This window comes from Rutidosis leptorrhynchoides, chromosome 5 (assembly GCF_046630445.1).
Source record: "Rutidosis leptorrhynchoides isolate AG116_Rl617_1_P2 chromosome 5, CSIRO_AGI_Rlap_v1, whole genome shotgun sequence".
Taxonomy (NCBI): Eukaryota; Viridiplantae; Streptophyta; class Magnoliopsida; order Asterales; family Asteraceae; genus Rutidosis; species Rutidosis leptorrhynchoides.
The window spans coordinates 36,956,733-37,028,821 of NC_092337.1; the positions used below are offsets into that span (position 1 = coordinate 36,956,733).

A 72,089-nucleotide genomic window follows, 5' to 3' on the forward strand; every position below is an offset into this window, starting at 1 on the left:
TTTCAGTCTCATTCCCAGTGTAACTCGACAAGATTATATTCTATCCACAATTCTGAACCTTATTCATCTGCTCGTTCCGACCGACAATCATCCTGGAGTAATAAGTCAACGAACTTCGCGCTCGAATAATCAATTCGGAGAATATGGTGCAAAATGTACCAGCTTTAGCAACATCACCGGCACCGACAGTACAATCAATAACAGCACCAGTACCATCAACAATCCATGCTTCAATATCATCATCTGTACTTTGAGTATGATCTTCGTTCTACGTATCGTTCTACCTCATTTATCTTCGTTCGACATGGCAAATATGTAATCTCTAAAGTTTTAGAGATTATTTATTCTAGTTCCAACCGAAAAGCAAATGAGTTTAATATCATATTAACTCATTAAATCCATGAATAAATCTGAAGAAAATATATATGTATATATGTTTTCATAAAGATTGTAATTAAAAATTCTCTTGTACAAACTGTTAATGATGAAAATATTTTAATGGGTAGGTAATACCCGAGGAATATTTAAATTTCACATTAATAAGTTACATTGTACGTTCTTCGAATATGTTTTAATAGTCATATACTATCCTACTTACATCTACCGATATACAAATCCGTTCACCACAGAATAACCATATTCATCCAATTTCATATTTGGATTTTGATTTATCAGAATCTAACAAGTGGCATAATGAAGAAAACATTTGACAAAATAAAATTTGTTAGAAACAAACAAATTAACTATGAGTAATTTTGTTAAGAATCCACGCTAACTGTTCCTAGCTAATTATTCCTAGCTAACTGATTACATTTTATTTATCGCAATTTAATTATCGCAATTTACATTCTCTCAATTTTATTTATTGTCATTTAATTTCTATTATTTACTTTACGCACATTATTTATTGTTATTTGATTTCTGTTATTTATTTTTACGCACTTTAAATATCGGGACACGTATACAAGGTTTTAACATATCATATCGACACATCTATATATATTATTTGGAATCACCATAGACACTCTATATGCAGTAATGATCGAGTTCTCTATACAGGGTTGAGGTTGATTCTCAAATAATATATATACTTTGAGTTGTGATCGAGTCTGAGACATGTACATGGGTCTCGATACATATTAATTAATTCGAATATTATATATTAAACTGTATATGAATTATTGGACTGTCAATGTAGACTATCGACTGTGGACTAATAATATTGGATAATTAAAATGAATTAAAATATTGATTATAACATATATAAAACTAAACATTTCTTCAAGTTTGCCACTTGATTTCATCTTAAACCTCATTTGTATCTTGACGATTCCAATCTGCGTTCAAACCTTTCATGATTCTTAAAAACACTTCAATCGAGAAGATGAACCAACCGCACTTCATCTACGGAAGAAAAGATTGATGCATATAGTTATGCACCTGAAAACACTCGGAACCTGTGTAAACGTTTAACACGTGTCCGTTCTAGCCCCTTTGGCATTGTTATTATCGAAAATAACATTTCAACTCTTTTTTCAATTAGCCAATTTTGTCATAGCTTCAACAAATCAACCTCGACTTCCATTCAAATTAGCCTTATTATAACCTCAATATATAAGTTTGCCTGCCGTCATCGTTACCGGGGAACCGTTTATATTCCCCACATTAGCAGTAAACTTACCAGCAACTTCAATGAATTTGGACTTTCCGAAAAATCATTATATTCATTGAAACCCCATCATGCATACATCTATACCCTGTAACAATAATTGCCATACCAATTACCGAGAATCAGTAATCAGTATTTCAAAATTCGTAGTATTTTTACATCAACAGTTATATGTATACATATAACAATTATCTCCTAGAATTACGACCTTCAATTCTGAAATTTTGAAAAGTACCCAGCCTACGAATCAATACATTGAACTTTGAAAAAGCTGAATGAAGTAGCAGAAACTGCGGGCAACTGTAAACGACCTTAGTCGTCGGAAGTTTGATAATAAAGAATAATATGTTGGAAAAGCTCAGAAATGTTGGAACTGGAAAACGGATAGAGTTAACCATGAAGGAGACCAAGGACAAATACAAGGACCATACCCTATATTCAAAGAATTCAGATAATTCTGGATCCGTTGAAATCTTTAGAGAATATCTTGCTCCGAAGTCATGTTAAAATCTTACGGAAAATTTTTCTCCATCAACTATCGAACTTAGAAATTCCAAAATATCATCATCAATATTTTCGATATTTCAGAGGATATTTTCATAAATATTCTCGTCCGAAATTATATACCTCTTAGTGCTTCCTGTGTATCATTATATTGGAAACATTCAATAGAAAATTTAGTACCGAAAAGCGGATTATGCGAAACTATGAAGGAAGCCGTGGACAAATCACAAGGAATAAGTTTGACTTCAAGGAATCCAAATGATTCTATTTCTGATGAAATCTTTAGCGAATACCTTGCTTCCGAATCTAAACCCTTACGGATAAATCTTCTTCATCATCCATCGATATTAGAAATTTCAAGATATCATCGTATATCCATTTATAAATATCCTCCATATTTCTGAAGATATTTTCATAACTGTTCTTATCTGAAATCATTAATCTCTTCGTACTATCAGTGTTACATCATATAGAAACTGTTAGTTTCTAGATTCTGTAAACTTTCGAGCTTAAAATATGAATGTTATTGAAGTAATGTTGGGAACTGATGCATAAGTTAGTATAATATAATGACACTTGATCAACGTAATTATATTACAGTAAGTCATGTTGAGTTTCTATTGGGACATGATGATTCACAGATTATAACGTCATCATGTGCCATGTTACACGACTCGTTCAATCTGTTCAACCTCCGAATATATCAAGAAAGTATATTCTTGATAGTTCCATCCTTAGTGATTCTGGTAATTTGACAAATCAAATCGTGCTATTACGTTCTTTCTTGTTTAGAACATTAAGTTCATTCGAAATTCCATACTTATGAATTCTGTACCGTTACTCGCTTTACTAGAGGTCGGGAGGATAAAAAAAAAAGCAAAGAGCTCCAAAATATAAGAGAAAATATAAAGCCCAATAACAACACGGAAGTTACAAACCGTGGATATTAATACAAATAGCAATATAAAGACACGGTAGAATTAAGAATAGTATCACCCCAAGATAATAGTAAAAGTAAACAAATTTTTTTTTCTGATGGAAGATTGAAATGAAGGATGACAGAAATGATAATTAGGAAAATATTAAGGATTAGAACTGGAATAAGCATTTTCACAATCTTTTGGATCTATGAACTAAGAAAGAAAGTATATGAATGGTGAGAATAATGGAACGGAGGAGCTTAATTTATAGTGGAAATATCAGACAGAGTAATCGAGGCAGATCACCGTATTTAATTATAGAGATCTTAATTTCCTTACTCGCCGAAGAATCAAATCTTGTAGATTTCGAAGATTTTCTTTAAATCCCTTGAATTCCGGAATTTAACCCTGACTCCGTCAAAAGTTAAGATGAATCTTTACTTTCCTATTTCACTCTTTGGTGATAGCTTCATTTGTACTCTTCGATTAATCGAATTGTTTTATCCATATTACTCAATGATGATAAAACTCTATTTATCAACTCATATTCGTCATGAAAACATTTTTATAGTTAACCATGACGACCTCACTCAAATTTCGGGACGAAATTTCTTTAACGGGTAGGTACTGTAGTGACCCGGGAATTTCCGACCAAATTTAAACTATAATCTTTATATGGTTTCGACAAGATAAGCAAAGTCTGTAACGTTGAGTTTTCAATATATATATATATATATATATATATATATATATATATATATATATATATATATATATATATATATATATATATATATATATATATATATATATATATATATATATATATTAAATGATTTGCTTTGTTAAAAATTATTAAGTGATTTCTTTCCAAGTTATAAACTGATTGAGTTATGATTGATAAGATATTATTATTGCTAATTATTAATTATATTATAATATATTTCTGTTACCAAATGATTTTCATGAATCGAATAGAATTGAATGTGTAAGTGTTTATGATTCCAACTACCTTACCTCATCTTTTATATATGTATGCATATAGATGCTTTTAGACACAATAACACATACACCCACCTTAAACCAATATCTTTCACTTTTATGGAATCAAAAACCACTTGTATTAATTATACCATTTAGCTTTATATAATATCAATATGAATATGCATGCATCAAATCTTACGATATAATTATCTTTGTATTGTTGTTGGACTTTAACATCTATCACTATCTACATTCATATATCTTTATATATCTTTATCTACTTACAGTACAAATATATATATTGATAGATAACAAACAATCAAATGTATCTACTTTATGTTACATCTTCCATTCCTAATCCATCCACTATCTATATTATATGATAATGTTATCTATCTAAAATATTTATATATGCAAAACACGTACATTCTATATAAATCACCATCACCTTCCTTGAGTACTTCTTCTCTACTACTAAACTAATTCATTCTCTACTTTTAATTTCGATTCATGATACTAGCCAAAAACATGATTCAACACAAACCATACACCCAACATGATTTCTTACTCGACCCCTTCTTGCCCACCAACAATGTATCAACCATCATCACTGGCACACCCGGGAAACACCACCACCTTCATTCAAGTATTGAAGAACCATTGTCAACTAACAAGTCACCATTTAGAACCACCATTAACAACCACCCCATAACCATCGTGAGCCCCATGACTATTCCCATCAAACTGCTACTACTTGTATCAAATATTCCTGCTCGATGTACCTGTTGGAACAAATCAAATCACTATCACCTTAACACTTTGTGGTCATCTACCACACACAACCCTATACCACCACCACCATAAACCCTACCAAAACCACCTGTTTAATCAACCAACCTCACCATCACTTACGGCTAACTGCAACTACTACTATGCCTGCTATTATGTGCTTCAATCAAGAACAACAACCCACTAGAGATACTGCTGCTACAACTATTATAATTACAGCTGTTAGTCTTTGATGCATTAGGATTTTTCTATTTCTAATCGCATTACAACAATCAACTCATTACAAACTACTATAACTGCAGCTACTGTGGTACCTGTTTCTGTTAACTGCTGCTGCTACTACGTTGTTTCTGGCCAAAAACACCCATCAACACCACCAACAAAAATTGCTATTACATCCCTCTAATCGAGCAGTTATGTTATCTATTGTTTCTGGATAGAACCGGATCACCAAACCACCATCCACCCATCCCTCCTTCAAGGTAGTTCACGAATATTACAATTGCTTCCATTACCTACATAACCAATGAATACCATAAATGTGTATAAGATATTGCAACTAGTAAATTGAACCACAGAACCAATACATTAATTTATAATACAAATTTCTGATTCGTTCTATGATTGCAGCCTTGAAATACCAAACACAACCACTATAATTTTATATCACAAATCACTGCCATATTACAGATTATTCGAAACCGTTATTTGTTATTGCTGCAATTAAAAACCGAAACCAAAAGCAAGACAGTAACAAAAATCGATTATCCCTAAACCCTTCATTGAACACAATTTCTTGCTGCTCGTGTTCAATCCACTTGAAAATACAGAACATATATATACGGATGAAGAAAGTAAGAGAATATCAAAGAACCAATACCCTATTTAATCAAGTGATGAACCGAATACCTGCTGCTAAATCGATTGATTGTATTGCTACTCTAATCGATCTGCTCCTGCTTCTGTTCTTCGTTGATTAATGGACGATGACAGATGATGATGATGAATAGATGACGAGTATATCTCGAATTGCTGTGGATGGATTGATCGATTAATGAATCGAGGGTTTTACGAATTTTGATATTGTCTCTGGGTTGTGCCCTACCTTCTCGATCTGTTTATGGATGCCAACAATACCATCGATCCCCTTTAATTTGGTATAAATCAGTATTATTATTTTTATTCTTATTCTTATTCTTATTATTATTATTATTATTATTATTATTATTATTATTATTATTATTATTATTATTATTATTATTATTATTATTATTATTATTAATATTGTTATTATTATTATTATTATTATTATTATGAACCTAAGTATTATTATTATTACAAATTATTATCATTATTATTATTATCATTATTTTTTTTACTAGTATTATCATTATTATTATTTTTACAAAAAATAAATATTATGTATATAAAATTATACTTATAATAATATTAGATATTATAAACATATTTTTATATAAATATTCATATATAACAAATGATGTATTTTAATATAATATTAATCATATATAAATATTAATATAACTATATAAATATTAGTCACTTTTAAAGATACATACAAATTAAAATATATGTAATATATAGTTTAAGATATAATAAATTTGTTCGATTACAAATATATGTGTTAATATATATAAATGATATAGGTTCGTGAATCCGAGGTCAACCCTGCATTGTTCAGTTGTTCAATATAGTCATATGTATTTTTACTACAAAATACATTAGGTGAGTTTCATTTGCTCCCTTTTACTCTTTACGTTTTTGGGCTGAGAATACATGCAAATGCTTTATTAACTGTTTTACAATATTTATATGCGTGAGTTTCATTTGATCCCTTTTACTCTTTATGTTTTTGGGCTGAGAATACATGCAAATGCTTTATTAACTGTTTTACAATATTTATATGTGTGAGTTTCATTTGCTCCCTTTTTAAATGCTTTTGCAATATATATTTTTGGGACTGAGAATACATGCGCTGCTTTTATAAATGTTTTACGAAATAGACACAAGTAATCGAAACTACATTATATGGTTGAATGATCGAAATCGAATATGCCCCTTTTTATTAAGTCTGGTAATCTAAGAATTAGGGAACAGAAACCCTAATTGACACGAACTCTAAAGATAGATCTATCGGGCCCAACAAGCCCCATCCAAAGTACCGAATGCTTTAGTACTTCGAAATTTATATCATGTCCGAAGGAGGATCCCGGAATGATGGGGATATTCTTATATACATATTGTGAATGTCGGTTACCAGGTGTTCCATCCATATAAATGATATTTTTGTCTCTATGCATGGGACGTATGTTTATGAGAAATGGAAATATGAAATCTTGTGGTCTATTAAAATTATGAAATGATTATTTATGTTAAACTAATGAACTCACCAACCTTTTGGTTGACACTTTAAAGCATGTTTATTCTCAGGTACGAAAGAAATCTTCCGCTGTGCATTTGCTCATTTTATAGATATTACTTGGAGTCATTCATGGCATATTTCAAAAGACGTTACATTCGAGTCGTTAAGTTCATCAAGATTATTATCAAGTCATTTATAGTTTGAATATATTATGAAATGGTATGCTTGTCGTCAACTTTCGATGTAATGAAAGTTTGTTTTTTTTTTTTTAAACGAATGCAATGTTTGTAAAATGTATCATATAGAGGTCAAGTACCTCGCGATGTAATCAACTGTTGTGAATCGTTTATAATCGATATGGACTTCGTCCGGATGGATTAGGACGGGTTCTTTCAGCAATGGGACCAAATGTTGATGACTTCGTCCAGATGGATAAGGACGGGTCCTCACACCGTTTATACCCTTTTTGCAAGAATTTTTCGTCTTGAGGCTACCATTAACGGAACTAGAGAAGATATCCGACCTCTACCTCACACTGATAACCAACCAGGATTAGTAGAAGAAGTTAAAGAACTCCAAGCTCGAGTGTTAACTTTAGAGAACACGGTACACAATTTGCAAGCACCAGCAGTATCACCAACACCAGTAACACCACCAGCCTCAGCACCAACAACACTAGTACCACCAACAACAACATCCGCGTCACCAGTTTCGACATCTCATTCTGTACCTCGAGTATAATCATCGTTCTACATGACGCTCTACATCATTTATCTTCGTTCGACATAGCGATTATGTAATCTCTAATGTTTTAGAGATTATATATTCTTGTTCTAACGGTAAATCAAATGAGTTTAATATCATATTGACTCATTAAATCCATGATTACATCTGAAGAAAATATATAGGTATTTATATTTTTTCATAAAGATTGTAATTAAAAATTCTTTCGTACAAAGTGTTAATTGTGAAAATATTTTAACGGGTAGGTAATACCCGAGGAATATTTAGTTTTCACATTAATAAGTTACACTGTACATTCTTCGAATCTGATTCAACAGTCATTTACTATCCTATTTACAACCACCGAGATACGAATCCGTTCACCGAAGAATAACCATTTTCATTCAATTTCATATTTGGATTTTGACCTATCAGAATCTAACAAGTGGCATAAAGAAGAAATAATGGACACGATAAAAATTGATTAGAAACAGACTAATTAACAATATGAAATTTTGTTAAGAAACCACGCTAACAAGATCCTAGCTAACTGTTCCTAGCTAACTGTTAATTACGTATTACATTTTATTTTATCGCAATTTATTTATCGCAATTTAATTATCGCAATTTATTTATCGCATTTTAATTATCGCAAATTTAATTCTCGTAATTTTATTTATCGTCATTTAATTTCTGTTATTTATTTTACGCACTTTAAATATCGGGACACGTATACAAGGTTTTGACATATCATATCGATGCATCTATATATATTATTTGGAATAACCATAGACACTCTATATGCAGTAATGCTGGAGTTAGCTATACATGGTTGAGGTTGATTCTACAATAATATATATAGTTTGAGTTGTGATCGAGTCTGAGACATGTACACGGGTCACGATACATATTAATTAATTTGAATATTATATATTAAACTATATATGAATTATTGGACTGTTAACTGTGGACTATCGACTGTGAACTGCCAACATTGGATAATTAAAATGAATTAAAATATTGATTATAACATATGAAACTAAACATTTCTTCAAGTTTGCCACTTAATTTCATCTTAAGCCTCATTTGTATCTTGACGATTTCAATCTGCGTTCAAACCTTTCATGACTCTCGAAAACACCTCAATCGAGAGGATGAATCAACCGCACTTCATCTTCGGAAGAAAAGATTAATGCATATAGTTATGCACCTGAAAAACTCTCGGAACCTGAACAAACGTTTGACACGTATATGTGCTAACTCCTTTTGGCGTTGTTATTACCGAAAATAACTTTTCAATCCCTTTTCCAAATTAGCAAATTTTGTCACAGCTCCAACAAGTCAACTTCGACTTTTTGTTCGAAACAACCTTATTATCACCTTGATTTATATGCATGCTCTTTTATTATTACCGGGGAACCTTTAATATTCCACCATATTACCAACAGATGTACTAACAACCTCGTCACTCCTTGGTTTAAATCCCTCTGACAAATCATAATATTTATCTATTGAAGTCTCATCATGTACTCATCCGAATCTTGTAACAAGAATTGCCATACCAATTACCGGGAATTAGCAAATCTGTATTGTGAGTCTCGCAACGTTTCCACATCAACAATTATATGTATCCATATAACATTTATCTCTTAGAACTAAGATCTTCCATTCTGAAATTCTGAAAAGCACCCAGTCTGTGAATTAATACTCTGAATTTTGAAAAGTTGAATGAAGCAACAAAAACTGTAAGCGACCTCAACAGCCAAAAGTTGATGATAAAGAATTGTATGTTGGCAAAGCTCAGAAAAAGTTTGAAACTGAAAAATTGATTGAGCAACCTACTAAGGAGTCTCTGAACAAATCACAAGGACTAAACTTGTACATTAAGAATCCTGATAATTCTGTTTCTGATGAAATCTTTAGCGAATACCTTGCTTCTGACTCCAAACTCTTGCGGACAAATTTTCTTCACCATCCTTCGATAATAAAAATTCCAAGATATTATCGTATCTTTCATTATAAATATCCTCCATATTTCTGAAGATATTTTTATAACTATTCTTATCTGAAATCATTAATCTCTTCGTGCTATCAGTGTTACATCATATAGAAACTGTTAGTTTCTATATTCTGTAAACTTTCGAGCTTAAAATATGAATGTTATTGAAGTAATGTTGGGAACTGAAGCATGAGTTAGTATAATATAATGACACTTGATCAACATGATTATATTACAGTAATTCATGCTGAGTTTCTAATGGAACGTGATGATTCACAGATTATAACGTCATCATACGCCATGTTACACGGGTTTTACGTACCGTCTAATCTATAAACATATCAAGAACATATTTTTCTTGATAGTCCTATCTTTCCTTGAATTCTGGTAATCTGACAAGTAAAATTGTGCTATTACCGTTTCTTTCTTAGGACATTAACAATGTTCATTCTGAAACTTATATCTACGAATTCTGGACCATTACAAGAGATGCCTAATCGCAAGAAGAAGAAACGAAAGGACAAAGCTCCGAAATAGAAATTGGAGTATAAATCGCAGCAAATAGGGGGAGTATTAACTGGGGATGACAATGATTATAGAAAACAGGAGCAAGGACTTCGAAGTATAAGGGAAGATATAAAGCCCGATAACAACACATAAACTACAAACCGTGTATATCAATGTTTATCGCAACATAAAGACACGGGAGAATTAAAAACACTATAACCCCAAGGGCGAAGTAGAAGAAAGCAGATTCCTCCGGTGGAAGTTGGAAAAGGAGAATGATTGTTGTTATAGTAAGGATAAGGACCAGGACCAGGATCGGAATTGGATTAAGTATTCTCACAATCTTTTGAATTTGAGAATTGAGTATAGAAGTGCTGAAAATAATGGAACGGAAGAGGTTCATTTATAATGGGAGTATCAGACGTTGAAATCGAAACAGATTATCACATTTAATTAGAGAGATCTTAAATTCCTTAATCTCGATGAAATCAGATCTTATTCAGATTTCAAAGATTTTCTTCAAATCCCTTGAATTCCGGAATTCAACCAAGACGACGTCAAAAGTTAAGACGAATCTTTACTTTTCCTATTTCACTCTTTTGTGATAGCTTCACTCATACGCTTCGAATAATTGAAATTTTTTATCTGTATTACTCACTGATGATAAAAACTTTAAATTTTAGCTCGTATGCGTCATGAAAACATATTTGTTGTCAGCCATGACCATCCCAATCAAATTTCGGGACGAAATTTCTTTAACGGGTAGGTACTGTGACGACCCAAAAATTTCCGACCAAATTTAAACTTTAATCTTTATATGATCTCGACATGATGAGAAAAGTCTGTTAAACCGTGTCTCAAAGTTTTGGAATAGTTTACATATATTCATTTACCCCTTTGACTGTACCGACGATTCACGAACACTTGTTTGTAAATAAATATGTATATATGAATATAATCATAAGTATATATATTTATATAATATTTTGAATTAATAAAGTATACTTTAATCATTAGGAATTTATAATATAGAATAATAAATAGAATGAAAAAGTTTCTATTATATTATTATGAATCTATATATTAAAAATTATTAATATGTAATATTTAAAAGTAATTACAAGCTAAAAATATAAATGATATATCAGTATCATTATTATTACTTTCATTATTAATGATAGTAACAATTTTTATATTTGTATTACCAATATTATGGATACATAAAAAAATTTGATATACGTAAGTTGTATCATTATTATCATTTTAAATAAAATTTATTAAACTTTGTATTATCGTACTGTTATGTTAATTAGTCTATTTATCAATAATATTACTTTTAGTAATATTATTAATTGTTAATAATATTATTATTAGTATTAATATATATTTGTTAATTATGAAACTTAGGAATTATAAGCAGATATATATGATTATATATAAATCGAAAATACATAAATACATAAACAAATATTAATTTTAGTTAAATATATATTGATAAATACGTGTATAAAAAAATAAAAAAAATATAAATACAGTATATATATGTATAAAGTAAATACAGGTATATAGGATTACCTGTTTACTAACGAAGTCTGTATCATCGCTACCCTTCTGTTTATTCTGTCTATTTATTTGAGAAACATACAGATATATATATCCATCGAATCTGGTACACACTTTTACCTGTTTCACTATTTTTTTTTTCTCTTCTTTCTTTTTCTATGATATTAGGTAATACTTGTGATATCCTGTCTCCTAAAATCTCACTAACAAACATAAATTGATATCACCTTGTCTGCTGCAATCAACTAATCGATTATCATCCTCTATATCATTAGTTCATAATGCTAATTATTATTATTATTGCAAACTGGTTTTAAAAACCCAAAAGAAGTCGAGGAACTGCCCTGTACGCCAAGAAATTTTACCATAAACCAATTTTGAACTAATTTTCAAAATCCAACAATACAATCGCGTTAGGAATCAGCAATATGAACTATCTGTAAGTTTTAAAGCTTTAATTCTTTCGTTTGATTTTAAATTTTGGAGTCAAAGCTATTTTTTCAAAAAGTCAACATAATTGTTCATCACAAAATTAAAACTTGTTTTGGTGTTTTGGATTAAATTGACGAACCAGAAAGATTACATAAAAGATTTAGAACTTATTTCGTGTTTAAACTTTTGTCTAAAACTTCCTTGAAATCAAAATCAAATTTTTTTTTTTGTTGTGGTAACATCGCTATACAGCAGTTATATATATATATATATATATATATATATATATATATATATATATATATATATTTTCATTTATTCATTTACAATTAAGTCTAGGATTGATATATGATGTTATATATTGATTGAAAGTTCTAAACTGAGTTTGCAAATCGTGATTTTGATTTCGAATTGGGTTTTAACACGATTAAAAGGAAAGAGAGGATGAGCAACAGAAAACCGTTGAAATATATTTGAGTATGGAATTTAATCAGGAAATGGACAGTAGCTCAGTTGGTTAAGGGTGTTTACGGGTTTTCGTGTGGTCGCGGGTTCGATTCTCGGACGCAACATTTATTTTTATTCAAAGATTTAAGGGGTATAATTTGCTATTTTCTATTATTATTAATTATATTGTTATTATTACATATATCATAATTATAATTATTGTTATTAAGTATTGGTATTATTATTATTAATATTATTATTATTATTAATATTAAGTATTATGAATATCTTTATTACGATTATGATGATTATTATTATAAATATGAAAATAATAAAATTTATTATTATTTTCATTAATATTAAGAATTAGTAACATTTATTAATTATTAGCATTGTTAATATTAAGTTTATTATCATTAATAACATTAGTAATAAAAGTGTTATTTTAGAATTATTATTATCATTAACAACATTATTATTATTATTATGATTATGAATATAAAGATTATTGTTATTTTTAATGTATTATAATTATCATTGTTATTATTATTATTATTATTATTATTATTATTATTATTATTATCCTTATCAATATCATTTAAAAGTAGTATGATTAAAATTATAGAATTATCATTGTTATTATTAGAAATTGTTATTAGGACTAAAATGATAGTTATTATTATTACTACTAATAAAAGTATTAGTTACCATTTATTAATAGTATTACGATTATAGTCACCAATATGAATAATAATATTATTATTAGGATTACTAATTTATTATTTTTGTAATTGTTAGTATTATTGTTATTATTAACCTAAGTAGCATTTTAAACAACATCATTACTATTATAAGTATTATCATTATCAATAAAATTATTATTATTATGATGAGTAAATCATTGTTATCAAAACTATTATTTTTTAACAAATAAATATTTTGTACATAAAATATATTCTTTACATATACTAAAAGTACATTAATAATTCATATACAATATATCAAACATATTAATAGTATTTATATAAATACTTACATATAACCAACTAATGATTTTAAATATAATACTGATCATATAATATATATAGATATATTGATACAATTAAATATATAAATATTTATTATTTTAAATATATATACAAAATAAATAAATATAACATATAAAGTAAGATATAATATAAGTAAAAGTTTTAATGTATTTTAGAATAGATTCTATATAACTAAAAATATATAAATAACAAATACTAATAACTGAAATTATGTGATTCCATTATATGTTTTAATAAATATACAAATGATATAGGTTCGTGAATCCGAGGCCAACCCTGCATTGTGTGACGACCCGAGAATTTCTGACTAAATTTAAACTTAATCTTTATATGATTTCGATACGATAAGAAAAGTCTGTAATGTTGAGTCACAAAAATTTTGAACTATTTTATATATTCGTTTAACCTTCGACCATTCCCGAAGATTCACGAACAACTATTTATAAATAGACACATGTATTTAAATGTATATATATATATATATATATATATATATATATATATATATATATATATATATATATATATATATATATATATATATATATATATATATATATATATATATGATAATTTGAAATATTATTTGAAATATTATATGATTTAATTGTTGGAAATAAATATGTAAAATAATAAGCGATGTAATGGAAACTATATTTATAAATATATAGATATATATATATATATAATTATGTATATAAAAATTACTTGTAAATATATAACGTTTTATTAAATCTTGTTGTTTAAAAATATATAATATATTTGTTTTAGTAATTAAACTTGCTATTTTTAAAACTATTTATATCTAGAAAGAGAATATATTAAAAATAAATGATTTTGAGCTTAATTAGTAAATGTCTGTAACACTCGGTTGACGTTTTATTAGTTTTAACATAGATATAATACATGTTCATGAAGGATTGAATTAAAAGTTGAACTGTAAATCGATTGCGAAGATTTTAGATTTGTTAAAAGTATTTTTACCCTTTTAAGTTTAAATATTAGTACTCCATACATATAAATTAGAACAGAAAATAAATAATTAACGAACCTTTTTGATCAGGTTTCAAGCAGGTAATGACTGAAATAATTAAATATACTTAAACTATAAATTTGGGATTTTTAGGAACACTTTTATACGTTAACTGTTTAGCAATGGACACGATATAATCTACCAGTTAAAATCGTCGGTAGATAAATCCAATCATCTGCCTGCCAACTGTATCCATCTTTCAATTCAATCCACTGATCACTAAATTTTTATTATTATATTATAATTATATTATTATTATTAATATTATATTATGATTAATATATTACATTACATCTTATATATATATATATATATATATATATATATATATATATATATATATATATATATATATATATATATATATATATATATATATATATATATATATATATATATATATATATATATATATATATATCTGTGTGTGTGTGTGTGTGTGTGTATGTGTGTGTAGAGAATGAGAGGGAGTACACAACCACCCATCACCTCTACCTCCTTCCTTGCTTCGGCCACTCTATAACTGTGAGGTCATCACCATCCTCTACTAACGCCACCACCTATGAACATCATAAACCACCACTTCCTAATCTATCTCTCTCTCTCTCTTATTCCCTCTCTTAACCGTCACCTCCACCTTTAATTATCGAAAACATCACTACCGGAACCACCACAAAACAAACCCATGATCAACTATTACTTATATTCTGTTCTTACTCGATGCTATTGAGGCAAGTACACGATCATCTTTCTGTTTATATATAGTAGTGACAACCGTAGACCATCACCTTTTGAACCATCATTTTCATCACACCAAACACTAACGACTACTACTAATTGCTTCTGTTTTCCTATTTATTCGAATACAACACAAATCGCCATGAACATCATTACGTTGCTACTGTTTTCCTGTCTTCCATATATATATATATATATATATATATATATATATATATATATATATATATATATATATATATATATATATATATATTTATATTTTTTTTTTCTTCGAACAGTCACACAATAAGGTTGCAGTTGCTACTGCAGCTACTTCTGTTTATGTTTCAAACTAACGCAAAACATCACCATAATCTCACCTATGACTGCTACTGCACGACTGCAAACTTTTCAATGAAGAAGACGATGAACAGTATATACACGATAATGGTGATACAATTATATATGAAGATGATGATATGATTGTGATTCTGTAAGACTGCTACGCTATTTTTCTGTTTTGTTTCGAAGCTACACTAAGCCATGAAAACCTGCAACAATCGAAGTATGTATCTACTGTGACTAATTGATTTCGTTTTTGTTGAACCCAATTGTTACTGCTATGATGTTATGATTTTGACGAACCAAAGAAAACCCGGAACCATCTTAAAAGTTATTTTTTTTACCAGCTATCGCCGTTCGTGTTTTAGATCCTCCAACAAAAACGTGTTATTGATGTTATAGACGAACCAGCGAAATAGATGGTTAAAGAGTTTCTCGTTGGGCTGTTATAATCCTTTTGGATCAATAACAATTTAGTGGAGTGGGCTTGCTTTGTTAGTTGGGCTGCAAGTATCTCAGTGGGCTTCTGTTTGGATATTTTTTTATGGACTTGCAACTTATTTGGGCTTCATTAAAATGGGTATGATAAGATGACGATAATACGAGTTAAAAGAATTAAAACGTATTAATTAATCAGAGAAGTAAATAGTAGCGTGATGGTTAGTATGCGTGTTGGGTAATCGAGAGATCACGGGTTCGAGTCTCGTTCGTGATAATTCTTTTTAGAAAAAGGATTTTTAAGGGTATATACTTTTGAATTTTTATTTCAATTATTATTATTATTATTATTATTATTATTATTATTATTATTATTATTATTATTGTTATTATTATTATTATTATTATTGTTATTATTATTATTATTATTATTATTATTATTATTATTATTATTATTATTATTATTATTATTATTATTATTATCATTATCATTATAAGTATTAATATATAACATTTTATTATTAGTATTATCCTGAAAATTATCATTTTTGAAATTATTATTACTAACAAAGGTATTTTCTTTTATTAAAATTATCATATTCATTATCATTATAAGTGTTATTTTTTTTATCATTAGTAACATTATTATTATTATTATTATTATTATTATTATTATTACTATTATTATCACTTTTATTATTATTAATATTATTATCAAAAACTACCCTTTTAAAACAGATAAATATTTTGTACATAAAATATACTTATTACATATACTATAATTATTAATATTTCACATAGCTATATAAATCAAACTTACTAATAATATTTATTTAAATACGTACATATAACAAACTATTAAATTTTAATATAACACTAAACAATAATATATATAAATATATTAATATAACTATATAGGTATTCTGAATATATACACAAATTAAATATATAATATATAAATTATAATATAATAAATAAATTTGTTCAATTACGATTATGTGTATTAATAAATATACAAATAATATAGGTTCGTGAATCCGAGGCCAACTCTGCATTGTTCAGTTTCGTCGTATGAATATTTTTACTACAAAATATTGTAGGGTGAGTTTCATTTGATTCCCTTTTACTCTTTACGTTTTTGGGCAGAGAATACATGCAAATGCTTTATTAACTGTTTTACAATATTTTGATGCGTGAGTTTCATTAATCCTTTTTTAAATGCTTTTGCAATATATATTTTTGGGACTGAGAATACATACGATGTTTTTATAACTGTTTTACGAAATAGACACAAGTAATCGAAACTACACTCTATGGTTGAATTATTGAAATCGAATATGCCCCTTTTATTAAGTCTGGTAATCTAAGAATTAGGGAACAGACACCCTAATTGACGCGAACTCTAAAGATAGATCTATCGGGCCCAACAAGCCCCATCCAAAGTACCGGATGCTTTAGTACTTCGAAATTTATATCATGTCCGAAGGAGGATCCCGGAATGATGGGGATATTCTTATATGCATATTGTGAATGTCGGTTACCAGGTGTTCAATCCATATGAATGATATTTTTGTCTCTATGCATGGGACGTATATTTGTGAGAACTGAAAATGAAATCTTGTGGTCTATTAAAATGATGGAAATGATTATTTATGCTAAACTAATAAACTCACCAATCTTTTGGTTGACACTTGAAAGCATGTTTATTCTCAGGTACGAAAGAAATCTTCTGTGCATTTGCTCATCTTAGAGATATTACTTGGAGTCATTCATGACATATTTCAAAAAATGTTGCATTCGAGTCGTTGAGTTCATCAAGATTATTATTAAGTCAATTATAGTTAGATATATTATAAAATGGTATGCATGCCGTCAACTTTCGATGTAATGAAAGATTGTCTTTTCAAAAATGAATGCAATGTTTGTAAAATGTATTAGATAGAGGTCAAGTACCTCGCGATGTAATCAACTGTTGTGAATCGTTTACAATCGATATGGACTTCGTTCTGATGGATTAGGACGGGTCACTTCAGTTGGTATCAGAGCGGTGGTCTTAGCGAACCAGGTCTGCATTAGTGTGTATAACTGATAAGTCGTTAGGATGCATTAGTGAGTCTGGACTTCGACCGTGTCTGCATGTCAAAAGTTTTGCTTATCATTTCGTGTCGAAAATTACTTGCTTATCATCCTTAAAGTCTAGACACGTCTTACTGCCGCTATTGCATAGACAGTGTATAGATAAATTCATATCTTAGCATATCTGTTGTTGTTACTTTTGCCTGACAGCTTCCGTAGATTCCTCCGTAACTTATGGGATTTTAGTATTATATATGCATATGTAAATTATGTATTGTAGGGTACTAATCTACATCCTATAATCTATTTCTTATCGGAAATCCTTCATCTGATCGTACGGGATGAATCCTTCAACCAGTTCGAGTCCCTCGAATTCCGATAACTATTCTGATAGTTATTCCGACAGCTATTCCGACGTGGACGTTCACCTAAGCTCCGAAAGCAACATCACCAGAATGAATCAACTAACCAACCATCCCCAATTCATATGATGAGTTCATAGTCTACTTAATCATTGGAGACAAGAAGAATCGATCCCTTTCACCCACCATATTGTTCGCTGGGCGAAGAACTTGAAACATTCACTGGCGAACCAATCCGAAACACCATCTTCACCCTCATTTCCAGAGTAGCTCGACATGATTATATTATATCCACAATTTGAAACCTTACTCATCTGCTCGTTCCGATCTACAATTATTCCGGAGTAATATAAGAAGTCAACGAACTTCGCAATCGAGTAATCAATTTGCAGAATATGGTGCAAAACGTACCAGCTTCAGCAATATCACCGGCATCAACAGTACCACCAACAACACAAGTTTCAACATCACATGCCCCAATATCTCATTCTGTTCCTCTAGCATAATCATCATTCTACGAATCATTCTACATTATTTATCTTCGTTCGACATGGCGATTATATAATCTTTAATGTTTTAAGAGATTATATATTCATATTCTAAACGGTAAATCAAATGAGTCTAATATCATATTGACCCATTAAATTCATGATTACATCTAAAGAAAATATATATGTAAGTATATTTTCATAAAGATTGTAATTAAAATTCTTTTGTACAAACTGATAATGGTGAAAATATTTTAACGGGTAGGTAATACCCGAGGAATATTTAAATTTCACATTAATAAGTTACACTGTACATTCTTTAAATCTAATTCAACAGTCATTTACTATTCTACTTACATCCACCGATATACGTATCCGGTCACCACAGAATAACCATTTTCATTCAATTTCATACTTGAATTTTGATCTATCAGAATCCAACAAGTGGCATAATGAAGAAAACATTGGACAAAAATAAAATTTATTAGAAACAAACAAATTAACTATGAGAAATTTTGTTAAGAATCCACGCTGACAAAATCCTAGCTAACTGTTCCTAGCTAACTGTTAATTCCTTATTACATTTTAATTATCGCAATTTATTTATAGCAATTTATTTTATCGCAATTTAATTATCGTAATTTTAATTATCGTCATTTAATTTCTGTTATTTACTTTACGCATTTTATTTATCATCATTTAATTTATGTATTTATTTTACGCACTTTAAATATCGGGACACGTATACAAGGTTTTGAATATCATATCGACACATCTATATATATTATTTGGAATCACCATAGACACTTTATATGCAGTAATGATCGAGTTCTCTATACAGGGTTGAGGTTGATTCTCAAATAATATATATACTTTGAGTTGTGATCGAGTCTGAGACGTATACGGGTCACGATACGTATTAATTAATTCGAATATTGTATATTAAACTATATATGAATTATTGGATTGTTAATGTGGACTATCGACTGTGGAAAAATAACATTGGACAATTAAAAATGAATTAAAATATTGATTAAAACATATGAAACTTAACATTCTTCAAGTTTGCCACTTGAATTCATCTTAAACTTCATTTGTATCTCGACGATTACAATCTGCGTTCAAATCTTTCATGATTCTTGAAACCTCTCAATTAAGAAACAACTGAGAAGATGAACCAACCGCACTTCATCTATGGAAGAAAAGATTGACGCATATAGTTATGCACCTGAAAACACTCAGAACCTGAGTAAACGTTAAACACGTATCTGTGTTAACTCTTTTTGACATTGTTATTACCGAAAATAACTTTGCAATTCCTTTTCAAAATTAGTCAATTTGGTCACAGCTTCAGCAAGTCAACTTCGACTTTTCATTCGAAACAACCTTATTATAACCTTGATATATATGCGTGCTCTTTTATTGTTACCGGGGAACCTTTTATATTCCACCATATTACCATCAGCGTTTAATCATCTAAAAACACAATTCTCCTGAAATCACCTCAGATTGTTAACCGATGATTCGGATATCATAGCATTAAATGCAGAGGAAACAGAAAAATTGTAGATGGTCTAAACGGCCAAAAGTTTGATGATAAAGAAGGGTGTGTTAGGAACGCTCGATAAAAAATTTGGTACTGAAAAATAGATTGAGCAAATCATGAAGGAGACCAATGCCAAATACAAGTAACATACCATATGTTCAAAGAATCCAAGTAATTCTGGATCCGATGAAACCTTCAACGAATATCTTGCTCCGTACTCATGTTAAAATCTTGCAGAAAAATTTTCTCCATCAACCATCGAACGTAGAAATTGTAAAATATCATCATAAATATCTTCGATATTTCTGAGGATATTTTCATAAATATTATTGTCTGAAATTATTTATCTCTTCCTGCTATCTATATTACATCATAAAGGAAACTACTTTAGTTTCTACATTTCTTTAGAATTTGAGTTTGAATGATGGATGATTTTGAAGTAGTATTGGAAATTGATGCATGATTTAGTATAATATAATGACACTTGATCAACGTGATTATATTACATTAAGTCATGCTGAGTTTCTAAATGGGACATGATGATTCACAAATTATAACGTCATCATGTGCCATGTTACACGACTCTTACATTTTATCTGATATATAAACATATCAAAAACATATTTTATTGATAGTTCTATCTTTCCTGGATATTCTGGTAATTTGCCGAATCAAGATCGTGCTATTACCATTTCTATCTTAGAACATTAACTATGTTCATTTCAAAATTCATATCTATGAATTCTGGACCGTTGCTCGCTTTACTAGAGGTCGAGAGGATAATAAAAAGGCAAAGAGATCCAAAATATAACAGAAAATATAAAGCCCAATGACAACACCGAAATTACAAACCGTGTATATTAGTACGTATGGAAATATAAAGACACGGGAGAATTATAAATACAATAATCCCTAGAGCATAATAGAAATAAACAGATTCTTCAGGAGGGAGTTGGAAAAGAAGAACGATCATTACGATGGTTAGAATAAGAACAAGGATCAGAACAGGGTTAAGCATTTTCATATATCTTTTGAATTTGGGAATTGAGTATAGAAGTGGTGAAAACTAATGGAAAGGAAAAGGTAAATTTATAATGGAAAAATCAAACGTAATAATCGAGGCAGATCATCATATTTAATTATAGAGATCTTAATTCCCTTATTCGCCGAAGAATCAAATCTTTTAGATTTCGAAGATTTTCTTTAAATCCCTTGAATTCCGGAATTCAACCCTAACCCTGCCAAAAGTTAAGACGAATCTTTACATTTTCTATTTCAACCCTTTGTGATAGCTTCATTCGTACTTTTCGAATAATCGAATTATTTTATCCACATTACTCAATGATGATAAAACTCTATTTATCAACTCATATTCGTCATGAAAATATTTTTATTGTTAGCAATGACGACCTCATTCAAATTTCGGGACGAAATTTCTTTAACGGGAAGGTACTGTGACGACCCGGGAATTTCCGACTAAATTTAAACTTATTCTTTATATGATTTCGATACGATAAGCAAAGTCTGTAATATTGAGTCACAAAAATTTTGAACTATTTTATATATTCGTTTGACCTTCGACCATTCCCGAAGATTCACGAACAACTATTTATAAATAGACACATGTATTTAAATGTGTATATATATATATATATATATATATATATATATATATATATATATATATATATATATATATATATATGATAATTTGAAATATTATTTGAAATATTATATGATTTAATTGTTGGAAATAAATATGTAAAATAATAAGCGATGTAATGGAAACTATATTTATAAATATATAGATATATATATAATTATGTATATAAAAATTACTTGTAAATATATAACGTTTTATTAAATCTTGTTGTTTAAAAATATATAATATATTTGTTTTAGTAATTAAACTTGCTATTTTTAAAACTATTTATATCTAGAAAGAGAATATATTAAAAATAAATGATTTCGAGCTTAATTAGTAAATGTCTGTAACACTCGGTTGACGTTTTATTAGTTTTAACATAGATATAATGCATGTTCATGAAGGATTGAATTAAAAGTTGAACTGTAAATCGATTGCGAAGATTTTAGATTTGTTAAAAGTATTTTTACCCTTTTAAGTTTAAATATTAGTACTCCGTACATATAAATTGGAACAGAAAATAAATAATTAACGAACCTTTTTGATCAGGTTTCAAGCAGGTAATGACTGAAATAATTAAATATACTTAAACTATAAATTTGGGATTTTTAGGAACACTTTTATACGTTAACTGTTTAGCAATGGACACGATATAATCTACCTGTTAAAATCGTCGGTAGATAAATCCAATCATCTGGCTGCCAACTGTATCCATCTTTCAATTCAATCCACTGATCACTAAATTTTTATTATTATATTATAATTATATTATTATTATTATTATTATTAATATTATATTATGATTAATATATTACATTACATCTTATATATATATATATATATATATATATATATATATATATATATATATATATATATATATATATATATATATATATATATATATATATATATATATATATGTATATATATGTAGAGAATGAGAGGGAGTACACAACCACCCATCACCTCTACCTCCTTCCTTGCTCCGACCACTCTACAACCGTGAGGTCATCACCATCCTCTACTAACGCCACCACCCATGAACATCATAAACCACCACTTCCTAATCTATCTATCTCTCTCTCTCTTATTCCCTCTCTTAACCGTCACCTCCACCTTCAATTATCGAAAACATCACTACCAGAACCACCACAAAACAAACCCGTGATCAACTATTGCTTATATTCTGTTCTTACTCGATGCTATTGAGGCAAGTACACGATCATATTTCTGTTTATATATAGTAGTGACAACCGTAGACCATCACCTTTGAACCATCATTTTCATCACACCAAACACTAACGACTACTACTAATTGCTTCTGTTTTTCTATTTATTCGAATACAGCACAAATCGCCATGAACATCATTACGTTGCTACTGTTTTCCTGTCTTTCATATATATATATATATATATATATATATATATATATATATATATATATATATATATATATATATATATATATATATATATATTTTCTTCGAACAGTCACACAATAAGGTTGCAGTTGCTACTGCAGCAACTTCTGTTTATGTTTCAAACTAACGCAAAACATCACCATAATCTCACCTATGACTGCTACTGCACGACTGCAAACTTTTCAATGAAGAAGATGATGAACAGTATATACACGATAATGGTGATACAATTATATATGAAGATGATGATTATGATTGTGATTCTGTAAGACTGCTACGCTATTTTTCTGTTTTGTTTCGAAGCTACACTTAGCCATGAAAACCTACAACAATCGAAGTATGTATCTACTGTGACTAATTGATATCGTTTTTGTTGAACCCAATTATTACTGCTATGATGTTATGATTTTGACGAACCAAAGAAAACCCGGAACCATCGTAAAAGTTATTTTTTTTACCTGCTATTGCCGTTCGTGTTTTAGATCCTCCAACAAAAACGTGTTATTGATGTTATAGACGAACCAGCGAAATAGATGGTTAAAGAGTTTCTCGTTGGGCTTTTATAATCCTTTTGGATCGATAACAATTAAGTGGAGTGGGCTTGCTTTGTTAGTTGGGCTGCAAGTATCTCAGTGGGCTTCTGTTTGGATATTTTTTTATGGACTTGCAACTTATTTGGGCTTCATTAAAATGGGTATGATAAGATGACGATAATACGAGTTAAAAGAATTAAAACGTATTAATTAATCAGAGAAGTAAATAGTAGCGTGATGGTTAGTATGCGTGTTGGGTAATCGAGAGATCACGGGTTCGAGTCTCGTTCGTGACAATTCTTTTTAGAAAAAGGATTTTTAAGGGTATATACTTTTGAATTTTTATTTCAATTATTATTATTATTATTATTATTATTATTATTGTTATTATTATTATTATTATTATTGTTATTATTATTATTATTATTATTATTATTATAATTATAATTATAATTATTATTATTATTATTATTATTATTATCATTATCATTATAAGTATTAATATATAACATTTTATTATTAGTATTATCCTGAAAATTATCATTTTTGAAATTATTATTACTAACAAAGGTATTTTCTTTTATTAAAATTATCATATTCATTATCATTATAAGTGTTATTTTTTTTTATCATTAGTAACATTATTATTATTATTATTATTACTATTATTATCACTTTTATTATTATTAATATTATTATCAAAAACTACCCTTTTAAAACAGATAAATATTTTGTACATAAAATATACTTATTACATATACTATAATTATTAATATTTCACATAGCTATATAAATCAAACTTACTAATAATATTTATTTAAATACGTACATATAACAAACTATTAAATTTTAATATAACACTAAACAATAATATATATAAATATATTAATATAACTATATAGGTATTCTGAATATATACACAAATTAAATATATAATATATAAATTATAATATGATAAACAAATTTGTTCAATTACGATTATGTGTATTAATAAATATACAAATAATATAGGTTCGTGAATCCGAGGCCAACTCTGCATTGTTCAGTTTCGTCGTATGAATATTTTTACTACAAAATATTATAGGGCAAGTTTCATTTGATTCCCTTTTACTCTTTACGTTTTTGGGCAGAGAATACATGCAAATACTTTATTAACTGTTTTACAATATTTTGATGCGTGAGTTTCATTAATCCTTTTTTAAATGCTTTTGCAATATATATTTTTGGGACTGAGAATACATACGATGTTTTTATAACTGTTTTACGAAATAGACACAAGTAATTGAAACTACACTCTATGGTTGAATTATCGAAATCGAATATGCCCCTTTTATTAAGTCTGGTAATCTAAGAATTAGGGAACAGACACCCTAATTGACGCGAACTCTAAAGATAGATCTATCTGGCCCAACAAGCCCCATCCAAAGTACCGGATGCTTTAGTACTTCGAAATTTATATCATGTCCGAAGGAGGATCCCAGAATGATGGGGATATTCTTATATGCATATTGTGAATGTCGGTTACCAGGTGTTCAATCCATATGAATGATATTTTTGTCTCTATGCATGGGACGTATATTTGTGTGAACCGAAAATGAAATCTTGTGGTCTATTAAAATGATGGAAATGATTATTTATGCTAAACTAATAAACTCACCAACCTTTTGGCTGACACTTGAAAGCATGTTTATTCTCAGGTACGAAAGAAATCTTCCGCTGTGCATTTGCTCATCTTAGAGATATTACTTGGAGTCATTCATGACATATTTCAAAAGACGTTGCATTCGAGTCGTTGAGTTCATCAAGATTATTATTAAGTCAATTATAGTTAGATATATTATAAAATGGTATGCATGCCGGCAACTTTCGATGTAATGAAAGATTGTTTTTTCAAAAACGAATGCAATGTTTGTAAAATGTATTAGATAGAGGTCAAGTACCTCACGATGTAATCAACTGTTGTGAATCGTTTGCAATCGATATGGACTTCGTCCGGATGAATTAGGACGGGTCCCTTCACATTGTTCAATATAGTTATATGTATTTTTACTACAAAATACAGTATGGTGAGTTTCATTTGCTCCCTTTTTAAATGCTTTTGCAATAGATATTTTTGGGACTGAGAATACTTGCGCTTTTATAAATGTTTTACGGAATAGACACAAGTAATCAAAATTACATTATATGGTTGAATGATCGAAGCTGAATATGCCCCTTTTTGCTTGGTAACCTAAGAATTAGTAAACCGATCTACTAATTGACACGAATCCTAAAGATAGATCTATGGGCCCGACGAACCCCATCCAAAGTACCAGATGCTTTAGTACTTCGATGTTGTTTTTATCATGTCCGAAGGATTTCCCGGAATGATAGGGGATATTCTTATATGCATCTTGATAATGTCGGTTACCAGGTGTTCAATCCATATGAATGATTATTTTTGTCTCTATGCATGTGACGTATATTTTTGAGAACTGAAAATGAAAATCTTGTGGTCTATTAAAATGATGGAATGATTATTTATGTTAAACTAATGAACTCACCAACCTTTTGGTTGACACTTGAAAGCATGTTTATTCTCAGGTACGAAAGAAATCTTTCGCTGTGCATTTGCTCATTTTAGAGGCATTACTTGGAGTCATTTATGACATATTTCAAAAGACGTTGCATTCGAGTCATTGAGTTCATCAATATTATTATTAAGTCAATTATAGTTGGATATATTATGAAATGGTATGCATGTCGTCAACTTTTGATGTGATGAAAGTTTGTCTTTTAAAAACAAATGCAATGTTTGTAAAATGTATCATTTAGAGGTCAAGTACCTCGCGATGTAATCAACTATTGTGAATCGTTTGTAATCGATATGGACTTCGTCCAGATGGATTAGGACAGGTCGTTAGAGAGATAGTCTTTTCGACCGACCGATCTATCGATTCTGCTGCTAGCATTCAGGTAAGTCTTGAAATTATATACAAACCTTCACTTGTATGTTAAATAAAATCAAGTTTGTAAACACCAGAAAGTTAGAAAGTCTTTTTAGAACTAACCACCGTCAATCACTACCTCCGATGGAACTTCCTCCGACGGAAACACCTCCGACGGCATGACCTCCGGTCACACTAAAATGACAAATTTCCTTTGCGTAAGGGAGGAAATGAATTCGTGCCTTCGTAGAAATTAAAGATCGTGCCTTCGTAGAAATTAAAGAATTTGTGATTTTGATTTATTTGAAGTAAAATACATGGCAGGAAATATATTTTGCATTTGAAACGGTCGCGAATGACTACTTGATCTAGAATAAATCGATGAAACATATATAGATTAGATATACAAACAAGTGGATGATATGTGTTGTACGTGTTACACTAATAATAAGGCACCGAAAGTAGTGTGGACTGCCCTACATCCTAATTTTTGTTGATATCCAATTAACCCCACTAGGAATCTTAAAGGAGAATTTGAATGGGACTTGTTTATTTACAAGGAAACAGATTTGGGGCCACCATTCCCTTATAAGCCGTGATTCATGGAGTCACATTTGGGTCATGATTCCACTTCCTCATTTTTTTATTATTCAACTAGCTTCTATCAATCACCAACCCTATCATAATCTATTAATATATTTTCATGAGTGCTACTGCTTTTGATTCTTTTTAAAATCATCTCCTTTAAGTTTATATGGACGTTCACTTTTAACCTTATAACTTTAAAATATTAATTAAAATACTCCGAAAAATAAGGATTAACTTTATAAAATACTCCATACTCCCTATAAAGTAAGGAGTAAACAATTAAGAGATTAAGAGATAATAACTACATTATGAACAAATTTTTACAATATGCATCTAAATAACTAAATTCGTACGCTATTTTATTTTAGCCACTTAATAATTAAACTGAGTTGGAAGACTAAATATGTAGAGTTAAAATGTACTCCGTATATAATTAAAAGTTATGTTTAGTAGACTACTTATTTTTCAAGTAATGATTCATCAAAAGATATCATACATATTTTTTTTTTCAAACTATAATTTACGTTCAAAAATATTTGGCCCTCCCATTAAAAAAAAATAAAAAAATTTGGCGCTACCGTTAACTCATATGAAAACAGATTTTTAAGCTATTCACAATTGGTAGATGAAGTTATGAAGAATTTAATATATAAATTTGTTTTAGAAAGTTGGATTTACTACTGTGAAAATAAGATGGAATATGAACAACTCAAAAGTCGTCTAATAACTCCAAATACATACATATATGTCAGTCATCATCATTGTCAACTACAGTAGTATAGTTAATTTTATTTTAACCTTATCTTTGATCCACCACTATTTAATATATTGGGTGGACATGATTATAATCACAATTCACATCATATCACAAACATATACTGTAATAAAATGAATAATGTAAGAAATTACTTAATGTTATGAAGGCTATATGAAATATTATGAAGGCTATACGAAAAGCTATGAAAACTATATAAAAAACCATGAAGACTATATGAAATACCATAAAGGATATGTAATGCCATGAAAGCTACGTGTACTGACACAAAGGCTATATTATTGCCATGAAGGCTATAATCGCTAAATTGGGATAATGAGCGAGATTTATAAATTCTTTGATCAAAGAAATAATGATGCGCAAAACATAATGTCAACCACCAAATTAGTGCACAAAATAAGTGGTTTGAATGAAACTCTTATAAGAATCATGAAGATTCTTGAATCATGAAGATTCTTGTGGTAGCATAGACCACTGATATAAAAATTGTCGATCTTAACATCTTTTTAAGTTGTATAAGGAACTATACATATCTGGTCTTAATAAAATGAACGGGAAAGGCAAAATTCATGTTACAAAATGGTACGAATTTTCTGATAAATAATGTCTTGTTTTCAAAAAGAAATTTGTTAAGTTTATCTGATATATATCATAATGGATATGATTATCAGTATATGATTAAAAGCGCATATGATTAAAATCGCATATGGTGAAAAACGCATATGATGAAAAACGCAGCGCATATGATTAAAAGCGCATATGATAAAAGCGCAGCGCATATGATGAAAAGCGCATATGATGCATATGATGAAAAACGCAGCGCATATGATTAAAAGCGCATATGATAAAAGCGCAGCGCATATGATGAAAAGCGCATATGATAAAAGGCGCATATGATGAAAAACGCAGCGCATATGATTAAAAGCGCATATGGTGAAAATGATATATGATGAAAAAGCTCATATGGTGATTAATGAAAAAGCACATATGGTGATTAATGAAAAAGCACATATGGTGATTAATGAAAAAGCACATATGGTGATTAATGAAAAAGCACATATGGTGATTAATGAAAAACACATATGGTGATTAATGAAAAGTATATTGTGAAAAGGAATCACAAATGTTTCTTGAAATAATTCAAGCTGAGATATGTGAATAAATTCATCCACCATGTGGACCATTTAGATATTTCATGGTCCTAATAGACGCATCTAGTAGATGGTCTCATGTTTGTCTGTTATCAAGCCGTAATATGGCATTTGCAAAGTTTCTTGCATAAATTATTAAATTGAGAACACATTATTCTGATTACACCATTAAAAGGATGAGACTTGATAAATGCTGGTGAGTTAACATCTCAAGCATTTAATGATTATTATATGTCTACAGGGATTGTTGTTGAACATCCAGTTACTCATGTGCATACACAAAATTGGTTTAGCTGAATCAATAGATAAACGCTTGCAGCTAATAACTAGACAATTGGTAATGAGTACAAAACTCTCAATATTTATATAGGGACATGTAAATTTACATGATGCAACATTAATTCACATTAAACCAAGTGCAAGTCATAAATATTCTCCATTACCAACTTAATTTTGGTCGAGAGACAAATATTTTCCATCTTAGAACATTTGATTGCGCAGTGTATTTTTAATTGCACCACCACAACAAATGGTTCCTCAAATAAGGATTGAAATATATGTTGTATATGAAACATCTTCAATCATAAGATATATCGAATCCATGACGAGTGATGTTTTTACAGCACGTTTTTGCTGATTGTCATTTTAATAAAAAATTGTTCCCTAGGTTAGGGGGAGAAATGAAAAAATAAAATAAAATGATGTTTCATGATGTGAACATCAATTAAGGTATCTTGATCCTCACACAAAAGAATATGAAACGAAAGTTCAAAAATAATGCATATGCAAGAACTTGCAAATCGATTACGTGATGCATTTAAAGATACAAAAAGAGTGACTAAATCATATATAATAGCAGTAAATGCTCCATCTCGAATTGAAATTCTAAAAGCTGGCAATAATTTCACTCTTGAGTCTTTGCCACGCATGAAACGTGGAAGATCAATTGGTTTCGAAGATAAAAATCCTCGAAAATAAAATCAGCTGATAATGAGGTAAAAGAAAGTATTTAAGAAGAACCATAAATCAATATTCCTTCTGCAGAGGATATTGATAAATGTAAATACTAAAATTGCGATAAATTATGCAATATTATGGAACCGAAATGAAATTAAAAATCTCTATGAGATATTTTCATATAATGTTACAATGACATCATGAATAAAATGATGATCTGAAACCAAAATTTGTCATTGAATATCAAAATAGACATGATTGAGCTCAATGGAAAAGAGCAATACGAGCTGAATTAGAATCGCTCAAATAAAATAAAAGTTTTCGGATCAATCGTTATCACTTTTAAAGATGTGAAACGTATGGGATACAAATAAATTTTTATCCAAAAAAGAAATGTGCAAATGAAGTTACAAGGCAAAACTAGACTTGTAACTCAGAATTTTCCACAAAGACCAGAAATGAATTATGAGAAAAACTTATCCTCCTATAATGGATACAATTACTTATTAGATACTTAATCAACCTGGTAGTTACTTAAATGCATCTCATAGATGTTGTAACTACTTATGTGTATGGATCACTTGATAGTGATATATATGAATATACCTGAAGGGTTTAAGGTATCATAAGCATCTAATGCAAAACTCAAAGAAATGTATTCCATTGAATCACAAAGATTTTTATATAGGTTGATACAATAGTATAACTGATTAAATGACTACTTGATAAGAAATGGGTATACATATAAACTTATTTGCACGTGTGTTTTATAAAAACAATGTTCGGATATGTGATCATAGCTGTTTATATCAATTATCTTAAATAAAGAAATCTATGAAGCCATTCAACTTCTAAAGAAATATTTTGAAATTGAAAAATCAAGTATTACGTTGATTTACATATTGAGCATATGACTAATGACTTACTTATACATCAAACAATTTATACAGAAAAGATTTTAAAATATATTAATATGGATAAGACAAAAACCATTAAGTACTCCTATGGTTATCAGATTCCAATATTGATACCGATCCATCATCTAGAAGATCATGAAGATCTTCTTAGTTCATAAGTTCCATATTTTAGTGCAATTGGGGCTCTTATGTATCTTACAAATTATACAAGACCTGACATTTCTTTTACAGCTAATCTGTTGACAAGATTCAACTCAGCCCCTACCAAAATACATTGGAATGGGATCAAACATATATTTTGATACCTTCGGGAAACTACTGATTTATAATTATTTTATTCTAACAACTCGAAACAAGATTTGTTTGGTTATATAGATGCAGATTATTTATCTAATCCACATAAAGCTAAATCTCAAACTGGATATGAATTCCTAAATGGAGGCACTCAATACCATGGCGTTCTCAAAAACAAATACTTGTTGCAACATCATCAAATGATGCCAAAGTGATTGTATTACATGAAGCCACTCCGGAATATTTTTGGTTGAGATAAATGACACAACTCATTACTGATTCTTGTGGACTAGAACGCGATAAAAGTCCAACAACTATCTATGAAGATAATACAGCTTGCATAGCACAGATGAAAGAAGTGTATATCAAAAGTGACCGAACAAAACACATACCTCCTAGATTCTTCTCATACACTCAAGATCTCATCAAAGGACAACCAGATTGAAATGAGATATGTTCAATCCAACAAAAACTCTGCCGATCTTTTCACCAAAGCACTTCCAACTGCTATTTTCAGAATGCATGTTCACAATATTGGCATGAGGCATGTTCAAAACATGTGACGACTCAGTGATGTCTACTTGAGGGGGAGTCAACTCTATGCTGCACTCTTTTTTCCTTGGCTAAAGTTTGTATCCCACTGGGTTTTTCTTTAGCAAGGTTTTTAACGAGGCAGTAACATGTAGTTGATTTTTCATGAAACAAAATTGTCGTCAAGGGGGAGTGTTATAAATCATAATGTGGTGGCCGACAATTTTACTTTTGATAAAGTAAAATTTGGTGAATCAACAAATTTGGTGGATCACGGATATTACTGTTCCACCTAATTGCACAGTGAATTATTATACTATAAATGTGCTATCGATTGTAATCAGTATGTACACCATTCTTCAATAAAGATTTACTCTCTTCTTTCTTCTTTCACATAATTGAAAATATGCCACTAAAGCTAGTAATTTACTTTCATGTATTTTTTTTTTTTTTTCAAGACAACGTGATATTACTTTGGGTCTTCGCATATACATGTGGGACCATTCATTTGCATAACTGTAAATATATTCCACTCTCTCTCTCACACACATACACTCAACTCTTAGCAATTTCAATACAATTTCCAGCTCCTTCAACTACTCTGGCGACTACTATCCATGGGCAATTGCTTCTCTAACTCCGGTCACGGTCAATTCGCCGTCGGCGGCAGTTCGCATCTTCCCAATTCTCATGGTCCAAACGAAGCCGTTGACGGTTTTTTCAAATCTCGCGGCTACAACGGCCTTTCTTATCAGATCGAGGTACTCTTTCTCTTACTCAATTCTCTCACTAAAACATTCTTTTACTTTATTATTAATATTATTAATAATTATTATTTTAATTGCTAGTTGGATTTAAATTTTTGGATGAATATATGCATTATTGCCCCCTAGTAATTACTCTGTTTCTATATGATCTATACAATTTACATTTACGTAAACTTATACATATATCAATTTATATTTGAGAAATGATATATTCACTCAAATTTAACAAAAAAATTATCATGTTGACCATTAAATGGAGGAAAGAAAATCACTAGAGAGAAATTGAAAATGATTTCGATTGGTTATCAGATGTGTCATGTAAAGTTATTTTGCAAAATATGTGTGGTTGTAGCAGCATCCTCTTTATGTAATGTTGCTATGTTACACTTACACTTTATAATAAATAGTAGATACTCGTTTTATCTTAACATACCGTTAAGGAACTAAGTGTTAAGCATCAGCTCGCAATCACTAGGCATTCTAGAGAAGTGATATATTCACTCAACCATCAGTCCATCACTAGATAGCTGGGTGGGGCCATGAGTTCCTTGCAGTCGGTCTCATGTTCAAAGCTTGTCCAGGACGAATATTTAGTGGTGGCTAGGGATGGATGGGTTGGAAACAGCCAGGGAGTAATCTGCTGGGTTGCGTACATCAGAGTATGGGGTCGGATTACTCGCCCTCCCGGGTAGCCCGAACAGGGAAAAGCTTCTACCTTTTAGTGATGTATGTTATCGTGTAAATAGGTTTATCACATTTTTAGAAAGCGATTAGAAATTATCGGTTACTTAACTAAAGAGAGTTTATGCTTACTCTAAGCAAAGGATTAGATTTATCAGGAGTTGTATACTCTCTCCAGTCAAAACATAGATACATTGTACTTGCTTCTAAAGAGTATTTAATGTCGAAATATAATATACACCTCTTTTCCTTCCTTGAATTGAAGGACGTATAAAGTTAATTTTTATTTTGTGGCCTTGTGTATTCTGGCAACACGAGTGTAGCATTTGTCATACTAATACTATTGAAAACTTGTTTACAGCTATCTTTATCCGCTTCAAAGTTACGTGACAGAGATGTGCTTTCAAAGGTAAGTTAATCACATTCTTACGAATAATTGGTAGCTGGTGTACCACCTTGGTGAATGATAATCTTATTTGCTATACTGTAACATGTATAATTTTTTTTTTTTTTTTTTTTTTTTTTTTTTTTTTTTTTTTTTTTTCACAACGATAAGTACCTTTGATACAATTTATTAAATAATCTGATGCATGACAAAAATATTTTATGCACTAATGGGTCATAACACCCTTGGTAAGATAAGCGACACTTTGACCTTCACAAAACACTAAAGTATACAATATGAGTGGCCTTCATGGTAGACAATGAAACAAGAACTTCTTCTAGCAAATGGCAATACCAGAAAGAGTAAAAATATTAAGGCAGAGATCTTTCATGTTCCTTGTGACCCATTTGGACCCGTTTAAAAATCTGACCCGTTTGACCCATGACCCATTTCAACCCAAAACCATTTTGATCCGTTACCCAAACTGACCCAACCTGACCCGTTTACCAGGTATACATAGTAATATGTAATGTCAGGATTAGTACAAATAACGATAAAAATAGGACCACCAACTGCAGTTTGATGTGTTACGTGTGTGTATTCTGTTTGTAGAGCGATCCTATGGCAATTGTGTATATAAAAGGAAAGGATGGTTCACTGCTGGAGCTTGGCCGTACTGAAGTTGTTCTAAATTCATTAGATCCCCATTGGATCAAAAAAATAAAAGTTACTTATTGTTTTGAGACGGTTCAGACACTCTTGTAAGTGCTAGTATGTCTTCCTTTTTTTTTTAATAATTATTTTCTTTTTTCATACAGATTTTTATTTACATGACCGATTTTTTACATCACAGGTTTCGCGTGTACGATGTTGATTCCCACATTGATGACCCAGAAACAAAGGTATCGATTCATCAAGAAACTAAAACCTTTATAATTGGAAGCCATTGATCATGTAGCGCCTGCCAAACATAGTAAATGATGATTTTAAGTTGATCATTTCTGTCAGCTAAGATTAGCAACATAACAGTATGCCAGATTTATTTTGTTATTTTGTTATTTTGTTATTTTGTGCATGAGTGTTCAAGTTAAATCGTAAAGTATATGTAACTGGCTATTTCCAGATTAAATGAAGGGGATACACATTAATGTGTGAAGATAGTAAACTATGGTTCTTGTTGCTTGCCTTGAGCAGTCAATAAAAACTGTAGATGCTTTCATAGATATACGATGTAGTTAGAAAGCAGATTCTTACTCAAATACTGTTTTTATGTTTCCTTTTATACAATGTAACATTCACAATTGTATTTATGATGCAGACGCTTAAACTGGATGATCAGCAATATCTGGGAGAGGCTACTTGTACTCTGTCTCAGGTATTGAGTCTATAAAAATTATAGTAAGTTTGTTTTATTTTTAAAAAATAATATTAATAGTAATTTCTCTCCTATGAGGGGTAGTTCTTGTTTATCTTAAGGTATCACATCGAGTTAGTTAGGTACTGATTTCTTGATATTCTTATCTATCCTTGATTACCTGTATATGTAATTAAATTTGCAGTTAAATTTGTTGATGGATTTATCTGTATTGTAGATAGTTACTGATCCAAAGCGATCGTGGACCACAAATCTTGTGGCTATTGCTAACTCAGCAGAGCCAACTAATTCAAATAAACTCGGACAGCTCACTGTTCATGCAGAAGTAGAAATTGTCTCCAAGACTACAGCAGAGTTAACATTTAAGTGCTCAGATTTAGATAATAAAGATTTTTTTTCTAAAAGTGTAAGAAACTTCTAATTAATTATTGTTCAAATGATATAATTATAATAAATACATTAATTCATTTACTTTGATCTCTACAGGACCCTTTTCTAGTAATTTCAAAACATGCGGTGAGTGGGGCTACTATTCCAATTTGTAGAACAGAGGTTTTGAAAAACAACTTAAAGCCTGAATGGAAACCAATTAATTTGAATATATCACAAATCGGCAGCAAGGTATAATCTGAATATCTTGTAGTCCCACAGAAATATAATAAAAATAATGAATAATGAAATGTTGATTTTTAGTTGAAACTATGCAGGATAGTCCATTGATTATCGAGTGCTTTAACTTTAATAGTAGTGGAAAACATGATTTGCTTGGGTAAGACAACATCGTTATCTTTGAAGCCTTTTTCTATTTCTATCAAGTGCTTCTTTTGCTTCACATTTTAATCCTTTTTTTTTTCTTTTGATTTTCCATTCATCTGAACCATGCAGTAAAGTTGAAAAATCACTTGCTGAACTAGAACAACTATATTCTAGTGAGCAGGGGGAGAACTTATTCTTACCTGTTATTGTTGGGAAAGATCATCAGACAAAGGTCCTAACAACACATCCGTATCTCTGTACATGCATTTGTATGAATTTATAGATTATATAACTCAGCTTTAGTCTAACGAATTTTTATATTTCATAATACAGGTATTAAAGAGTCAATTATTTGTGGAAAAGTATTCTGAAAGTATTCATCATACGTTCCTGGATTACTTCTTTGGTGGATGTGAAATGAATTTCATGGTGGCTATAGATTTTACAGGTATTAATGCTATAGTCTAACCATTGTTATATATTTGGTACTTTACCTAATTGACTTCCCATATAATGTGACATGTTGAGAAGATATAGTCTAAAGATTTATATATATACTTAATTTGAGTGACATCTATATATTGTAAATTTGTTAACTTTGGACGACTTTCAATCAGTTTGACCCATTTGAACTGGTTTCCTTTTACCTGTGTTTTTTTGCTTGTTTGACTGATTAAGGATGAATCACAATCCATATCTGATACATTTATATGCAATCGGGTTGAACTGGCCACCTCTAGTTGCATCACATGTTACACAGAATATGGGTCATATATTTTTTTTTTAGTAACTTTGTGGTCTATCTAGTAAATAAAGTTCATTGACTTTAGTAAATATTTAACTCAATGCCACTTTTTTCCCTTTTGCATGGAGGGGTAGGCTATTGTCGCTTGTCTTCACTTTCTCACAGTGTTGTAAAAGTCGGTCGACTTGGCCGACGCGTCGGCCGATGCGTCGTTTTTTTGGGTTCTCCGTCCCGTTTTTCTGAAAACGACTCAAAAGACGGTCAAAGCTAAAAGTTCGGTCAAAGTCTGTCAAAGACGGTCAAAATCGGTCAAATTTTCGTCAAGATGTGATATGTTTTAAAATTAGGGTTTGTTTTCATTTATTGGACCGCTCTTTTCTCTGTGTCCTTACTGATTATGTACTCGGTAACATTAATTGAATTTGAAGTTTGATTGTATTTACATTTAAGTTCTTATTTAAGAAATTTATGGTACAGAATCAACTATTTTATACATATATAAATATATATTTAAGATATTATTAATAAAGTCAACGTTGGTCAACGACCGATGCGTCCCCGACTCGGCCGACGCGTCCTTTTTAGGTCTCGACCGATGCGTCCCCGACTCGCGACTTTTACAACCTTGCTAGTTTCTCATGACAAATTTGTTTTCTTTATTTCTTCTTTATTACTATTATATTATAATTTAAATTTAATTTATAATTCATTATCTATTATTTGTATTTATTCTGAACTTGGGCAATTACTTATGCTGCTTGACTTGTAAAATCCATATACAGCATCAAATGGAAATCCTCGCCTGCCAGATTCGTTGCATTATATTGACTATTCTGGACGTCCAAATGCATACCAGAAAGTAAGAACCATTTTTTTATAAGAATTTTATTTAAGAAAATTCTATAAAAGATGCTAATGGCGTTCGCCTATATTAGGCAATACAAGATGTTGGTGGTGTACTGCAATTTTATGATCATGATAAACAGTTCCCGGCATGGGGTTTTGGAGCACGCCCAATTGACGGACCTGTCAGCCATTGTTTCAACCTAAACGGAAGCAGTGGCACCGTTTCTACGGTAAACAATTCAAGAATCTATATGAAGCGTTTAAATATTTTTCATTTTTTTTGTAATTATTCTTTCTTTAGACTGGTTTCAGGTTTTAGTTGCAAGCATAATTATTCGATTGTGTCACTCTTTTACTGATAGGTTGCAGGTATCCAAGGTATAATGACTGCATACGAACAAGCCCTCTCGAATGTATCACTTGCAGGGCCCACCCTATTTGGACCTGTAATTACCTGTGCAGCATCAATAGCTAGCCAATCGGTTGCAGCTAATGAACACAAGTATTTCGTTTTATTAATCATCACGGTATGCATTATTTGTTAACCACCTTTCAAAGAAGTCTTGTCTTTTCTTTAAGGTGTCATTTATAAAGTCTAATGGGTCAAATTGGTAATTTTTGACCCATTCTGAGAAAGAGCCTTGTAAATTTACTCATATATCCTCGATCTCAATGGCTACATCACAGGACGGAGTGATAACCGATCTTCAGGAAACAATGGATGCACTTGTGAAGGCATCTGATTTGCCATTGTCAATCCTCATTGTCGGTGTTGGTGGGGCCGACTTTAAGGAGATGGAGGTACTAAAATTACTTTATCGCCCTTTTTGCATAATGTCATAGGCTGTTATAAGTATTACTCTAACATAGAGTTGGGACTAAGTTTATCGATACGTGTTCATTTTTCTGCATATGCAGATCTTGGATGCAGATAAAGGCGAGAAACTTAAAAGTACAACGGGGCGTGTCGCATCGCGAGATATTGTACAGTTCGTTCCATTCAGAGATGTACAAGGTAAATTAATGTGTGTCATTTTTAAAAATTTAAAATTTTTTACAATTATTAAATGTTAAAAATTTTCTTTGTTTGCAGGTGAAGAAATGTCGGTTGTTCAATCGTTACTAGCAGAACTACCTTCACAATTTTTAACCTACATGAGAAACAATGGCATTCAACCAAAAACGCAATCATCAACAACATAGTAAAACCAACGCTTCCTGTCATATTCTTTGTACAATCTTTGATTTCAGCATCATGTCTCGTAATGTTTCACATTTAATTTCTTATTTTTGTATCATCGTGATCTGAACAAATTTGACGGGCCCTTCTCCACCAAATTAGAGCAGATCTTGGAGATACAAAACATGACATGGACGAGATGTGCACGAAAAATTCATTTGCACATCAAAATTGTGTACATGAATCGGCTAAAAAGGCTTTTTTGATCATGATTCCAAGCCATAGCTTGTTAACATGTAGTGTGCTTCTGTGAACTTGTGTTAATAGAAGAAATTTCGTGTTAAATTGTTAATACTTTTGATCTATTTTATTTCATTTTGTAATATTACATAACAAGGCTTTTTTGGGTTGGTGTATTTTAAAGTAATTCCTTTGTTAGTAAAATTCATATTCAAAATGTATTTTTACTTTAAGTACTTCAAATATGAGTGTGATGTTCTTAATTTTTTCTGGAATAGTGCTAACTGACTAACCTTGTTGCATCCAGGCTTGAATCAACTCAAGCCTGCAGTATACTAGGGAACCGGATTGCATCTTGGCTTCAAATTATCTTTAAAACCTATCTTTAAAACCACAAGTGCGTAAATTTGATCTTCATCGTTTCTTACTTTATCCTATATCCCCTTATTTGTTCACTTTAGTCACGGAGGTATTGACTTTAGGTAAAGGTAGAAGGTTTTCCCTGTTCGGGCTACCTGGGAGGGTAGGTAATCCGACCCCATACTCTGATGTACGCAGCCCAGCAGGATTACTCTCTGGCTGTTTCCAACCCTTTTCTGGCCACCACAAAATATTCGTCCTAGACAGAGGATTCGAACCTGAGACCTCTTGCAAGGAATTCAGAGCCCCAACCACTGGGCTATTTTGTGTTCGAACCTGAGACCTCTTGCAAGGAGGTATTGACTTTAATCATTACTAAAAATATTAAAGAAGCAGCTACTTTCAGATATCATTTATGGGTGTAAGAAGATGCAATTATCATACATGTGCTTTGCTGATGATCTTCTAGTGTTGTGCCATGGAGATACAGACTATTGAATTGGTGAACAAGAGTTTGAATGAATTCACTAATGTTTCTGGACTTGCTCCTAATCTGATGAAAAGCATCATTTTCTTTGGAAGTGTTTCCTATCAACATCAACATTAGGAATGATATATATTCTGATAATTTTACCATTTACTGTTGGTTCTTTGCCAATGAAGTATCTTGGTGCTCCCCTATTGGCTAAAAGATTGGGTATAGAAAAGGGCTGATTGATGAGATTAAGAGCAGAATTAATTGCTTGAAGAATAAGACATTATCTTAAGCTGGGAGGTTGCAACTCATTAGTTCTGTTCTTGCCTCTATGCATGTTTATTGGGCTTTAGTTTACATGTTACCAAAAGAAGTGATAAATGATATAGAAAAGATTTAGAAGGTTTCCTACAGAATCAAGGGGAAAATTCAAAAGGGAAAGCCAAAATTGCTTGGAAGATGGTTTTGTAGACCAAAAGAGCAAGGTGGATTGGGGTTAAAATCTCTGCAGAAATGGAATGAAGTTTTATTGGTGAAGCAAATCTGGAAAATATTTGCTCAAAAGAATTCTCTGTGGCTCAAATGGGTAAATTTGGTCAAATTAAAAGACAAAAGCTTCTGGAAAGGCTGCAGACAGTTGGGGATGGAAGCAATTGCTTGTTATTAGAGATAAAATCAAGGATCTTTTGCTCGTTTTCTCGAAGATTGGGGATGCAAGTACTCTCTCTTTTCGGCATGATAGTGCTGAAAGTTGTATTTTGGCATATGTTATTAACAGGAGAGATATATATGATGCTAGATTCTCTGATAATTTAAAACTGAAAAACATGATTGAGAATGGGCATTAGAAATGGCATGCGGAGTGGGGTGGAAAGTACCACGAGGTTGCAAATTTGGTTGTGCCAAATATTGTCAGGGACATTGTTGATGAGGCTTTATGGGTCACAAATGATAATAAGAAAGTTCCATTTTCTACCAAGCAGATATGGAGTGATTTGAGAGAATATGGTCCTTTGGTTAGCTGGTACAATGTGGTTTTGTTCAATCAATTTAATGGTAAACATGCCTTGTTGCGCAGGGTAATTTAAATGTAATCAGGTTCAAACATTTATACAAGTATTGTTTTTTCACATAATTTGACTTGGAAGACCGTCATCATCTGAAACCAATAAGTCGTCGATATTTTTACCATTCAATGTAATAGATCTACTAATATTATGCATTATGTACAGTAAAACTACTTAATACCCAATTATAATATAAATTTATCATGTTGAAAATATGTTGCTCTTTGAAAGACAGTAAAACAAATAGTTGATGATTCCGATGATGAAAAGGTGGTTAATTTTGTCAAGAGTTTAACGGAAGAAGAAGTGGAGGGAGAAGCGAGTAGTTCACGAGTCCCTCGAACACGGGTTTATATTCCAAGGGATCGTGAAGATGCTACTGTGAGGTTATACAATGATTATTCACCGTTGTTTAACACTATAAAAGAGGGCACTGCTCCACCTTCACCGTTTAATGTAAACGACCATCACTACGAGAGAGGGTATTACCTATGTGATGGTATATACCCAAATTGGGCTATGTTGGTCAAAGCGCCCCACAATCCAATTGACGAACCACGTAAAAAGTTTAAACGGTTTCAAGAAAGTGCAAGGAAAGATATTGAACGTGTGCGTTCGGAGTACTACAAGGTAGATTTGCAATGTTAAAGACTCCGGCAAGATCTATAGATTTCAACAAAATTAGAAGGCATATGTACGCTTGTGTTGTATTACATAACATGATTCAAGAAAATAACGGATTTGTGATTTCAAAAAGAGATGAAAGAATGATTGCTGCACCAAGTAACCGACCTATTCGGTTAGAAAGGGATTTGAGGGATCGAGATGCCATGGTTAAGGAAATCAGAGATAGGCAAGTTCACAATCGGCTGGAGTCAGATTTAACCGAGTACGTTTGGAATTTATCACCTTATTTTCGTGCTGCTAATATTAATATTGATGATTAATATATTGTTATGTATTTTATTATTTCGTTCAAATTGATGTATTTTTTTAGTCATTTAAATTATTGTACTTTATTTTTAGTAATAAAAACTAGCCGTTTATTTCATTCATTCGCAAACAAACGATTACATTATTTTCCTAAAAATAGAAAAAACAGCTTAGTTCCTAAAACGATTACATTATTTTTCTAACGGCTATCTTCAACAAGCACCTTCATCAATCTAAGTAATCGCGAATATCATATTGCTGAAATCCGCCATTGCTACTCGAAGATTAAGCAACTTCTTTTAGCGATTCAGAAAGGGCGTAGCTTTCATCCCTAAATTCGGTATAAAGCGTAATTGATTGCTTACGTACCAAAGCTTTTCCAATTAAAGCATAATAATCGTGGTCATCTTCAAGTAGCGTGGCGGGAACGTCGGGTTTTTTGAAATACCAAACTTGTCTGAAAGGATATGGTATGTCTCGCTGGAGAACTTCAAGCAAACTAAAAAAATAACGATACTCACGTACATTAATGTAATAATCACGTGTTTCGTGAGGTGTATAATTCATCAATTCTCGATCAAATTCACCTCCGTGATGAACTTTTACGCAAACATTCAACGGACTCATTTTGAAAATTCACTACTACAAAAATCGTTAATTAGACGTGTTAAAAAGGCTAATTAGACGTGTTTTTCAACACGTCTAGATGGAGAATTGCTGATGACATATAGTGCGGTCCCTTGAACACGTCTAATTAGTACCATTTAGACGTGTTCCTCCTTTTTTGTCAATTAGAGGTGTTCTCGAAACACGTCTAATTGATTAGATTAACACGTATAATTATCAATTAGACATGTTCCCGATATCAGTTAGACGTGTTTCCGGTATCAATTAGACGTGTGATCAATTACACGTTTTCCCAATATCAATTAGACGTGTTATCAATTAGACGTGTTCTGGTAAATGTTAACCCTGGTTAAAATCTCAAATATTTTAAATAATACCAGCCAAATACCAGATATTTTTCCTCTCAAATATTTCAAATAATCAAATACCAAACGCACCAAATATAACAAATTAATTTGCTACAAAATCAAACTATATATAAATATCTTTAAAGTATTTATTACAATCGAGGAAACTCTAAACTAAAAAACACTAATCTAAGGTCGCTATAGCTGGTTCTTTGAACACCCATTCAACATGTCATCCCTCTGCCATCAATCCCCTCCTCCTGCCGCCTTCCTGCTACCAACAACATTTTAAAATTATTAATACAAAATTGATATGCTAAACTGATGAGTACCTGAGAGTGTAACTGTTGTAAGTGAGATTGTGATTATCTACCATAAATGAGATCAAATAGACTAAAAGGTGTTTTTACTATAATAAAAGGTGAATAGCTGAACAGAGATAACAACTCTAGATATATCATTGCAAACCTAGATACAGAGACTATGATAGAACACAACCTCTAACAAAATTTCAAAATGCAGAAGACCTACTTACCAACTGCAAAATCAAAACACTACAATTTGGTAATGTTACGCTATAGAGAGAGGTAGTGTACAATGGATGAGACAGTCATAAAAGATAAATATTTGAAGTATAAAACATATGGAAGTCATAGGTTGATGAACAAAAAAACTAACTAATAGACAGACAAATACCTTCGGGCACACTCACAACAAAAGAGGCAGACAGTGGACAACACTTGTAGAGGGTTGGAAGTCCAGTAAAAGAAGCACAACAAACTGCAAACATGTCACATAACAAAAGGTAAGAAACATATCAAATGGGTCGCCAAAAAATACTTATAGCAATGTGATATTTAAACATACTAAATTACTTTCTCGATAACATGACGGTGGTTCAGCTGAATAAAATTGTTGCCTCCTGATGTGAACTAACAAAGAACATGGTTTGGACCATTAACTAGATAAGTGCTCACCCGCGTTTCGACAGATCTGTTAATGGTGAGGAACAGAATTAATATTACGGATTAGTACCTTCAATGGTTTCAACAACCTGGTGAACTACACCTGGTGGTTCTCTTAGTATGCTGTTGTGAAGCCATGATTTCACGTTTTTGTATACAAAGAGGATTATTTTTCTTATAATAATGTACAAATATACAATATACAAAGAGTTGCAGCTAGTCAGCTACTTATCAATTACCATAAACTACAATTATGGTGGCTGGACATAATGCGAGATTATGCCATAGTATCACTTGGCTGCTTAAGCTTAAGCACATGCCAAAACATCCAATCAGGAATCGAACCTGTGACCACACTTCTCCTTGTCCCACATTCAACAAAACATCATCCATGTCGACCATCATTCTTTGCTTGTAGAACTATAAGTGCAAATTAAGATGTATGGTTACTTGAAATGCATAAATCAGAATCTATAATACTAAACTGGAAAAACGTCAAACTCAAAAAGTCTGATTATAAGAATACAATTTATAAATGATTTACAGCCAAATTACAGTCTTATAAGAATACTACCAACATCACAATATATTAAAAGTGAATATACCTGTTTTAGTAATTAAAAGTCAGAAAACCAATTACAAACACACATTCAAATACATTGATTTTCTAACACATGTAATGCAATTCACACATTTGCCTATCCGAGATTCATCATGTATACCATCTCAATATTGATATTTCCAGGAAACAAAATTAGAACCATGTGCCTATGATTGAATAATAATAGTTGCCAATAATGGTGTCTATGTGAGACTTTATTAGATTGAGGTATTTATATTTTTACATCATGTCATATGTCATATCGGTTTAATTTGAGAAACACATGTAAGCTATGCACTTCATCTTATTTTTGCAGAAGTTGGTAATGAACTAATGATACGAAATCAATATCTACAGTAAAAACTTAACAAATAATTACATGTATAGACACTTAAAAAAGTAAATGTATACCTTAGGGCTGTAGAAAAGCTTCAATCTCAGGTGATTATCATGTAAGCTACTATCACCACCTACATTTAACAATGTAAAACTACATGATAAAAATTGATCAAGATAAAGCACTAATGTTTTAGATACAAAAAACAATCAAGTGTTATTTACTGATGAAAGCATGAATAACAAATTAGCAATTAATTAGACACCATTGCAAACACTAAGATTATTACCAAGTCTATTGCCTAGTCATGTACTGAGTATCTATTTATTTATTTAGTTACGTTTTTAAATAAGTTCAATCAAGAAACTTTTGAACAGAAACACATAATCATATACTATAATTAGACAGAAGTTCGCTACAGACCATACTCAATCTAGTATCAGTAACAATTAAGACTAAAGTAATAACAAATCATTACCACCACTATCAAGAAGTGGAAAAAATGCTTTTTGATTCGATTTCGGGTATCAGACTGAGGCGGTTAATATTCCACAATATTGAGGAACACATAAATTACCAGTTGTACATTCGTATGTATCTTTCAAATTATCAGATAAACAAAAAACAAACACAAAATATAAACCATAGCTTGATATTTTCTTCCTTTTAGTCAAATTTGACCAAAAGAATATGACCCAGATAAGAAAACTTAATCAAATATGTTTTCCAGACAAAACCAATAATGAAAATGTAAGCTTGATGACATATCTCAAGTTTTTTCAATCAAAATTGACCAAAAGAAACTGACCCATATCAGGAAATCAATTAACTCAATAAGTATCTTGAAAGCTTCTTATAAAGATATTACTACGACAACAATTTCATAATTTTATGATAGGAAAAGAGGTGCAACTAACATTATAAGGTACCGATTACGAAACGGCACAAAACAGAAACAATTTAAGCAACTATTAGTAAAAAAGATATGTTGTGACAGATTCGAAGACATAAATCATGTACTGAATGTAAGAGAAAATTACATGTGAACGGAAGTAACAACACGAAGCACTCGATCTGAATCGCAGAGACTGTGTCATCACCAAATTAGGGTTTCCAAATAGAATGGTCCCGTAAGTTACCCAACATATAAGCGAATAGAAGGAACAACACAAAACTATCGCAGTGAATCATGGTGATTGAGGCGCATAGAATTTAGGGTTTGGGAATGAACAAAATTAGGAGACGGCGGAGCATCTCCTCCGGCGGGCGTAGCGATGATGGAGCAATTTTGGGATGGTGATGATGAAGGTTACTCTGGACAGAGGGGAAAGCAATGGGGATGGAGGTTCAAATATAGCCGTTGTAAATTAAATAATATTTTAAAAATATAAATATAATCATATTAATAATAAAAAATAAAATAAAATAAAATAAATAAAACAGAAAATACAAAATTAAATGACATATCAGCATTCCACTACCACAACACAAACTCACAACACCAACTCACAAAACCACCACTACTCCACTCAATAACTCAACACGTCTTAGTCATCAAAAAAGTGCAAAAAATGCACAACATTCACTCACAACACGAGTTACCATTACAAATGATCTTATACAAGTAGAATTTCACTAAGACCACTTGTTACACGCTCATCAAAGCATACTCACCTCTTACGTGGTACTTCAAAAATGTCAAAACGCCACTTAGACTACAGATAACGCAATGTTTCTCTCCCTTATGCCGCATACATGTCATCACAAACGCCTGTAGTGGGTCGTTTGTGGTCGTTTCTCTCGGGGCGTTTTTCATCCTGAAACGCAGGAGGGGAGGAAGGTGATGGTGAGGTGGTGGCCTGTGATTGGTTCAGGTTATTTTTTCTCTCTCAATTTTTATTATTTACCAAATACCAATCAAATTTTAACACATCATCCACAAACTTTCTACAATCTCTCAACAAAAGCACCCCATTACAACCAGTGGCGACTTTAAGTTAAGACTCGCGGGGTCCCGCGACACCACTAATTTTTCGAAATTTATCACAAAAATTTTATTTTTTACGTATAGGACACCACTAAATATAATAATGGGACCCCATAAATTTTTAGAGAGATAATAGTTTAATAGTTTGAACTACTAAATTGTTTGAAATTAACCCACTTATGATATGATTTCTATATTATGAGTCACTGAATATATTAGATATAAAAATAAACAAGCTCTTGTCAAATTCCAATTTTAATTATTTTTACTTCCTTCTACATCACAAATTTTTACGGTTCTATCTTTAATCCTTCATCCTAGGAATGTCAATGGATCGGATATGGATCAGGTGAGGCGTGAAGTCATATCCATATCCATTTAGTTTTTGTTCATCCATATCCATTTAAATTTAGTTCATCAATCTATATCCATATCTATATCCAGTGAATTAAGCGGGTTAATTGATATCCATTAGATATTTAAGAAATCTTGTAAGATTTTCAAAGATATAGTGAAAATAAAAGCGCAATATAACATGACATAATTTACAATTCTTCTACCTGAATGTGTAATGTTTGTATAAGAATGAACAAATTTTGTTAAATTTACTATCAAACATATATTATAACAAATTACGTGTATTTTTTTTGTTGAGATATACATGTTTTATTGTGAATACTCATGGTGAATGCATTATATGGTTGCAAGTAAGATGTTTGTGTAATGGTAAAAAAATTTATTGTATATGAATCCCTAATCTCATCACTCATAACTACCTAATTTATTCTTTTTTTAAAAGTAAGGTGAAACTGCAATTTTACAGCTAATGTTAATGTTATGCGATTCATATTGATAATAGGTTATAAAATTGCAATTTAAAATTGCTACTGTAAAATTGCTAGTGTATAGGTCATTAGCTAAAATAATATTTTAAAATTGCTACTGTATGAGTCATTGTTACTTTAAAATTGCTACTGTATGTGCAATTAATTGCTAGTGCGTATGAACAACCTTATATTTTGCGAGTATTATTCAATTTTATGTTTGTGTTTTGAGCGCTACCCGACCCGACCCGATTTGACCCGACTTGACCCGACGCATTCAATATTTTGTGGAAAAAAGTTATCAAATGAATTTTGGGACCCCATTAAGTTTTGATCCTAGAATCGTCACTGATTACAACTACCTCATTCCCCCATAATTACCATGTCAGCATCATAACCTAAAAAGTACTCCTCATCTACTCTACGTAGACGTCACCATTATCTATTGTCTTATGGGTCGTTATAAGCGAGATATTTAAGGGGCGTTGATCAACTTTGAATGGGCAAAGAAGTAGGCGTATCGATTTACTGACCACTTTAATATATTGTGAGTGATGTTTCAAATGAAATCATTGATTCTCTAAGTGAGTTACATTTACATACGTGTGTGTATCTATTTAGGAACACGCGTATCAATCTATTTAGTACTCTTCTTGAATTGTTCCATGCATGCATCTTTTAACTTCCATATATATACATATATATCTAATTTAAAATATTGTATTTGACAAGTGTGCATACCGACATATGCTATGTGTAAATATCATCAAAATAACAAGACATACAATGTTAACCGAAATTGATCTAGTTTGGTTTGTTTCCAGTTTGATTTCATCGCTGTTTATATTATATGTGGGTATTATGGCCTCAACAATTAGTACTGGGACAAGTTGACAAGAAAGTAGTCAAACGCATTTAGTCTAGGTTTAGGTCGGCCAAACCTCACATAAGTGGTTTAAAATTGAATTCACGGTAATAACTTCATTTAAAGCTATACTTTCAATTACTAGATGATAACGGAAAAAAAATCACAAATAAAAATAAAAATTGAAGACTATAATGATACCGCAACCCGCAGGCGCACCACATATGTATGCGGGCAATCACTATTGTGCGTATGCGTGTTCTTGTGTGCGTTATGCGGCGTGCGAATGCCTTTGTTCCCGGTACGGCGGTTGCTTAGCTGTCAAGTAAATATCTTTTCCATAATTATATCCGTGATTCGGGGGAGTCAGTTATGGATGAGGTTATCATGATCTGGGACGGTTCTAGAATTAGGGTTTGCCTATAAATACAAACTCTAATCATCATTCACCGGACACAGCATATTACGTAACCATCACCTACGATACACATTACGTAAAAAAGCATCATTCAGCATCTTTTCAAGGTTAACAGGTTAGTCTTTCGTAAGCTAGTACCTACGACCTTATTTGGGGCCTCTTGATCGACGACCGTTATCGGAGGTGGACTTAATCACTTGGTCACTCCGCCGACATCATCATGTCGGCCAGGGTTATTCACGGTAGCCGGACCGGAGAGCCACGTTCTAAGATCCTTAAACCCCTCTACGTATTGAGCAGGCATATTAAACCCTATGGTAAAAATATGCATGATCAAGTGGTGCTTTCATTGAGAGTCGAATTAATTCAAGACTGTTTAATTGCTTTTTCTTTTAAGGTTTTGAATTGTATGACTCGTTATTTACAAAATTTTTGAATTTTTTCTTTAACAGTGTCATGACTTCCGAGGAATCATCGGAACATACCCAAACAGATATTCAAAACGCACCGTTTGGTAGTCAACAGACACCGGTTATGACTACGGAGGCGGCTATTCAGGCGGGGTACACTGAAATGTCCCGTTCTTATTGATTAAAAACGTTCCATATTAATTGATTTCTTTGCGAGGTTTTGACCTCTATATGAGACGTTTTTCAAAGACTGCATTCATTTTTAAAACAAACCATAACCTTTCTTTCATAAATAAAGGTTTAAAAAGCTTTACGTAGATTATCAAATAATGATAATCTAAAATATCCTGTTTACACACGACCATTACATAATGGTTTACAATACAAATATGTTACATCGAAATCAGTTTCTTGAATGCAGTTTTTACACAATATCATACAAACATGGACTCCAAATCTTGTCCTTATTTTAGTATGCAACAGTGGAAGCTCTTAGTATTCACCTGAGAATAAACATGCTTTAAACGTCAACAAAAATGTTGGTGAGTTATAGGTTTAACCTATATATATCAAATCGTAACAATAGACCACAAGATTTCATATTTCAATACACATCCCATACATAGAGATAGAAATCATTCATATGGTGAACACCTGGTAATCGACATTAACAAGATGCATATATAAGAATATCCCCATCATTCCGGGACACCCTTCGGATATGATATAAATTTCGAAGTACTAAAGCATCCGGTACTTTGGATGGGGTTTGTTAGGCCCAATAGATCTATCTTTAGGATTCGCGTCAATCAGGGTGTCTGTTCCCTAATTCTTAGATTACCAGACTTAATAAAAAGGGGCATATTCGATTTCGATAATTCAACCATAGAATGTAGTTTCACGTACTTGTGTCTATTTTGTAAATCATTTATAAAACCTGCATGTATTCTCATCCCAAAATATTAGATTTTAAAAGTGGGACTATAACTCACTTTCACAGATTTTTACTTCGTCGGGAAGTAAGACTTGGCCACTGGTTGATTCACGAACCTATAACAATATATACATATATATCAAAGTATGTTCAAAATATATTTACAACACTTTTAATATATTTTGATATTTTAAGTTTATTAAATCAGCTGTCCTCGTTAGTAACCTACAACTAGTTGTCCACAGTTAGATGTACAGAAATAAATCGATAAATATTATCTTGAATCAATCCACGACCCAGTGTATACGTATCTCAGTATTGATCACAACTCAAACTATATATATTTTGGAATCAACCTCAACCCTGTATAGCTAACTCCAACATTCACATATAGAGTGTCTATGGTTGTTCCAAAATATATATAGATGTATCGACATGATAGGTCGAAACATTGTATACGTGTCTATGGTATATCAAGATTACATAATATACAATACAAGTTGATTAAGTTATGGTTGGAATAGATTTGTTACCAATTTTCACGTAGCTAAAATGAGAAAAATTATCCAATCTTGTTTTACCCATAACTTCTTCATTTTAAATCCGTTTTGAGTTAATCAAATTGCTATGGTTTCATATTGAACTCTATTTTATGAATCTAAACAGAAAAAGTATAGGTTTATAGTCGAAAAAATAAGTTACAAGTCGTTTTTGTAAAGGTAGTCATTTCAGTCGAAAGAACGACGTCTAGATGACCATTTTAGAAAACATACTTCCACTTTGAGTTTAACCATAATTTTTGGATATAGTTTCATGTTCACAATAAAAATCATTTTCTCAGAATAACAACTTTTAAATCAAAGTTTATCATAGTTTTTAATTAACTAACCCAAAACAGCCCGCGGTGTTACTACGACGGCGTAAATCCGGTTTTACGGTGTTTTTCGTGTTTCTAGGTTTTAAATCATTAAGTTAGCATATCATATAGATATAGAACATGTGTTTAGTTGATTTTAAAAGTCAAGTTAGAAGGATTAACTTTTATTTGTGAACAAGTTTAGAATTAACTAAACTATGTTCTAGTGATTACACGTTTAAACCTTCGAATAAGATAGCTTTATATGTATGAATCGAATGATGTTATGAACATCATTACTACCTCAAGTTCCTTGGATAAACCTACTAGAAATGAGAAAAATAGATCTAGCTTCAAAGGATCCTTGGATGGCTTGAAAGTTCTTGAAGCAGAATCATGACACGAAAACAATTTCAAGTAAGATTTTCACTCGAAATAAGATTGTTATAGTTATAGAAATTGAATTAAAGTTTGAATATGATTATTACCTTGTATTAGAAAGATAACCTACTGTAAGTAATAAAGGTTTCTTGATCTTGGATGATTACTTGGAATGGATTTAGAAAACTTGGAAGTAAACTTACAATCTTGGAAGTATTCTTGATTTTATGAAACTAGAACTTTTGGAATTTATGAAGAACACTTAGAACTTGAAGATAGAACTTAAGAGAGATAAATTAGATGAAGAAAATTGAAGAATGAAAGTGTTTGTAGGTGTTTTTGGTCATTGGTGTATGGATTAGATATAAAGGATATGTAATTTTGTTTTCATGTAAATAAGTCATGAATGATTACTCATATTTTTTGTAATTTTATGAGATATTTCATGCTAGTTTCTAAATGATGGTTTCCACATGTGTTAGGTGACTCACATGGGATGCTAAGAGCTGATCATTGGAGTGTATATACTAATAGTACATACATCTAAAAGCTGTGTATTGTACGAGTACGAATACGGGTGCATACGAGTAGAATTGTTGATGAAACTGAACGAGGATGTAATTGTAAGCATTTTTGTTAAGTAGAAGTATTTTGATAAGTGTCTTGAAGTCTTTCAAAAGTGTATGAATACATATTAAAACAATACATGTATATAAATTTTAACTGAGTCGTTAAGTCATCGTTAGTCATTACATGTAAGTGTTGTTTTGAAACCTTTAGGTTAACGATCTTGTTGAATGTTGTTAACCCATTGTTTATTATAGCAAATGAGATGTTAAATTGTTATATTATCATGATATTATGATATATAATATATCTTATTATGATGTATATACAGTTAAATGTCGTTACAACGATAATCGTTACATATATGTCTCGTTTCGAAATCATTAAGTTAGTAGTCTTATTTTTACATATGTATTTCATTGTTAATACACTTAATAATATATTTACTTATCATTTAACATAATTAACCAAGTGTATCAATATCTTAATATGATTCATATGTACCTAGTAAGACGTTGTTATAACGATAATCGTTATATATATCGTTTTCGAGTTTTTTAAATTAATAGTCTCATTTTTATGTATATAACTCATTGTTAAAATACCTAATGAGATACATACTTATAATAAAATCATGTTAACTATATATATAACCATATATATGTCATCGTATAGTTTTTACAAGTTTTAACGTTCGTGAATCACCGGTCAACTTGGGTGGTCAATTGTCTATATGAAACCTATTTCAATTAATCAAGTCTTAACAAGTTTGATTTCTTAACATGTTGGAAACACTTAATCATGTAAATAACAATTTCATTTAATATATATATAAACATGGAAATGTTCGGGTCACTACAGTACTAACCCGTTAAATAAATTTCGTCCCGAAATTTTAAGCAGTTGGAGGTGTTGACGTATCTTCTGGAAATAAATGCGGGTATTTCTTCTTCATCTGATCTTCTCGTTCCCAGGTGAACTCGGGTCCTCTACGAGCATTCTATTGAACCTTAACAATTGGTATCTTGTTTTGCTTAAGTCTTTAAACCTCACGATCCATTATTTCGACGGGTTCTTCGATAAATTGAAGTTTTTCGTTGATTTGGATTTCATCTAACGGAATAGTGAGATCTTCTTTAGCAAAACATTTCTTCAAATTCGAGACGTGGAAAGTGTTATGTACAGCCGCGAGTTGTTGAGGTAACTCAAGTCGGTAAGCTACTGGTTCGACACGATCAATAATCTTGAATGGTCCAATATACCTTGGATTTAATTTCCCTCGTTTACCAAATCGAACAACGCCTTTCCAAGGTGCAACTTTAAGCATGACCATCTCTCCAATTTCAAATTCTATATCTTTTCTTTTAATGTCAGCGTAGCTCTTTTGTCGACTTTGGGCAGTTTTCAACCGTTGTTAAATTTGGATGATCTTCTCGGTAGTTTCTTGTATTATCTCCGGACCCGTAATCTGTCTATCCCCCACTTCACTCCAACAAATCAGAGACCTGCACTTTCTACCATAAAGTGCTTCAAACGGCACCATCTCAATGCTTGAATGGTAGCTGTTGTTGTAGGAAAATTCTGCTAACGGTAGATGTCGATCCCAACTGTTTCCGAAATCAATAACACATGCTCGTAGCATGTCTTCAAGCGTTTGTATCGTCCTTTCGCTCTGCCCATCAGTTTGTGGATGATAGGCAGTACTCATGTCTAGACGAGTTCCTAATGCTTGCTGTAATGTCTGCCAGAATCTTGAAATAAATCTGCCATCCATATCAGAGATAATAGAGATTGGTATTCCATGTCTGGAGACGACTTCCTTCAAATACAGTCGTGCTAACTTCTCCATCTTGTCATCTTCTCTTATTGGCAGGAAGTGTGCTGATTTGGTGAGACGATCAACTATTACCCAAATAGTATCAAAACCACTTGCAGTCCTTGGCAATTTAGTGATGAAATCCATGGTAATGTTTTCCCATTTCCATTCCAGGATTTCGGGTTGTTGAAGTAGACCTGATGGTTTCTGATGCTCAGCTTTGACCTTAAAACAGGTCAAACATTCTCCTACGTATTTAGCAAACATCGGCTTTCATACCCGGCCACCAAAAATGTTTCTTGAGATCCTTGTACATCTTCCCCGTTCCAGGATGTATTGAGTATCTGGTTTTATGAGCTTCTCTAAGTACCATTTCTCTCATATCTCTAAATTTTGGTACCCAAATTCTTTCAGCCCTATACCGGGTTCCGTCTTCCCGAATATTAAGATGCTTCTCCGATCCTTTGGGTATTTCATCCTTTAAATTTCCCTCTTTTAAAACTCCTTGTTGCGCCTCCTTTATTTGAGTAGTAAGGTTAGTGTGAATCATTATATTCATAGATTTTACTCGAATGGGTTCTCTGTCCTTTCTGCTCAAGGCGTCGGCTACCACATTTGCCTTCCCCGGGTGGTAACGAATCTCAAAGTCGTAATCATCCAACAATTCAATCCACCTACGCTGCCTCATATTCAGTTGTTTCTGATTAAATATGTGTTGAAGACTTTTGTGGTCGGTATATATAATACTTTTGACCCCATATAAGTAGTGCCTCCAAGTCTTTAATGCAAAAACAACCGTGCCTAATTCCAAATCATGCGTCGTATAATTTTGCTCGTGAATCTTCAATTGTCTAGACGCATAAGCAATCACCTTCATTCGTTGCATTAATACACAACCGAGACCTTGCTTTGATGCGTCACAATAAATCACAAAATCATCATTCCCTTCAGGCAATGACAATATAGGTGCCGTAGTTAGATTTTTCTTCAATAACTGAAACACTTTCTCTTGTTCATCCTTCCATTCAAATTTCTTCCCTTTATGCGTTAATGCAGTCAAGGGTTTTGCTATTTTGGAGAAATCTTGGATGAATCTTCTGTAGTAACCAGCCAATCCTAAAAATTGACGTATATGCTTTGGAGTTTTTGGGGTTTTCCACTTTTCAACAGTTTCTATCTTTGCCGGATCCACCTTAATACCTTTTTTGTTCACTATGTGATCGAGGAATTGAACTTCTTCCAACCAAAATGCACGCTTCAAAAATTTAGCGTACAATTCTTCCTTCCTCAATACTTCTAACTCCTTTCTCAAATGTTCACCGTGTTCTTGGTCATTCTTTGAGTAAATAAGTATGTCATCAATGAAAACAATGACAAACTTGTCAAGGTATGGTCCACACACTCGGTTCATAAGGTCCATGAACACAGCTGGTGCATTAGTTAAACCAAACGGCATGACCATAAACTCGTAATGACCGTAACATGTTCTAAAAGCAGTCTTTGGAATATCATCTTCTTTCACCCGCATTTGATGATACCCGGAACGTAAGTCAATCTTTGAATAAACAGACGAGCCTTGTAGTTGATCAAATAAGTCGTCCATTCTCGGTAGTGGGTAGCGGTTCTTGATGGTAAGTTTGTTCAACTCTCGGTAGTCGATACACAACCTGAATGTACCATCTTTGTTCTTGACAAACAAAACAGGAGCTCCCCACGGTGATGTGCTTGGTCGAATGAAACCACGCTCTAAAAGTTCTTGTAATTGGCTTTGCAGTTCTTTCATCTCGCTGGGTGCGAGTCTGTAAGGAGCACGAGCTATTGGTGCAGCTCCTGGTACAAGATCTATTTGAAATTCAATGGATCGATATGGGGGTAATCCCGGTAATTCTTTCAGAAATACATCGGGAAATTCTTTTGCGACGGGAACATCATTGATGCTCTTTTCTTCAGTTTGTACTTTCTCGACGTGTGCTAGAACAGCATAGCAACCTTTTCTTATTAGTTTTTGTGCCTTCAAATTACTAATAAGATGTAGCTTCGTGTTGCCCTTTTCTCCGTACACCATTAAGGGTTTTCCTTTTTCTCGTATAATGCGAATTGCATTTTTGTAACAAACGATCTCTGCTTTCACTTCTTTCAACTAGTCCATACCGATTATCACATCAAAACTCCCTAACTCTACTGGTATCAAGTCAATCTTAAATGTTTCGCTAACCAGTTTAATTTCTCGATTCCGACATATATTATCTGCTGAAATTAATTTACCATTTGCTAATTCGAGTAAAAATTTACTATCCAACAGCGTCAATGGACAACTTAATTTAGCACAAAAATCTCTACTCATATAGCTTCTATCCGCACCCGAATCAAATAAAACGTAAGCAGATTTATTGTCAATAAGAAACGTACCCGTAACAAGCTCCGGGTCTTCCTGTGCCTCTGCCGCATTAATATTGAAAACTCTTCCGTGGCCTTGTCCATTCGTGTTCTCCTGGTTCGGGCAATTTCTAATAATGTGGCCCGGTTTTCCACATTTATAACAAACTACATTGGCATAACTTGCTCCGACACTACTTGCTCCGCCATTACTCGTTCCGAAACCATTTGTTCCTTTCGTTCTGTTAACCCCTGGTCCGTAGACCTCACACTTCGCCGCGCTATGACCATTTCTTTTACACTTGTTGCAAAATTTGGTGCAGAACCCCGAGTGATACTTTTCACACCTTTGGCATAGCTGCTTCTGATTGTTGTTGTTGTTGTGATTGTTATTGTTGTTGGGACGATTGTTGTAGTTGCTGTTGTTGTTGTTGTTGTTGTTGTTGTTGTTGTTGTTGTTGTTGTTGTTGTTGTTGTTGTTGTTGTTGTTGTTGTTGTTGTTGTTGTTGTTGTTGTTGTTGTTGTTGTTGGGCCGTTTGTTATAGTTGCGATTGATGTTGCGATTGTTGGGATAATTGTTGCGATTATTATTGTAATTGCTGTTGTTGTTGTATTGGTGATTCTTATCACCGTTTTCCTCCCACTTTCTTTTGACTTGCTTCACATTGGCCTCTTCAGCCGTCTGTTCTTTAATTCTTTCCTCAATCTGGTTCACTAGTTTGTGAGCCATTCTACATGCCTGTTGTATGGAGACGGGCTCGTGTGAACTTATATCTTCTTGGATTCTTTCCGGTAACCCTTTCACAAACGCGTCGATCTTCTCTTCCTCATCTTCGAACGCTCCCGGACACAATAGGCACAATTCTGTGAATCGTCTTTCGTACGTGGTAATATCAAATCCTTGGGTTCGTAACCCTCTAAGTTCTGTCTTGAGCTTATTGACCTCGGTTCTGGGACGGTACTTCTCGTTCATCAAGTGCTTGAATGCTGACCACGGTAGTGCGTACGCATCATCTTGTCCCACTTGCTCTAGATAGGTATTCCACCATGTTAACGCAGAACCTGTGAAGGTATGCGTAGCATACTTCACTTTGTCCTCTTCAGTACACTTACTTATGGCAAACACCGATTCGACCTTCTCGGTCCACCATTTCAATCCGATCGGTCCTTCGGTTCCATCAAATTCCAAAGGTTTGCATGCAGTGAATTCTTTGTAGGTGCATCCTACACGATTTCCTGTACTGCTAGATCCAAGGTTATTGTTGGTATGTAGCGCAGCCTGTACTGCGGCTATGTTTGAAGCTAGAAAAGTACGGAATTCCTCTTCATTCATATTCACGGTGTGTCGAGTAGTCGGTGCCATTTCCTTCAAAATAGTCAAATGGAACAAGTTAATCATACAGAATATTAAGAGTAGTTAATAGTATTTCGTAGCATAATATGAACTCATTTATAAAAGCTTTTTCTTCATATTAGCGTTTTATAAGTTTAAATTCGGGTAGTACCTACCCGTTAAGTTCATACTTAGTAGCTAATATACAATTCAACTACTACAATTCTATATGAAAAACTGATTATAATAATATTTCGCGTTCAAACTTTTATACAATATTTTACAAACTTACAATACCTCTTATTTTACATAAAGCATGAAATATAGCACACAATAACTTTGATACAAGATAGTTGTTTAGATAATTCTAGCTAGTACACAAGTCGTTCAGCAAAGGCAATAAAGACACGTAATTCATACGTCCAGAAACAAGTCATGCATTCTGGTTTTACTAGGACTACTTCCCATCCTTGGTCTTGTGGAACATAACCATTATGGCCGTTGATAAGACATCGTGTTGTAACGTCGTCAAAGGTACGAGGGTTACGTAATGACCAACAGTCTCGTAATAACCTAAAAACCTCATTTCTTACCCCAATTACCGACTCCGTCACTTGTGGGAACGTTTTGTTTAATAGCTGTAGCCCGATGTTCTTTTTCTCACTTTGGTGAGAAGCAAACATTACTAACCCGTAAGCATAGCATGCTTCTTTATGTTGCATGTTAGCCGCTTTTTCTAAATCATGAAGTCCTATATTCGGATACATTGAGTCAAAATAATTTCTTAACCCGTTGCGTAAAATAGCATTTGGGTTCCCCGCAATATATGCGTCAAAGTAAACACATCGTAACTTATGGGTTTCCCAATGTGATATCCCCCATCTTTCAAACGAAAGTCTCTTATAAACCAAGACATTCTTGGAACGTTCTTCAAATGTCTTACAAACTGATCTCGCCTTAAATAGTTGTGCCGAGGAATTCTGACCGACTCTAGACAAGATTTCATCAATCATGTCTCCGGGTAGGTCTCTTAAAATATTGAGTTGTCTATCCATTTTGTGTTTTTAAACTGTAAAATAGACAAGAGTTAGATTCATAAAAAATACTTATTAATACAAGCAATTTTTACATATATCATAAAGCATAAGCACACTATATTACATATATTACACCACACGAATACAACTATCTTATTCCGACTCGCTCATTTCTTCTTCTTCAGTTTTGGTTCGTTTTACCAAGTTTCTAGGGATATATGATGTTCCCCTAATACTAGCTGTCGTTTTCCACAACGGTTTAGAAAAACCTGGTGGTTTAGAGGTTCCCGGGTCATTGTTACAACTTAAGGACTTCGGGGGTTGACGATACATATAAAGTTCATCGGGATTGGAATTAGATTTCTCTATTTATATGCCCTTTCCCTTATTATTTTCTTTTGCTTTTTTAAATTCAGTTGGGGTAATTTCTATAACATCATCGGAATTCTCGTCGGAATCCGATTCATCGGAGAATTGGTAATCCTCCCAATATTTTGCTTCCTTGGCGGAAACACCATTGACCATAATTAACCTTGGTCGGTTGGTTGAGGATTTTATTTTACTTAACCGTTTAATATTTCCCCCACCGGTTCTATTTCCTCCTCCGGTTCCTCCTCTTCCGGTTCTGATTCTTCTTCCGGTTCTGATTCTTCTTCCGGTTCTTCTTCGGGAACTTGTGAATCAGTCCAATATATATTCGACTCTTCGTTATTATTAGGTGAGTCAATGAAATTTGTGCTAGAGGTAGACATCTATCACACAATATCAAACATGTTAATGGGACTTGTTCTAGAGGTAGACATCTATCACATAATATCAAACGCGTTAAGAGATTAATATATCACATAATATATACATGTTAATAATATATAGTTTCCAACAAAAATGTTAAGCAATCATTTTTAAAGAAAACACGGTCGAAGTCCGGACTCACTAATACATCCTAACAAACTCGATAAGATACACTAATGCAAATTTCTGGTTCTCTAAGACCAACGCTCGGATACCAACTGAAATGTCCCGTTCTTATTGATTAAAAACGTTCCATATTAATTGATTTCGTTGCGAGGTTTTGACCTCTATATGAGACGTTTTTCAAAGACTGCATTCATTTTTAAAACAAACCACAACCTTTATTTCATAAATAAAGGTTTAAAAAGCTTTACGTAGATTATCAAATAATGATAATCTAAAATATCCTGTTTACACACGACCATTACATAATGGTTTACAATACAAATATGTTACATCGAAATCAGTTTCTTGAATGCAGTTTTTACACAATATCATACAAACATGGACTCCATATCTTGTCCTTATTTTAGTATGCAACAGCGGAAGCTCTTAGTATTCACCTGAGAATAAACATGCTTTAAACGTCAACAAAAATGTTGGTGAGTTATAGGTTTAACCTATATATATCAAATCGTAACAATAGACCACAAGATTTCATATTTCAATACACATCCCATACATAGAGATAAAAATCATTCATATGGTGAACACCTGGTAATCGACATTAACAAGATGCATATATAAGAATATCCCCATCATTCCGGGACACCCTTCGGATATGATATAAATTTCAAAGTACTAAAGCATCCGGTACTTTGGATGGGGTTTGTTAGGCCTAATAGATCTATCTTTAGGATTCGCGTCAATCAGGGTGTCTGTTCCCTAATTCTTAGATTACCAGACTTAATAAAAAGGGGCATATTCGATTTCGATAATTCAACCATAGAATGTAGTTTCACGTACTTGTGTCTATTTTGTAAATCATCTATAAAACCTGCATGTATTCTCATCCCAAAATATTAGATTTTAAAAGTGGGACTATATCTCACTTTCACAGATTTTTATTTCGTCGGGAAGTAAGACTTGGCCACTGGTTGATTCAAAAACCTATAACAATATATACATATATATCAAAGTATGTTCAAAATATATTTACAACACTTTTAATATATTTTGATGTTTTAAGTTTATTAAGTCAGCTGTCCTCGTTAGTAACCTACAACTAGTTGTCCACAGTTAGATGTACAGAAATAAATCGATAAATATTATCTTGAATCAATCCACGACCCAGTGTATACGTATCTCAGTATTGATCACAACTCAAACTATATATATTTTGGAATCAACCTCAACCCTGTATAGCTAACTCCAACATTCACATATAGAGTGTCTATGGTTGTTCCGAAATATATATAGATGTGTCGACATGATAGGTCGAAACATTGTATACATGTCTATGGTATATCAAGATTACATAATATACAATACAAGTTGATTAAGTTATGGTTGGAATAGATTTGTTACCAATTTTCACGTAGCTAAAATGAGAAAAATTATCCAATCTTGTTTTACCCATAACTTCTTCATTTTAAATCCGTTTTGAGTGAATCAAATTGCTATGGTTTCATATTGAACTCTATTTTATGAATCTAAACAGAAAAAGTATAGGTTTATAGTCGGAAAAATAAGTTACAAGTCGTTTTTGTAAAGGTAGTCATTTCAGTCGAAAGAACGACGTCTAGATGACCATTTTAGAAAACATACTTCCACTTTGAGTTTAACCATAATTTTTGGATATAGTTTCATGTTCACAATAAAAATAATTTTCTCAGAATAACAACTTTTAAATCAAAGTTTATCATAGTTTTTAATTAACTAACCCAAAACAGCCCGCGGTGTTACTACGACGGCGTAAATCCGGTTTTACGGTGTTTTTCGTGTTTCTAGGTTTTAAATCATTAAGTTAGCATATCATATAGATATAAAACATGTTTTTAGTTGATTTTAAAAGTCAAGTTAGAAGGATTAACTTTTATTTACGAACAAGTTTAGAATTAACTAAACTATGTTCTAGTGATTACAAGTTTAAACCTTCGAATAAGATAGCTTTATATGTATGCATTGAATGATGTTATGAACATCATTACTACCTCAAGTTCCTTGGATAAACCTACTGGAAATGAGAAAAATAGATCTAGCTTCAAAGGATCCTTGGATGGCTTGAAAGTTCTTGAAGCAGAATCATGACACGAAAACAATTTCAAGTAAGATTTCTACTCGAAATAAGATTGTTATAGTTATAGAAATTGAATTAAAGTTTGAATATGATTATTACCTTGTATTAGAAAGATAACCTATTGTAAGTAACAAAGGTTTCTTGATCTTGGATGATTACTTGGAATGGATTTAGAAAACTTGGAAGTAAACTTGCAATCTTGGAAGTATTCTTGATTTTATGAAACTAGAACTTTTGGAATTTATGAAGAACACTTAGAACTTGAAGATAGAACTTGAGAGAGATCAATTAGATGAAGAAAATTGAAGAATGAAAGTGTTTGTAGGTGTTTTTGGTCGTTGGTGTATGGATTAGATATAAAGGATATGTAATTTTGTTTTCATGTAAATAAGTCATGAATGATTACTCATATTTTTGTAATTTTATGAGATATTTCATGCTAGTTGCCAAATGATGGTTCTCACATGTGTTAGGTGATTCACATGGGCTGCTAAGAGCTGATCATTGGAGTGTATATACCAATAGTACATATATCTAAAAGCTGTGTATTGTACGAGTACGAATACGGGTGCATACGAGTAGAATTGTTGATGAAACTGAACGAGGATGTAATTGTAAGCATTTTTGTTGAGTAGAAGTATTTTGATAAGTGTCTTGAAGTCTTTCAAAAGTGTATGAATACATATTAAAACAATACATGTATATACATTTTAACTGAGTCGTTAAGTCATCGTTAGTCGTTACATGTAAATGTTGTTTTGAAACCTTTAGGTTAACGATCTTGTTGAATGTTGTTAACCCATTGTTTATTATAACAAATGAGATGTTAAATTTTTATATTATCATGATATTATGATATATAATATATCTTAGTATGATGTATATACAGTTAAATGTCGTTACAACGATAATCGTTACATATATGTCTCGTTTCGAAATCATTAAGTTAGTAGTCTTATTTTTACATATGTATTTCATTGTTAATACACTTAATAATATATTTACTTATCATTTAACATAATTAACCAAGTGTATCAATATCTTAATATGATTCATATGTACCTAGTAAGACGTTGTTATAACGATAATAGTTATATATATCGTTTTCGAGTTTCTTAAATTAATAGTCTCATTTTTATGTATATAACTCATTGTTAAAATACCTAATGAGATACATACTTATAATAAAATCATGTTAACTATATATATAACCATATATATGTCATCGTATAGTTTCTACAAGTTTTAACGTTCGTGAATCACCGGTCAACTTGGGTGGTCAATTGTCTATATGAAACCTATTTCAATTAATCAAGTCTTAACAAGTTTGATTGCTTAACATGTTGGAAACACTTAATCATGTAAATAACAATTTCATTTAATATATATATAAACATGGAAATGTTCGGGTCACTACATACACGATGTACCCTCCACCTATATCCGGCGAACCCTTTCAGAGGTACAAGCCGATATATTCAGACGGGATTACACCGCCAAGAGCAAACTCACCAGTCACAACCACGCGGCTGGACTTTTTGTCAGTGGATCCAAGGGTCATCTTGGCAGGCACTAGTGGTGGAACAACGAGGCCGCATGTGGTTTGCTGCGGCCAGGTACCTATTTACAGTACCACTATTTCAATACCTCTGCATACGCAGAGCATTCAGCAGAATTCGTCATTTACACCGTTGCAACCTTGGAAACCACCGCGCCCAGTTTCACAATTTTTAACTCCTGCGGATGCGCAGGCGTTACTTAATAGTTGGGGGTTTGGTGTCATCCCAGATGCAAACTCTCATTGGGCGCCGATAACAGCACAGCAGCAAAGCACAGCGCATACAGTTGGGCTTTTAAGTGTGTATCCTCAAGTTTCGCAGATATCTGTGCCACAGGTTTCGCTTCCTTTACAACCACCTGTGTACTCTACGTCTTCAAGTCATCCCTCTTTTCCAATGCAGCAGCCTTGGTTATATCCGCAGACGCAGGGTCAACCTTGGAAAAATGTTCAAGGGCAGGCAAATCTTGCAAGTCAATTCATGCAGGCCGCACCTCCTGATATGTTTCACTTATTTTCACAACCTTACTTTGTTCAGGACATGATGAAGCGTTTCTTTGCGGGCTTGAAAGGGGATCCTGTTAAACCACCCTTCGAGCTACCGACTACCTTTGACAAGTTTCCTCCGCATATAACCGCATACCCATTTCCATCAGCACCAAAGATACCTAGCACGTTGGGTACTTACAATGGCCTGACCGATCCAGATGATTTTTTACAGCGTTTCGAAGGCGCAATGCGCACTCAAGGCTGGGTAGATCCGGTTGCGTGTCAGATATTTCCTATGACACTACAGGGTATTGCTCGTGAGTGGTTTAATAAGTTGCCGGCGGGTAGTATTGCCGGGTTTATGGATCTGCGGACAAATTTTTTACTGCAATATCAGAATCAGATACCACGCAAGCGCACTCACATTGAATGCCTTGACATCGTGCAGAAGTCCAAGGAATCTTTGGGCGAATTTCTCACAAGGTATACTAATGAGTGCCTGCGCATACCAGATCTTAAGCCAGAGCAGCAGATTTCAGGGCTCATACATGGTATAAATTCAGAGCGTCACCCGACGCTGGTTAAGCGTTTACGCCATACGGTGCCAGCAACTTATGCTGAAGCACTTAAAGAATGCCATGATTATATGCGGAGTGGCGAAGATAACGATATTCCCACCGCTAGCTCGCGAAACGAACGAAAAGATAATGATGATCGATCGCGTGATCAAAGTCGCGGAAGTAACTCTCGCGGACGATATCACAGCGGCGGTCCTATCAGGAGTGGAAAGGGGAAGTCCAGTGGCAATTATCGAAACAATAATCAGCGCAGCATCAATAATCAGAACTATGCGCTGCTCAAAAGTTTGTCCAAAATGCCCAAGGAAATTTTGGCAACAGAGCCAATATGCGCGACCTTCGCGGTTCCAACTCCGCTTACAGAATTTGGCAAGCGGGACAAAACAAAGTATTGTGAATTTCATGACGATTATGGTCACGACACCAATCGGTGTAAAAACTTGATGGAACGGGTTCTAGAAGCGCTTCGCGCGGGAAAATTGGATCATCTAAAACCACCTAAAAAGGATAAGGGAAAGGCCGCAGAAGAGGCTTCGAAGTCTAAGACTTTCGCGTGGCAGAAAGTTGACAAAGCGAAAAATGCCGACTTAACCATTAACATGGTTGACGCAGAGAAAATCAGCCAGCGGAGAAAGTACAATGATCACCAGGATTGGGAGCTTCTCCCAATCACTTTCCCTCCTGTAATGTCAATTGATACAATTAATGAGCCCATTATCATCAAGTGTCGCATCCCTAATTGCGGAATCCAGATTAAGCGCATGCATGTTGACACTGGCAGCGGTGTCGATATTATGTATGAGCATTGTTATCGTTTCCTTCCGGCAGAAGTCAAAGCGCAGTTACGCCAGCCTGATATTACGCTATCAGGGTTTTCCGGAGAAAATTCGTGGCCGCTAGGCCGGATATAATTAATGTTAGAGCTTGCGGATGACAGGAACCCGCAGATGATCAGGCATGAATTGGTCAATTTTTATGTGGTTCGTTCAACTTCACGATATAACGCACTGCTAGGGAGAAACTTCATACGGCGTTTCAACATCATACCATCGGTAGTGCATGGTTTGATTAAGTTTCCCACAGTAGGAGGCGTTGCCACAGTTGCGTCACATCAAGCAACCGAGTTGTGTGGCTCTGTCGCGTCTGTAAGCGCTCCTAGCGTAGGAGAGCAACTTGCAAACTGTGCATTAATAGCAAATCGCTTGCATCCGGATAAGCGAATTAAAATCGGTACAGGCTTGTCAGCCGAAACGAAGGGCAAGTTGCATGGAATATTGTCAGCTAACGCAGATATTTTCGCATGGCGCGAGTCAGACATGACCGGGGTTCCGTGGGATATTGCGGAACATAAGTTAAATGTTAATCCATCATTGACACCCGTTAGGCAAAAGAAGCGGCATATGGCTCTAGACCGCAGTGATTGGTTGTGCGCAGAGGTGGACAACCTTGTCAAAGCAAACATTCTACGGGAGGTGCGTTATCAGACATGGGTTGCAAATCCTGTGTTGGTAAAAAAGGCTGATGGTAACTGGCGAATGTGCGTTGATTTCAAGGACATTAATAAGGCATGTCCTAAGGACAACTACCCTCTCCCGGAGATAGACTGGAAGGTAGAATCGCTATCGGGATTTAGGTACAAGTGTTTTCTGGACGCATACAAGGGTTATCACCACATCTTAATGGCTGCGGAAGATGAGGACAAGACTGCTTTTCATACGCCGCAGGGTATTTATTGTTACACGAAGATGCCTTTCGGTTTAAAGAATGCTGGCACGACCTATCAGCGTGTAATTGACGCAGCATTCAAGCACCAAATCGGTAGAAATCTTGAAGCGTACGTCGACGACTTGGTAATTAAAAGTAACACCGAAGAAGACATGCTCGCGGACATCCTGGAAACGTTTGCATCTCTGTGCAGAGTCTAACTGGGAAGCTTGCGGCTATCACACGGTTTTTGTCGAAAGTTGCAGAACGACAGTTGCCATTCTTCAATACTTTGAAAAATTGTTTGAAGAAAAAAGACTTCGTATGGACTCAGGAAGCAGAATCAGCCTTTCAGGAGATGAAAAAGGTGCTTGCGGAATTACCAACACTTACTGCGCCAGTATCAGGAGAAATGCTAACGCTGTACCTCGCGTCATCGAAGGAAGCTGTCAGTTCAGTTCTCATCGCGGATCGCGAAAAGACGCAAATGCCGATCTACTTCGTAAGCAAGACCCTGACATCAAGCGAAGTAAACTACTCACCGATAGAAAAGCTCGCATATGCGCTAGTCCATACGGCGCGGCGTTTGCGCCGATATTTTCAAGCACATCCAATCGTATTCCTAACTGATCAACCAATCAAACAGATTGGTAAACGCCTACTTTGCGGCAATGACCGGGGTTACCACATTGACTAACGCAATCATTTTTCTTTCAGGTGTTATACAAGCCTGAGATTTCTGGCCGAATGGCTAAGTGGGCAGTTGAATTAGGAGAACATGAAATAAATTTTTCTTCGCGCAGTGCGGTTAAGGGTCAAATACTTGCTGATTACCTAGCAGAATTACCTGCAGATGTCGAGGCATCAGCAGAACGTCAGGATCCACCTGCACCAACTTTGTCACCATGGGAATTGTACACCGATGGTGCGTGCAGCGCATCTGGTGCAGGTGCGGGTGTAATTTTAACAGGCCCGGATGGCGAAGAGCATACATACGCACTGCGGTTTAATTTTGCTGTTACGAACAACGAAGAAGAGTATGAGGCTCTGTTATCAGGTATGCGCATTGCGCATAAGTTAAATGTTAAAATTTTGCACGCTTATGTGAATTCAAAGCTAGTATGCAGTCAAGTCAGCGGAGATTTCGAAGCGCATGACATAGCCATGCAGCAATATCTATCGCTTGTTCACAACCTCACTGACCATTTTGAAGCTTTTCAAATCTCCCACGTAATGAGGGGGCAAAATAAGAAAGCGGATGCGCTAAGCAAACTGGCTGCCTTGGCTTTTGATCATATGGGGAAGAAAGTTCTAATAGAAGAACTCAATGCGAAATCCATTGTTATGATGCCTTTAGTGGCACCAGTTGAGGAATCAAGCTCAACATGGATGATGCCCATCGTGGCTTTTCTGCGGGATGGCACTTCTCCTGCGGATTCCGCTGATGCAAAGAAAGTCCGCGTTAAGGCACCGCTGTATGCCCTTGAAGGTGACGTCCTATATCGAAAGAATTATTTGGGACCGCACTTAAGGTGCATTGGCCCGAAAGAGGCGGAGGAAGTTGTACGCGAGGTGCATGAAGGCGCATGCGCACTCCATTCGGGGCACAGGTCCATTGTGTCAAAAATAATGCGACTAGGATATTATTGGCCCACCATGTACGCGGATACTGCGCATAGTTAAGCAATGCGAATCATGCCAAATATATGCACCTATTAGCAGAGCACCTGTGCATCCAATGATACCAGTCTCCTCACCATGGCCATTCTGCAAATGGGCAATCGACATAGTCGGACCATTCCCAAAAGGCTGAGGTAATTTTATCATTTATTTTCTAAACATGCTACTCACATCAGTATCTTACGCACATTCTGCGCATGCAGGAAACATCAAATTCTTGATTGTTGCAATCGACTATTTCACAAAGTGGGTCGAAGCGAGACCGCTGGCAGCAATCTCAGGAAAAAGGGTGCGAAATTTTGTATGGGAAGACATCGTCTGTCGATTTGGTATACCAAACGAAATTGTTAGTGATAACGGTACGCAGTTCGCGGGTGACCCTTTTCGCAACTGGTGCGCGGAGCTTAATATTAAGCAAACTTTTACATCTGTTGTGCATCCGCAGGCGAATGGCCAGTGCAAAGTCACCAACCGGGATATAGTAGCTGGAATCAAAGCTAGGTTGGGTCATGGTCGCGTTGGTTGGGTGGATAAACTACCGAAGGTTTTATGGGCGCATAGAACAACACCCAAAGCAAGCACTGGTGAGACCCCGTTCAGTTTGGTCTATGGATCAGAAGCTATTGTACCCGCAGAAATTGGGGTACCAACGTTCCGCATACAAAATTTTGATGAGCAAAATAACTCTGAAACTTTGCGGGAAAATCTTAATTTACTGGAAGAGCGCAGACTCTCTGCGGCTGTCAACGAAGCAAATAACAAGCAAAAAATTGCAAAGTACTATAATCAGCATGTGCGTTCGCGCTCTTACAAGTGCGGTGACTTGGTTTGGCGTCAGAACGACGCAAGTCATGCGGAGGATACTGGGAAACTGGGCCCCCGTTGGGAAGGTCCATACAGGGTAGCAAAGGCAAACAATACCGGGGCGTACCATCTCGAGACATTAGATGGAAAACATGTGAAACGCACTTGCCATGCGACGTTATTGAAAAAATGTTATATGTAGCTAGGTGGACCTGATCACTCCAATTTATTGTAGCACATTATTTTTTCTATGTAATTTCCGTTCGTTTGGATGTGTCGCGGTTGTAATTGTGATTAATGCCAATTAAATATTTACTCGCGCATACTTTTGTTGTTTAAATATCTTTTTTGTATGCGGTTCCTGCCTACTTAAGGGGTGTCCTCTAGCCCCCGTGCGGCAGAAGCCTGTTTGGTTACAAGGCTAGACGCTAACGGCAGGCAAAGGGAATTGGTTTTCCCCTAGCCAAGCGCCACTCAGACTAGATGGCTGCAAAGTCGACTTAAAAAATTACAAGCATTGGTTTGCTTGTGCGTAATTACTCTCGCATTGGTTTACTTGAAGAACTCTTAAGCATAAAGACATTGGCTTGTTTTTAGTTGCGTTGCTTACCATACAGCTACCGTGCACCTCTAGTACATGACAAAGCAAAAACGCAGTAGCTTCTGAGTCTAAATTATTAAAGGTAAATTGTTAAACTATTGGTTTATTTTACGCAGTACCATCCGTATACGCATGAGTTTTTGGTTAACTATGCGCATGGGCATGCGGTTCACCTTTTGTTTTGATTCGCGATATATAAACAAATAAACACACTACGCATGCATAACAGAAATATATATACATCAAATTAAGTTGTTACATAAGAGGTAATTGTTTGAAACGCCTGCCCAACACGGGACTTAGGGCTGCAAAAATACAAATACCTGCCTAAGCATAGGACTTACGGCGCAATCCAACACAAACTAATAATCCTCCTTCAAAAACCCATCGATCGACATGTTCGGGTCCGCAGCAAATGCGTTGATTAGGGGGATAGGGATGGACTTGATGGCTTCTTCCGCCTCCATTAACACCACAGCCGTTCCCTCTTTTAGCTTCTTTTGAACGATGTCAGGGAACGGCGGTGTTAGACTGCAAGCTTGGATTAACTCCTGCACAGCCTTGTTGATTTCATGGTCCCTGACCGCATCAACGTAGGCATTGAACTTGTCGGACACAGGCTCTGAGTCCATCACCTTTTGCGCAATGGTAGGGAGTGCGGTGTGCAGCTTCGCAAGATCTGCCTCTGCCAGTTCGCGGTTGGTTACCGCGTCATCCCTTTCCCTCGTCACTTTCTCAAGCTCCGACCGCAAACGCTCTGCATCCCCCTTCGCCTGCTCAACCGCACCAACCAGCTCGCGGCTCTTTTTTCTTTCCTCAATCAGCGCAGTTTTGGTTTCATTCGCGGTCGACTCAACTGCCTTGCTCGCCTCCTCAGCAGCATCCCTATCCTTCTTGACCTGATCTACACCCTCCTGCCGTAGCCCTAGCTTTACCTCTTTGCGCAGAGCTAGCTGGTATATGCTGGAGAAGCGACGGGCCTGATCCGCAAACATGCCGAAAAATACCAGGCCGTTTTGAATGAAGGCATTGTGCGCCTGGTTGAACGGCAGAGCGGCCAGTTGCTCGCGGAATTCGGCCGGAAAGATTTGCTGCAGGAACGCAGAATGCTCTGTGGCATTTTCCGCAGAAGACTGTGTGAGTTGGCTGAGGTTGGCAAGGCGGAAGTTACCTTGCGGAGGAGTTGGTGTGGAATCGGAATCCACGTGTATCGCCTTATCCTTTGATGTGGCGGTAACTTCAAGATCTGGGTTGACCCGCGGGGTGGACGGCTGCGTCTCCTCCACATGCTCTGCATATCAGTAAATAGTTATAATGTAAACTTTAGTATGCGGTATACGCGCAAGGAATGGACGCTTACCAGTAATGTGGGGAGGTAGTTCTACGGAGCGCGGCTCGATTGGAACAAAGTTATCGTTCCGCATGTCCTCCCTTTGTTTGGGAGTCATCTTCTTCTTCTTCTGCTGAGCTGCAGAAGTCTCAGCTGCTTTGCATTTGTTGCCAGATGCCGCAGGCGATCGCTCCACGTTTTCGCTAGCTTTCTCCTGCTCTAGCTGTACGTTCACATCTTGCTTGCGGAAGGAGATTCCCGCAATCTCTTCCGCAGTCAACACCTTCTTCATCCTCATTTCTACAAAGATACACGCATGCGTTAGATAATATACATACAAAAACAGTTGTTAGTACGTGATTATACTATTCCTACCCTTTCCATCTGGTCCGACTATGGCTGGGCGCACATCCTCCCATGGCCAATGTGCGGATATCTTCCCTAGCCGCAGCATCACGTTCCCATATGATCGATGCACTAGCTGTGCGTTTGGACACTCTACTAATAGTTTCCTTTCGTCCTCATTCAGGTTGGGGGTCTTGTTTACATCCTTCTCCACCTTCTCGAACCATATCAGCATTTGCGAGAAGTGTGCACTCACCACAGTTTGGTCGATGAAAAAGAATGTCTCTTTCCAATTCCCCGCATTCGATTTTGGGGTCTTGGTGAAGTTTTGACGAGCGAAGAAGGTGAACCACGATTTGTGGTGGTTGGCTAGTTGGTATAAATGGAAAAACACCTTCACCAGGGGCACTTTGTTGAGTGCAACGCACCACATCTCGAACAAGACTATTTTCCCTATAGCGTAAGGGTGTAACTGGCCTAATCTAACCTTAAAGTGATCTAGCACACCCAGAAAGAAATCGGTGGGAGGAACCCTAAAGTTGCCATGCTTAAAAGCATGTTCGTAAATAGCCACCTTTTTCTCCGGTGGCTCGTGGGCTCGTTGATTGGACAAAGGGGGCACCGGATTGTACTCGGCTAGGGGGGGTACTGTTTCACTAAGTGATCTATGTGCTTCTGCTCTATAACAGACTCTACGCTATCTACATACGTCTATGGTGGCCGGAATGTTTGATTTTTGATCGGAATTCAAATTGGCAGCGTAAC

General features: G+C 33.4%; 1 protein-coding gene across 1 annotated transcript; it reads left to right on the forward strand.

Annotated features, from left to right (window-relative positions):
- Nucleotides 1–33,283: 33,283 nt before the first annotated feature.
- LOC139846726 (protein BONZAI 1-like) lies at nt 33,284–39,954 on the forward strand. Its single transcript, XM_071836211.1, has 16 exons — nt 33,284–33,474; nt 34,523–34,570; nt 35,159–35,307; nt 35,400–35,448; nt 35,865–35,921; nt 36,139–36,327; nt 36,408–36,542; nt 36,629–36,690; nt 36,807–36,909; nt 37,011–37,125; nt 38,205–38,281; nt 38,358–38,498; nt 38,631–38,795; nt 38,956–39,069; nt 39,187–39,283; nt 39,362–39,954. Exons 1-16 carry the CDS (start codon nt 33,331–33,333, stop codon nt 39,469–39,471), a joined length of 1,755 nt encoding a protein of 584 aa, XP_071692312.1. The 5' UTR covers nt 33,284–33,330; the 3' UTR covers nt 39,472–39,954.
- Nucleotides 39,955–72,089: the final 32,135 nt, after the last annotated feature.

Bases quoted from the DNA above. Each gene is read 5' to 3' on its own strand.
- LOC139846726 (XM_071836211.1), top strand. From the start codon at position 33,331: ATGGGCAATTGCTTCTCTAACTCCGGTCACGGTCAATTCGCCGTCGGC. The intron at 36,910-37,010 runs GTCCTAACAACA...TTCATAATACAG, and splicing joins GGAAAGATCATCAGACAAAG to GTATTAAAGAGTCAATTATT. The intron at 38,796-38,955 runs GTATGCATTATT...GCTACATCACAG, and splicing joins TCGTTTTATTAATCATCACG to GACGGAGTGATAACCGATCT.